Source organism: Dendrobates tinctorius, unplaced genomic scaffold (genome assembly GCF_039654945.1).
Source record: "Dendrobates tinctorius isolate UK_male_01 unplaced genomic scaffold, ASM3965494v1 ptg000158l, whole genome shotgun sequence".
In the NCBI taxonomy this organism is placed as follows: Eukaryota; Metazoa; Chordata; class Amphibia; order Anura; family Dendrobatidae; genus Dendrobates; species Dendrobates tinctorius.
Window position 1 is genome coordinate 25308456 of NW_027361825.1, and position 72089 is coordinate 25380544.

General features: G+C 45.1%; 1 long non-coding RNA gene across 1 annotated transcript; it reads right to left on the reverse strand.

The window, feature by feature from the left end:
* Positions 1–2017: 2017 nt before the first annotated feature.
* On the reverse strand, positions 2018–44311 carry LOC141051694 (uncharacterized). The gene is made up of 3 exons (XR_012220678.1): positions 44089–44311; positions 31830–31907; positions 2018–2091 (listed from the first exon to the last, which is right to left on the reverse strand). It is a non-coding gene; the product is annotated as an uncharacterized lncRNA (long non-coding RNA).
* Positions 44312–72089: the final 27778 nt, after the last annotated feature.

A 72089-nucleotide genomic window follows, 5' to 3' on the forward strand; every position in this document is an offset into this window, starting at 1 on the left:
CCCCTTGCACTGCACACAAACTGTTGTGTTGTACAGTCAAAATCGCTAGCAGCAGAAGCAGTTTTTTGTATCTTCTTCCCTGCCTAACGCTCTCCCTACAGAATCAGCAGCAGCAGCAACGTCTCCCTAATCTGAGATCAGCAGAAGTAAGATGGTGGTCGGCGTGCACGCCCTTTTATAGCCCCTGTGATGCCACACAAAGCCAGCCAATCACTTGCATGCCCTTCTCAAAGATGGTGGTGACCGCTGCCTATGTCATCGCGTTGCCCACAGTGTGCGTCCTCCATGATTGGCTGAAAAAGGGCGCTGAAGCATCATTTGAAACGCGACTTTGGTGCTATGGTCGCCGACCTCATGGCCGACCTCACGCTAAGGTTGGATTTCGTTTCATGAAACCCGACTTTAGCGAAAGTCGTCGATTTTTCAATTTGGCCGACCCGTTTCGCTCAACTCTAATTATGAGCTGATCGGTGCTCTTACTGCCTTCACCTCCTGTGACATTAATTGTGTTGGTGAGAGACGCAGCGCAGTCATTTGCCGGATCATCCTGGAGGTGAAGACCTGTAATATTATTGCAACGGCTCACAGAGGAATCATCTGCAGAAAAGTAAAGGGAAGAGAAAAAAAACCTGTAGAATGGCATATAGGTGTAAAAATGGCAAAATGAAAGATCGGCATACAGTATGTATGGTGTGGAGCTATACTCCTCAACAATTGTCAACAGAACTACTAGACCAGAAGATTGGCTAAATTTATTAAATGAGACGTAGTAGACACTTTCATCCTCATTTACTGTATTTGCATTTTTTTTCTATTTTTTTTTGTGTTTTTCACCTTTCTTTTTATTTGCAGCTTTTAATATGGGCCTTTTTTAATCACCTCCTGACATGTGCCGTACATATACTGCTCTGTGGGAACTGCGTTCCTGCAAAGAGAAGTATATGTACTATGACTCGATTGCATGGGCTCACGCTGAGCACCAACATGATCGGGTGCGGATGTTAGCTCTATGTGAGAACTGACACCTTACCGCAACGCCCATGATCAGTGCTATGTCACAATCCATTTTTGGATTCGTGGCAGCTCTGGTTTCACTATGAGTTAAATGAAGCTTGCTTCCTTTCAGGACCAGCGGGGTCTAATATCAGTTTCCCTCGCTGGCAATCAGTTGTATCTGGTGACCACTCCAACCATCCTTTAAATGGTCACCTGATGCGTCAGCTGACTGTCGGTGATAGAGCAATCTACAGTGACCAAGCCTGGAGTAAAGAGCTTGCTGGCTGCTGTGATTTATCAGCTGGTTTCGTGAGTTTGTGATCCTGGTGCCTTTATTTTGCTGTGCGGTGCTTTACATCAGAGGACGTTAAGCTGTGTTATTACCCCATCAGTCTCGTGTTTGTCACTGTCCCCTGTGTTGTACTATCTGCAGTGGAGAGGCTAGTGACGTGCCCCAGGGGCCGTGGGATACTTGGTACCGGGCTGGTCGTCTTAAAGAGATGTGTCACAGTGGCAGTGACCCGGTCCGTGGCCCCAGGCGGTCATGTAAAATGGGTGGAATTAGTTGAGAATAAAGTTTATATGTAGAAATTCGTGACGCCACCTGTGGTTTCTGAATAGAAGAACTTGGCACTCAAATTATAGTTTTTTCGTTTTATTTGCATCCAGATTATACATGTTAAACGTTTTCGATCCAATAATGGATCTTCATCAGAACTTTTCTAAAGGAACAAACAAATATACAAAAAATGGAAGTAAGTCCATAATAGTGAACACAATATCATAGAAAAAAATATCAAATCTTACAATGCATAAGAGAGACATATATTTCAAAGAAAAATATCTACTTCAAAGAAAAATAAACAAAGACAAGTGGAATGTAGCTTTTGTCGAATAATGTCTTGAGAATTTTTCCAAGTGCTCCGTGAGATCAGGTATATAGGTCAATATTAAGGAAATAAACGTCTTAAATTCTTATAAAATAATCACGAAAAGAGAAAACATGATATAAGGATATTGTGGACTTCCAGTGTATAGGTGCCAACCATAAAGTGAAGAGTGCTAATAACGCCTGGTGCGTGAATCTTATCTTTCCTATGAGAAAGCAGAGAAATAAATATAAATTGTAGGTCCCTTAACCCCTTTCTGCAATCCGACGTACTATCCCGTCCATGGGACCTGGGCCCCTATGCCCATGGACGGGATAGTACGTCTAGCGCGATCAGCGGCGCCCACGTGGTGAGCGCCGCTGATCGCGGCCGGGTGTCAGCTGATTATCACAGCTGACACCCGGCACAATGTGTCAGGGGCGGTCACGGACTGCCCCCGACACGTTAACCCCTTGCACACCGCAATCAAACTCCTTTCCTCCAGGCCCCCGAATCCAAGATGGCGACGGGGGGCCTTCGGGGGCCTGAGGAAGCTGGCTTCCTCAGTGCCTGCAAAGCGCAGGCATGAGGAAGCCTTCTGCAGTGCCTGTGTCAGATCGCTGATCTGTCACAGTGATCTGTGATGTGACAGATCAGCGATCTGTCACAGGACAGTGATGTCCCACCTGGGACTATTTAATAAAGTAAAAAAAAAAATAAAAAAAACTGTTAAAATAATTTAAAAAAAATCGCCAAATAAATTAGAAAAAAAAAATAAATATTCCCCCAATAAATCCATTTTTTGGAAATAATAAAAAAACAAAACAATAAAAGTACACATATTAGGTATCGCCGCGTCCGTAATGACCCGCCCTATAAAACTGTCCCATTAGTTAACCCCTTTAGCGAACCCCTTAAAAAATAAAAATAAAAAACGAAGCAAAAAATAATGATTTATTATCATACTGCCAAACAAAAAGTGTAATAACGCGCGATCAAAAAGACGCATATAAATATCCATGGTACCGCTGAAAACGTCATCTTGTCCCGCAAAAAACGAGCCACCAAACAGCATCATCAGCGAAAAAATAAAAAAGTTATAGCTCGCAGAATAAAGCGATGCAAAAACAATTATTTTTTATATAAAATAGTTTTCATTGCATAAAACCGACAAAAACATAAAAAAACGACCTAAATGAGGTATCGCTGTAACCGTACTGACCCGAAGAATAAAACCGCTTTATCAATTTTACCGCACGCGGAACGGTGTAAACGCACCCCCCCAAAAGAAATTCATGAAACGCTGGTTTTTGTTCATTCTGCGTCCCAAAAATAGGAATAAAAAGCGATCAAAAAATGTCACGTGCCCGAAAATGGTACCAATAAAAACGTCAACTCGTCCCGCAAAAATTAAGACCTCACATGACTCGGTGGGTCAAAATACGGAAAAATTATAGCTCTCAATATGTGGTGATGCAAAAACTATTTTTACAATAAAAAGCGTCTTTTAGCATGCGACAGCTGCCAAATATAAAAACCGCCATAAATAGTAAATCAAACCCCCCGATATCACCCCCTTAGTTAGGGAAAAATAATAAAATAAAAAAAAAAGTATTTATCTCCATTTTCCCATTAGGGTTAGGGTTAGGGCTAGGGTTAGGGCTAGGGTTAGGGTTAGGGCTAGGGTTAGGGCTAGGGTTAGGGCTAGGGTTAGGGTTAGGGCTAGGGTTAGGGCTCAGATTAGGATTAGGGGTGTGTTGGGGTTAGGGTTGGAGTTATAATTGGGGGGTTTCCACTGTTTGGGCACATCAGGGGCTCTCCAAATGCAACATGGCGTCTGATCTCAATTCCAGCCAATTCTGAGTTGAAAAAGTCAAATGGTGCTCCTTCCCTTCCAAGCTCTGCCATGCGCCCAAACAATGTTTTACCCCCACATGTAGGGAATCAGCCTACTCAGGACAAACTGCAAAACAATTTTTGGGGTCCAATTTCTTCTGTTACCCTTAGGAAAATAAAAAATTGGGGGCAAAAATATCATTTTTGTGGAAAAAAATGATTTTTTTATTTTCACGTCCGAGTGTTATAAACTTCTGTGAAGCACTTGGGGGTTCAAAGTGCTCACCACACATCTAGATAAGTTCCGTGGGGGGTCTAGTGTCCAAAATGGGGTCACTTGTGGGGAGTTTAAATAGTTTAGGTACATCAGGGGCTCTCCAAACGCACATGACATCTGCAGACCATTCCATCAAAGTCTGCATTCCAAAACATCACTGCTTCCCTTCCGAGCCCCGACATGTGTCCATACAGTAGTTTTCTCCCACATATGGGGTGTCAGCGTACTCAGGCCAAATTGGACAACAACTTTTGGGGGTCCAATTTCTCCTGTTACCCTTGGGAAAATGAAAAAATTGGGGACTAATTGATCATGTTTCTGGAAAAAATACGATTTTTTTATTTTCATGCCCTGGCATTATAAACTTCTGTGAAGCCCTTGGGGGTTCAAAGTGCTCACCTCACATCTAGATAAGTTCCTTAGTGGGTCTAGTTTTCAAAATGGGGTCATTTGTGGGGGGTTTCCACTGTTTAGGTACATTAGGGGCTCTCCAAAGGCAACATGACACCCGCAGACCATTCCATCAGTCTGCATTCCAAAACGTCACTACTTCCCTTCCGAGCCCCGAGGTGTGCCCATACAGTAGTCTTCTCCCACATATGGGGTATTAGCATACTCAGGACAAATTGGACAACAACTTTTGGGGTCCAATTTCTCCTGGTACCCTTGGGAAAATAAAAAAATGGTGACTAAAAGATCATGTTTGTGGAAAAAATACGAATTTTTTATTTTCACGCCCAGACGTTATAAACTTCTGTGAAGCACTGGGGGGTTCAAAGTGCTCACCACACATCTAGATAAGTTCCTTGGGGGGTCTAGTTTACAAAATGGTGTCATTTGTGGGGGGTTTCCACTGTTTAGGTACATTAGGGGCTCTCCAAAGGCAACATGACACCCGCAGACCATTCCATCAAAGTCTGCATTCCAAAACGTCACTACTTCCCTTCCGAGCCCCGACGTGTGCCCATACAGTAGTTTTCTCCCACATATGGGGTATCAGCATACTCAGGACAATTTGGACAACAACTTTTGGGGTCCAATTTCTCCTGGTACCCTTGGGAAAATAAAAAAATGGTGACTAAAAGATCATGTTTGTGGAAAAAATACGAATTTTTTATTTTCACGCCCGGGCGTTATAAACTTCTGTGAAGCACTGGGGGGTTCAAAGTGCTCACCACACATCTAGATAAGTTCCTTGGGGGGTCTAGTTTACAAAATGGTGTCATTTGTGGGGGGTTTCCACTGTTTAGGTACATTAGGGGCTCTCCAAAGGCAACGTGACACCCGCAGACCATTCCATCAAAGTCTGCATTCCAAAACGTCACTACTTCCCTTCCGAGCCCCGACGTGTGCCCATACAGTAATTTTCTCCCACATATGGGGTATCAGCATACTCAGGACAAATTGGACAACAACTTTTGGGGTCCAATTTCTCCTGGTACCCTTGGGAAAATAAAAAAAATGGTGACTAAAAGATCATGTTTGTGGAAAAAATACGAATTTTTTATTTTCACGCCGGGGCATTATAAACTTCTGTGAAGCACTGGGGGGGTCAAAGTGCTCACCACACATCTAGATAAGTTCCTTAGGGGGTCTAGTTTCCAAAATGGTGTCATTTGTGGGGGGTTTCCACTGTTTTGGTACATCAGGGGTTTTCCAAACGCGACATGGTGTCCGATCTCAATTCCAGCCAAAAACGTCAAATGGCGCTGCTTCCCTTCTGAGCTCTGCCATGCGCCCAAATAGTGATTTACCCCCACATGTGGGGTATCAGCGTACTCAGGACAAATTGCACAATAACTTTTAGGGTCCTGTTACCCTTGGAAAAATAAGAATTGAGGGTGAAAAGATCATTTTTGTGGAAAAAATATGATTTTTTAATTGTATGGCTTTATGTTATAAACTTCTGTGAAGCCCATGGGGGTTCAAAGTTCTCACCACACATCTATATAAGTTCCTTAGGGGGTCTAGTTTCCAAAATGGTGTCATTTGTGGGGGGTTTCCACTGTTTTGGTACATCAGGGGTTTTCCAAACGCGACATGGTGTCCGATCTCAATTCCAGCCAAAAACGTCAAATTGCGCTGCTTCCCTTCCGAGCTCTGCCATGCGCCCAAATAGTGGTTTACCCCCACATGTGGGGTATCAGCGTACTCAGGACAAATTGCACAATATCTTTTAGGGTTCTGTTACCCTTGGGAAAATAAAAATTGGGGTGAAAAGATCATTTTTGTGGAAAAAATATGATTTTTTAATTGTACCGCTGTACGTTATAAACTTCTGTAAAGCCCTTGTGGGTTCAAAGTTCTCACCACATATCTAGATAAGTTCCTTGGGGGGTCTAGTTTCCAAAATGGGGTCACTTGTAGGGGGTTTCCACTGTTTAGGTACATCAGGGACTCTCCAAACGTGACATGGCGTCCAATCTGAATTCCAGCCAATTTTGCATTGAAAAAGTCAAACGGCGCTCCTTCCATTCTGAGCTCTGCCATGCACCGAAACAGTGGTTCCCCCCCACATATCAGGTATCTGCGTACTCAGGACAAATTGCACAATAACTTTTGCAGTCCAATTTCTCCTGTTACCCTTGGTAAAATAAAAAAATTGAACCTGAAGTATTTTTTTAATGAAAAAAAGTTAGATGTTCATTTTTTTTTAAATATTCAAAAAAATTCCTGTGACGCACCTAAAGGGTTAATAAACTTCTTGAATGTGGTTTTGAGCACTTTAAGGGGTGCAGTTTTTAGAATGGTGTCACTTTTGGGTATTTTCTATCATATAGACCCCTCAAAGTGGCTTCAAATGTGATGTGGTCCTAAAAATAAAATGGTGGTGTAAAAATGAGAAATCGCTGGTCAACTTTTAACCCTTATAACTTCCTAACAAAAAAAAATTTTGGTTCCAAAATTGTGCTGATGTAAAGTAAACATGTGGGAAATGTTAGTTATCAAGTTTTTTGTGTGCCGTATCTCTGTGATTTAAGGGCATAAAAATTCAAAGTTGGAAAATTGCGAAATTTTCAAAATTTTCGCCAAATTTCCGTTTTTCTCACAAATAAACGCAAGTTATTTGAATGAAATTTTACCACTAACATGAAGTACAATATGTCACGAGAAAACAATGTCAGAATCACCGGGATCCATGGAAGCGTTCCAGAGTTATGACCTCATAAAGGTACAGTGGTCAGAATTGTAAAAATTGGCCCGGTCATGAACGTGCAAACCACCCTTGGGGGTGAAGGGGTTAAACCAATAACATATGCAGACAATATTGCCTTATGTACCCCGATAGTGGCATAAATGGGAGAGTGCTGGATCATACTCAAAGAAGATGATAGCCAATACCTGTATTTTGGTATGAGGAGTATTAAATGCGCTTGGTATAGCGACACAAATCGCCTATTATATGGCGCTGAAAATAAAGAAATGAACAGAATTTGTTCAGGTATTGTGGCAATATGAATGACTGAATGGTGTGAGAAAGCACCAGTATGTTACCTGCTCCCCTGGTCCAAATGTGTAGAGGTGTGACCGCTGGAATGGAGGACGCCAGGAAACCTGCGGTGTAACCGCTGAAATGGAGGACGCCAGACAGCACAGAAGCACATCCGGGTTTATATGACCCGGCGGGGAAACTCCCCTTGCTGCGTCATCAGTTCACAGGCAAAGTGGTCATAGCGGTCACGTGTTTACTCAGCAGGGAGAGACTGTCTCATGTTACTGAGTCTGCGCGCTGCTGCCATGGGGGTTATATGAATAAAGGAAGAGGCGCAGCTGCGCTGTTTACATTGGTATGGTCATGATGGGGCAAGAGATGTGATCAAAAACCACTATATGGTGGGGATGTATTTCCTACATGATGCGCATATGTTATAAAGAAATTATAACCAACCCTTTGTATGCCAATCTCTAAAAACGATTTGTATGATCCAAGTGTAAGCCACTTAGTAACAGTACAGGGTTGAGTAGAAAAATATAGGGAAAGGGTTCTAATAATAGAAATCCTTACTAATTTATATAATAAATCGTGGAACCTATATAAGGTACCAAAATAACTTATTGTATAGTATGTGGTGACTGAGAAGTTACTAAGTGGCTTACACTTGGGCTACGTGGGCTGGATACCCTACTTGTGCACCTACTATCATCATTTTGAGAGAGTGCCTTGTTGCTTTTACTATCTGTGGTTTCTGGTCAGAGTGACCAGTGCTGCAGTGTTGCTTCTCTGGGACAGATGGTATGATGCAGCAGAGTTGTAAAAGTTCTCTACAGGTAGAGCTGTAGTCCCTTGGCAGTTGAGATAGGTTTGTAGATACTGAGGTAGTGTGGAATGGAGGATGTAGCAGTACTGAGTTGAAGACGCAGAAAGAAGATAGATGACACAGTTGCATGTAGTTCCAAGGGCTTTACTTACAGTTCTGTCTGCAGTACAGGTGCCCGCTTCAGTGCTGCGTTCTCCAGGTGAGGGGTCCAGACAACTTCCAGGTAAGATGAAGTACACCCTTCCAGCACTGCCTGTCAGTATGTACCTTTCTTGGCCATCTCCACACAATATGCTGCTTTTAATCCTTCCCAGCACTTCACAGTTATCGTTCTAGGCCAGCAGCTGCAAATCCTGTCAGACAACACATACCCTTCCGTTTTTGTGATCCTATATAGCTGCCTTTCCAGTCGGACTAACTGTGGTAGGGGCGATGGTCCATAAAGTAACCAAAGCTATCGGCTTGCTAGTAGCACCCTGAGGTTCGCTAGCTAGGCTAGGGGCCGTGACCCTTTGCGACCAGTTTCTCCCTCCACCTGACCTGTAGTCAGCATGGAGAAGGGACCCACGGGGAGTATGCTCCAACCACGTCCAAGAAGAACCTTATTTCCTTTAGGGAGCTTTCCTATATGCCAATCCGTCCAGCAGCCTCTAATCTGTAGAGCTGCTGCAGACATGTCATCTAATCTTGCTTTCTATCCTTCCAGCTATGCTCCGCCCACCTCCCAGCACTCTTTGTGTTCCAAGCAGGGGCCATAAAGGGTGCTCTGCTACACTATTGGTGTGTGTGGGATGTGGAATGATGGTCGGGTGCCTCCACCTTACCTGGTTGTGGGATACCACACCTCTGGGTGAGGTGCACTACCTCTGTGGCGACTGGACCCTCGGCGCCACATTAGCGCACCTTGCCGGCAAGTGCACTAGCCAGGGAAGTGTGAGGTGACAGCGAGGGATGAGGTTCTTGACAGTGGTGGGGGAAGGACCCACTTAAGGCATTAGGGGAGTGCAGGGTCAGGCTCAGGTTTGAGCAGGAGGTGACCATTCCTCATTTCCCTATCGGTAGGGCCTTCCTCACCCCTTTACGATCCCGTTGTGTGTCATGCCATTCGCCAACCGACCCCCCTTTGGATCGCAATACGTATCATGACATTCTAGCACCGATCGCAAATGTTTAACCCCTCTGATGCCGTTGTCAACAGTGACAGCAACATCTAGGAGCATCGCACAGGGAGTGAGTTCCCTGTCTGCTCCCATCAGCACAAAGCAATGGTCTCCATGGTGACCCCGGCTGCAAGATGGCTGCAAAGGATCCTACAGGGAAGGTGGCATGTGAGCGCCTGCTAAGAGCAGGGCCTGAGACGTCTCCGTCCTTGCCTGTCAGACACTGTTCTGATGCCCTGCAGTGCAGAAGCATTGCAGAGTATCAGATCAGCAATCTATTGCTATACAGTGATGTCCCATCCTGAGACAATGTTAAATAGTAAAAAATAATGTTATTACAAATTGTAATATTTATTTAAGAATCCCCAGATAAAGACAAAAAAAGATAAAAAAAATATTATTCCAATAAATACATTTATTTATGTAAAAAAAGTACACATATTTAGTATTGTCTCATCCGGGAAGACCCGACCTATAAAACTGTCCCACTAGTTAAGCCCTTCAGTGAACACCGTAGAAAAAAAACGAGGCAAACAACTATGCTTTATGTGGCGCCCCTGAGGCTCAGTCGCCAGAGAGTTACTGCACCCTCTCCTAAGGTGTAGTGCCCCACCATCCAGGTAAGGTGGGAACTCCTTTCCACGCTCCAACACTCGCACCCCACACAACAGGGTAGTTCTGCACAACCACATTGCGGCTCAGTGCTTAGAGAGTAGAAGAGCACCTCTGGTGGTTCCCTGCTTGGAACACTGGATGTGTTGGGAGGTGGGTGGAGTTTAGACACATAAAAGAGTGGGAAAGTGTAGGATTACAGGTCAGTCTGACAGAAGGTCAGTCGGGAAGGAAGCCACTCAGGAGGAGTGGGGATCCCTGGAAGGAGAGATGGAGGAAGGAGTGCTGCAGCTACCTCAGTGATCTGAGCCAGCTGGCACGGGAAAGGAAAAGGAGAAAGACGTAGAACTGCAACCTAAGCTTCCATAAGAGAGAGAAGGACCAGTACGGAAAGAAGGAGTAAGGAGAACAGAGAGGACGTGGGTTGGAAGACGAACCCTGCCTATAGGTTCTCAGCGCAAGACCGGGGCCCGGTCCCCGAGGTTGTATGGACATTTATGGTTCTGCAGCAGACACCGGTGGAGTAGTTGGCTGTAAATGCACTACTCCCATCTAAGACTTGGGGCACAACAGCAACTGATTAGAGAGCCGGGGCTCAGGAGAAGGGAGTCCCCAAAGCAGGCTACAGCTGTCTGCCATACGAGTAAAGTTCTTGGGAACATCTGACAGGAGGAACTCCAGAGTACCACGGTACTGGAGATCTTCACACTTTAAGGCGCAATAGAGGAGTCGTTAAGGAAAGGTACATGTTGGAGGAGTGTTGGAGAGGAGCTTTCCATCTGGCCTGGAGGTTGACTGAGTCTCTGACCCGGAGGACACAGCTCGGAGGCAGGCACCCTTGTGTACCGCAGACTGTGAGTAAAGCCTTTGAACTGCAAACCTCGGTGTCCTCCATTCATTCTTGCGCCAACCCGCTCAGCACCGCTACATCTGGGTACCATCCTTTACACTGCCTGCGCCTTTCCACAACCATTACAACTACACTGCCCTGGGACTATAGCTTCACCTGTGGGGAGCTTTTACATCCTTGCTGCACCCTACCATCAGTCCCAGCAGATCTGCATGCAGCGTCGGCTTAACACCTCCATTGCCGAGCACCACAGGTGGCGTCACAAACTATTACATTACAAACTTCCACTGATTTTTTTGGGCGGTGACCCAGGGCCACGGACCGGGTCACCGCTGCTGTGACACATCCCCCTGACACCGGCCCGGTACCGAGTACCCCACAGCCCTGGGAGGGCGACCCAACTTGGCGTCACGAACAGGATGACAAGACCCGATGCCATCGGGTTCTGTGTGCCTAAGATTTGTTGGACTTTGAACTTTTGAAAATGTGCAGAAGACCTAGTTTAATAGACTGTGACATGAACATTAAAAATGGCCGCTGGCACGGAGAAGAAGGGCGTGAAGAGACAGGAGGTCCTAGGAAAAGACTGCGAAGAGTCTTGGGCCTCCCCTGCCTGAATTACTACGTGACAGCTACATGGCCCACCCCCCGAGGGGTTCGTATACTGGCTTGGCATGGAGGCGTTGGAAGAAGACGCTGCCCCCCGGAAGGAGGGGCAGAAGCAGCCAGTGGCGGGAAAGGGGCGAGGCAGGAAGAAGAACGCCAGAACGCCATTTTGGAGAGAGAGGGAAGGAGGCCTGTGGAGCGCGCGGAGGTTGAGATGGATCTCCTCAGCGCCATGGCTGAAGGCTCCGACCCCGTCTCTGAGATGAGCCGCCAGCAACTGGAGGATGACATCGCCCAGCTGACGTGCCGTCTGCGACTGCGGCAGGAGGCCTTATGGAGGCTGAGCAGGCCGCACGCCCCGGAGGGGCCTACATCACCGGCACTTCTGGACCTGGTACCTGCGACACCGGTACCAGCCACCGCTGCACCGGGCTGTCCTCAGGCAGCACAGTGTACACCTCCACACTGTCCATACAGCTGGTCGCGGCCTGCCCGGAGGAGTCACCGGAGACCCCGGGAGCCGAGGCCGCGCTCTCGCCTGGACCTGACGCGGCTGCGCAGGTCCCATCGGGGGCCCCTGCGGACCCAAAGCCATCATCCGTTCTACCACCGCCATCACCCGGACCCGCCATTCCGGTGGATATCCCTGCAGCGGCCCACCGTCTCAGGCCTGTACCGGAGCACCGCCAGGAGGTCCCAGGTATGACTGCAGCCCCTGGACCTGGGAAGGCCCTGGGGTGTATGCCCGTCGTAGCGGCAGGACAGGTCGTGCTGGACCTTGTCTGGGACCGGAATGCTAGTCCCAAGGGGGAGAAAGCTGAACCCCTAACGGTGGTGCCGCGGGCCCCAGTGGGTAAGGGCAGGTCCCGGGAGGAGGAAGAGAAGACTGAGGCCTGTTGTCGAGCTACCATCCGGCAAATGGCACCTGAGCACCGGGAGAGGGAGCAGCGCCGGCTAGCGGTATTAGGCCCAGATCTGGATGGGAAAGAGAAGGCCTGCGCAGGTCGCTATGGTCCCCGGGATTTGGCTGGATGGGGACATGTCCTCAATGTGAACCGGGAACGGGGGTTTGGATTCATTGCAGACCCCCAGAGGATGTCAGATTTGTTTTTCAGCCGGAGGGATGTAGAGTCTCACCTCCGGAAGGGACACCCAGCGCGAGACCTGCAGCCTGTCACGTCTCCGTCAGATTTGGGGCCTGCTGTTCCGGTCGCAGCCACTAGGAGGCACCGGGCCGCCACTTCGCCATCAGACTCGGGGACGGCTGTTCCTGCCTCGGCCACTGGGAGGCGCCGTGGTTCTATTACGTCGCCGTCAGACTCAGGGCCTCTGGTCCCAGCTTTAGCCACTAGGAGGCGCCGGTCTGTCACGTCACCGTTGGATTCGAGGCCTGCTGTTCCGGTCACGGCCACTAGGAGGCGCCAGACCGCCACTTCACTGTCAGACTCGGGGACGGCTGTTCCTGCCTTGGCCACTGGGAGGCGCCGTGGTCCGCCCGTGAGTTATGGTGGTGACAGAGAAGTGGCTCCTGCGTAGGCATCTGGTGGGCGCAGGCTCCGCCCCTCTGTCAGTCATCAGGGGGTTACTGCAACTCCATCTGGCCTGGTCCTGGGGGCGGCCCTAATGACATCACCAGTCCAGGAACCTGTGAGGGATGACCTGATCCCTCAAATACCTTGGGACTGGTCTTGCAAGCCGCTGGATATATTCTTGGTTCCCCTGTGTGTTACTTAGTGATTGATTTCTGTTTGACTCTGACCTCAGCCTTGATTTCTGACCCCTCTTTTGCCTGACGATTCTGTACTTCTGCTACTGTCCTGGTTTGTGACCTTGGCCTGGATATTCTGACTCTGCTACTTCCTAACGATTCTGTACCTCTGCCGCCCTCCTGGTTTTTGACTCTGACCTTGGCCTGAAATTGACTCTGCTATTGCCTGCCGTTTTTGTACTTCACTCTGATGACTGTCCTGCTCTGGCCGCTGCTCCTATTCAGACAGCGCCTCCTGGGCTCTGTTGTAAATCCAGATCCCTGTATAGGGGTAAAGGGTATCAGTGTTTCTCGGGGTGTTGCCTGGCTGCAGCCCAGAACTGCAGACGGACGTTACATTATATCCGGCCATAAAATTAACTGCTTCTTGTGTATATACCCAACATATACAAAAGCAGTCTCCCTGAACTTTTTTTTTTTCTTCTTCTGACTGAGCTGATTTTTAGCCTGAACACCTGTTGCAGTGCACAGCCTGGAAGATCTCTCTCATTTTCTTGGACAACTATGCGGCAGTCTGGAGTCTTCAGGGAGAGAGCTGCACGTCAGAGATCCATGCTCCTGGCACGTCGACCTCTGGGCAACTACTCTGGCTATGGTTGCCCAGGGGCTCAGGTATTGCCCGCAGATGCGGCTAAAGTTTTATTACCCATTTCAGTTTCATGTGGTCAGAAATCGCTGTGTTTAAACGCGTATGTGGATAGTGGCTCTGAAGGAAATTTATTGGATTCCTTGACCGCTAGGAATCTGGGTGTAACTCTACTAAAACTTAATGCCCCTATTAAAACCACGGCTATTAATGGCACGTCCATTATTCAGGAGGGGGTTAAGTTTGTTACTGCCAAGGTTGCTATGTCTGTGGGAGCCTTACACACTGAGCTGGTGTCATTTTTTGTGATGGACAATTTAACCTCTGCAGTTATTCTGGGTATGCCATGGCTACGCCAGCACAATCCTGTCATCGACTGGCACTTGGGTGACGTTGTACGCTGGAGCCCACAGTGTCAGAAAAATTGCATATCCTTGGCAGTAAACCAAGTTAAGGTTAAAACCCCCCACATACCGTTTGCTTTCAGAGATTTTGAAGATGTCTTTTCTATTGTAGAATCTGAAAAGCTACCCCCTCACAGAGAGTATGATTGCCCTATTGATCTGATTCCGGATGCCCGTCTCCCTAAGGGAAGAATATTTAATCTCTCTGGCCCAGAGCGTCAGGCCATGAATGACTATATTGCAGATAGCCTAAGAAAAGGGTTTATCAGACCGTCCATTTCTCCAGTTGGGGCCGGGTTCTTCTTTGTGGAGAAGAAAGATGGTGGTCTCAGACCCTGCATTGATTATCGGGAGTTGAATGCAATCACTATAAAAAACCAGTATCCGCTTACACTCATCCCTGATCTTTTTAATCATCTAACAGGAGCCCGTTGGTTTACTAAACTTGACCTCCGGGGGGCATATAATCTGGTCCGCATAAGAAAGGGAGATGAGTGGAAAACGGCCTTCAATACACCCCTTGGCCATTTTGAGTACCTGGTTATGCCGTTCGGACTCAGCAACGCACCTGCCGTATTTCAGCACTTTGTTAATGATATTTTTAGAGACATTTGTGGGGTGTATGTCGTGGTGTATTTAGATGACATTCTGATTTACTCTGCTGACCCTGTGACACACTCTCAACACATCTGTTCTGTGCTACAAAGACTACGTGAACACTCCTTGTTTGCTAAACTGGAGAAATGTGTCTTTTTTGCTGAGGAGGTACAGTTTTTAGGATACATGGTTTCAGGTAAAGGCTTCCGCATGGATCCTGCCAAGGTCCAGCCTATTAAGGCTTGGGTGCAACCAAAATCGCTGAAAGCGCTGCAGCGATTTTTGGGGTTCGCTAATTATTACTGCAAGTTTATTAGAGGTTTCTCAGAGATTGCCAAGCCACTCACGGATCTGACCCGGAAAGGGGCGGACGTGGCCAACTGGAATCCTGAGGCAATTCAGGCGTTTTCTACGTTAAAAGAGAGTTTTGTGGCCAACCCAGTTTTGGTTCAGCCGGATCTGGACCGTTCATTTATTGTGGAGGTGGATGCCTCTGAAGTCGGAGTGGGAGCAGTGCTATCACAAGGCACTACATCCCTCACTCAGCTTCGTCCATGTGCGTTTTTTTCCCCGCAAATTCTCTCCCACGGAGAAAAACTATGATATTGGGAATCGGGAACTATTGGCAATTAAATGGGCCTTTGAGGAATGGCGTCACTTCCTCGAGGGCGCCAAACACAAGATCACGGTAATTACCGATAATAAGAACCTGACATACCTAGAATCAGCAAAAAGGTTAAATCCTAGACAAGCAAGGTGGGCATTGTTTTTCTCTAGGTTTAATTTTATAATCACCTTCCGCCCTGGTACAAAAAATGTGAGGGCCGATGCCCTCTCTCGCAGTTCCTGCCCCTCACAAGCCGAGGACTGTGAACCAGTTCCGATATTGGCCACTGGGATCATTGTGTCCGCAGTGTCATTGGACCTTCTGGAGGAGATCCGTAAATCCCCAGAACAAGCCCCTGACACTACGCCACCCAACAAATTGTTCGTTCTGCCTGCATTTCGCCTACAAGTGCTTAGAGAATCACATGACTCTGTCTTGGCAGGCCATCCTGGTCTCAATAATACCACCAGATTGATAACTAGGAATTTTTGGTGGCCGACGGTGGTTAAGGACTGCAAAGAATATGTCTTAGCATGTGAGGTCTGTGCCCGCGCCAAGTCCTCCCATACTCGCCCTGCCGGCTGGCTCCAGTCCTTGCCCACCCCCGAGAGTCCATGGACCCACATCTCCATGGACTTCATTACGGACCTACCGTCCTCAGATGGAAAGACGTGTATCTGGGTGGTGGTGGACAGGTTCAGTAAACAATGTCATTTTGTCCCCCTGTCGGGGTTACCTAACTCGGAAACATTGAGTAAACTGTTTATTGTACATGTGGTACGTTTACACGGTACCCCGGTCAATATTGTGTCTGACAGGGGTACCCAATTCGTGTCAAAGTTCTGGAGGGCGTTCTGTAAACGCATTGGTATTGAGCTATCTTTTTCCTCGGCTTACCACCCTGAAACCAATGGGCAAACCGAACGTGTCAACCAGGCTCTGGAGCAATACCTTCGTTGCTACATCTCAGAACACCAGTCCGATTGGGCAGAACAACTGCCACTAGCCGAGTTTGCCCTAAACAATCAGTATCAGGACTCCATTAAGTCTACCCCCTTTTTCTGCAACCACGGGCTGCATCCGCGCTTTGGCTCATTCTCGGCCAGAATGTCGGAGCTTCCTGGGGTAGAGAAAAATATACATTGTTTAAAAACCATTTGGTCTGAGGTAAACTCGAACTTGAAAGGGGCCCGGGTTAGACAGACCTCGGCAGCGAACAAACGGCGATCCAAAGGACCGCACCTGGCAGTTGGAGACAAGGTTTGGCTCTCCACCAAAAACATCAAGCTTAAAGTACCGTCTGCCAAACTGGGTCCCAGATTTATTGGTCCATACGAGATTATAGAGGTGATTAACCCGGTGGCCTTCCTTTTAAAACTCCCTCAGTCTTTCAAATTACCCAATGTCTTCCACAAGTCTCTCCTCAAGTTGTATCGCTCCCCAATTCACACTGTCCCGTCCCCTCCTCCTCCCGTTTCGGTCGGAGGGTCCTTGGAGTATGAAGTCCAGGGTGTCCTTGACTCCCGCCTTGTAAGAGGGTCCGTACAGTATCTGGTACACTGGAGGGGCTACGGTCCGGAGGAGAGGTCCTGGGTCCCTGCGCGGGACATCCATGCAAAAGCACTAATTAGAAGGTTTCACCTCCTTCACCCTGACAAACCAGGTTTTGAGGGTCCGGAGGCCCCTCTTGGAAGGGGGGTACTGTCACGTCTCCGTCAGATTTGGGGCCTGCTGTTCCGGTCGCAGCCACTAGGAGGCACCGGGCCGCCACTTCGCCATCAGACTCGGGGACGGCTCTTCCTGCCTCGGCCACTGGGAGGCGCCGTGGTTCTATTACGTCGCCGTCAGACTCAGGGCCTCTGGTCCCAGCTTTAGCCACTAGGAGGCGCCGGTCTGTCACGTCACCGTTGGATTCGAGGCCTGCTGTTCCGGTCACGGCCACTAGGAGGCGCCAGACCGCCACTTCACTGTCAGACTCGGGGACGGCTGTTCCTGCCTTGGCCACTGGGAGGCGCCGTGGTCCGCCCGTGAGTTATGGTGGTGACAGAGAAGTGGCTCCTGCGTAGGCATCTGGTGGGCGCAGGCTCCGCCCCTCTGTCAGTCATCAGGGGGTTACTGCAACTCCATCTGGCCTGGTCCTGGGGGCGGCCCTAATGACATCACCAGTCCAGGAACCTGTGAGGGATGACCTGATCCCTCAAATACCTTGGGACTGGTCTTGCAAGCCGCCGGATATATTCTTGGTTCCCCTGTGTGTTACTTAGTGATTGATTTCTGTTTGACTCTGACCTCAGCCTGGATTTCTGACCCCTCTTTTGCCTGATGATTCTGTACTTCTGCTACTCTCCTGGTTTGTGACCTTGGCCTGGATATTCTGACTCTGCTACTTCCTAACCATTCTGTACCTCTGCCGCCCTCCTGGTTTTTGACTCTGACCTTGGCCTGAAATTGACTCTGCTATTGCCTGCCGTTTTTGTACTTCACTCTGATGACTGTCCTGCTCTGGCCGCTGCTCCTATTCAGACAGTACCTCCTGGGCTCTGTTGTAAATCCAGATCCCTGTATAGGGGTAAAGGGTATCAGTGTTTCTCGGGGTGTTGCCTGGCTGCAGCCCAGAACTGCAGACGGACGTTACATTATATCCGGCCATAAAATTAACTGCTTCTTGTGTATATACCCAACATATACAAAAGCAGTCTCCCTGAACTTTTTTTTTTTCTTCTTCTGACTGAGCTGATTTTTAGCCTGAACACCTGTTGCAGTGCACAGCCTGGAAGATCTCTCTCATTTTCTTGGACAACTATGCGGCAGTCTGGAGTCTTCAGGGAGAGAGCTGCACGTCAGAGATCCATGCTCCTGGCACGTCGACCTCTGGGCAACTACTCTGGCTATGGTTGCCCAGGGGCTCAGGTATTGCCCGCAGATGCGGCTAAAGTTTTATTACCCATTTCAGTTTCATGTGGTCAGAAATCGCTGTGTTTAAACGCGTATGTGGATAGTGGCTCTGAAGGAAATTTATTGGATTCCTTGACCGCTAGGAATCTGGGTGTAACTCTACTAAAACTTAATGCCCCTATTAAAACCACGGCTATTAATGGCACGTCCATTATTCAGGAGGGGGTTAAGTTTGTTACTGCCAAGGTTGCTATGTCTGTGGGAGCCTTACACACTACACTGGCTACCTATTCGCTACAGGGTCCAGTATAAACTCATCTCTCTCACCCATAAAGCTCTCCACTGTTCTGCACCGCCTTATATCTCCTCTCTCATCTCTGTCTATCGCCCTACACGTGCCCTCCGTTCTACAAATGACCTAAGACTAACATCCCCCGTAATCCGAACCTCGCACCTCCGTCTCCAAGACTTCTCTCGTGCTGCTCCAGCTCTCTGGAATGCACTTCCCCAGACGATCAGACTGATACCTAGCCCTGACCTATTCAAGCGCGCTTTGAAAACCCATCTCTTCAAAGAAGCCTATCACATCAACTACTCAGCAAGCTAACTTTGCCCTGTTCCCTCCTTCCAAATATTATTCTGAATCTGCACCCTACTATTCATCTGTCTCCACACCCTTCATGCACATAACTGCACTTGATACTTGTCTATTGCACTTAAACACACGGGCTGATGACCGGATCATGCAGCTTTATATGAAAATCCCTATTATAATTGCCAGACCTGAATTAACAAGCACTTCTCACCTACTGTGTCCCCCCATTTCCTTGTAGATTGTAAGCTTGCGAGCAGGGACCTCACTCCTAATGTCATTGTTTGAATTGTCTTAACTTGTATTGAATTTATTGTCTGTACATGTCCCCGCTTAATTGTAAAGTGCTGCGGAATATGTTGGCGCTATATAAATAAAAATTATTATTATTATTATTTACACACTGAGCTGGTGTCATTTTTTGTGATGGACAATTTAACCTCTGCAGTTATTCTGGGTATGCCATGGCTACGCCAGCACAATCCTGTCATCGACTGGCACTTGGGTGACGTTGTACGCTGGAGCCCACAGTGTCAGAAAAATTGCATATCCTTGGCAGTAAACCAAGTTAAGGTTAAAACCCCCCACATACCGTTTGCTTTCAGAGATTTTGAAGATGTCTTTTCTATTGTAGAATCTGAAAAGCTACCCCCTCACAGAGAGTATGATTGCCCTATTGATCTGATTCCGGATGCCCGTCTCCCTAAGGGAAGAATATTTAATCTCTCTGGCCCAGAGCGTCAGGCCATGAATGACTATATTGCAGATAGCCTAAGAAAAGGGTTTATCAGACCGTCCATTTCTCCAGTTGGGGCCGGGTTCTTCTTTGTGGAGAAGAAAGATGGTGGTCTCAGACCCTGCATTGATTATCGGGAGTTGAATGCAATCACTATAAAAAACCAGTATCCGCTTACACTCATCCCTGATCTTTTTAATCAGCTAACAGGAGCCCGTTGGTTTACTAAACTTGACCTCCGGGGGGCATATAATCTGGTCCGCATAAGAAAGGGAGATGAGTGGAAAACGGCCTTCAATACACCCCTTGGCCATTTTGAGTACCTGGTTATGCCGTTCGGACTCAGCAACGCACCTGCCGTATTTCAGCACTTTGTTAATGATATTTTTAGAGACATTTGTGGGGTGTATGTCGTGGTGTATTTAGATGACATTCTGATTTACTCTGCTGACCCTGTGACACACTCTCAACACATCTGTTCTGTGCTACAAAGACTACGTGAACACTCCTTGTTTGCTAAACTGGAGAAATGTGTCTTTTTTGCTGAGGAGGTACAGTTTTTAGGATACATGGTTTCAGGTAAAGGCTTCCGCATGGATCCTGCCAAGGTCCAGCCTATTAAGGCTTGGGTGCAACCAAAATCGCTGAAAGCGCTGCAGCGATTTTTGGGGTTCGCTAATTATTACTGCAAGTTTATTAGAGGTTTCTCAGAGATTGCCAAGCCACTCACGGATCTGACCCGGAAAGGGGCGGACGTGGCCAACTGGAATCCTGAGGCAATTCAGGCGTTTTCTACATTAAAAGAGAGTTTTGTGGCCAACCCAGTTTTGGTTCAGCCGGATCTGGACCGTTCATTTATTGTGGAGGTGGATGCCTCTGAAGTCGGAGTGGGAGCAGTGCTATCACAAGGCACTACATCCCTCACTCAGCTTCGTCCATGTGCGTTTTTTTCCCCGCAAATTCTCTCCCACGGAGAAAAACTATGATATTGGGAATCGGGAACTATTGGCAATTAAATGGGCCTTTGAGGAATGGCGTCACTTCCTCGAGGGCGCCAAACACAAGATCACGGTAATTACCGATAATAAGAACCTGACATACCTAGAATCAGCAAAAAGGTTAAATCCTAGACAAGCAAGGTGGGCATTGTTTTTCTCTAGGTTTAATTTTATAATCACCTTCCGCCCTGGTACAAAAAATGTGAGGGCCGATGCCCTCTCTCGCAGTTCCTGCCCCTCACAAGCCGAGGACTGTGAACCAGTTCCGATATTGGCCACTGGGATCATTGTGTCCGCAGTGTCATTGGACCTTCTGGAGGAGATCCGTAAATCCCCAGAACAAGCCCCTGACACTACGCCACCCAACAAATTGTTCGTTCTGCCTGCATTTCGCCTACAAGTGCTTAGAGAATCACATGACTCTGTCTTGGCAGGCCATCCTGGTCTCAATAATACCACCAGATTGATAACTAGGAATTTTTGGTGGCCGACGGTGGTTAAGGACTGCAAAGAATATGTCTTAGCATGTGAGGTCTGTGCCCGCGCCAAGTCCTCCCATACTCGCCCTGCCGGCTGGCTCCAGTCCTTGCCCACCCCCGAGAGTCCATGGACCCACATCTCCATGGACTTCATTACGGACCTACCGTCCTCAGATGGAAAGACGTGTATCTGGGTGGTGGTGGACAGGTTCAGTAAACAATGTCATTTTGTCCCCCTGTCGGGGTTACCTAACTCGGAAACATTGAGTAAACTGTTTATTGTACATGTGGTACGTTTACACGGTACCCCGGTCAATATTGTGTCTGACAGGGGTACCCAATTCGTGTCAAAGTTCTGGAGGGCGTTCTGTAAACGCATTGGTATTGAGCTATCTTTTTCCTCGGCTTACCACCCTGAAACCAATGGGCAAACCGAACGTGTCAACCAGGCTCTGGAGCAATACCTTCGTTGCTACATCTCAGAACACCAGTCCGATTGGGCAGAACAACTGCCACTAGCCGAGTTTGCCCTAAACAATCAGTATCAGGACTCCATTAAGTCTACCCCCTTTTTCTGCAACCACGGGCTGCATCCGCGCTTTGGCTCATTCTCGGCCAGAATGTCGGAGCTTCCTGGGGTAGAGAAAAATATACATTGTTTAAAAACCATTTGGTCTGAGGTAAACTCGAACTTGAAAGGGGCCCGGGTTAGACAGACCTCGGCAGCGAACAAACGGCGATCCAAAGGACCGCACCTGGCAGTTGGAGACAAGGTTTGGCTCTCCACCAAAAACATCAAGCTTAAAGTACCGTCTGCCAAACTGGGTCCCAGATTTATTGGTCCATACGAGATTATAGAGGTGATTAACCCGGTGGCCTTCCTTTTAAAACTCCCTCAGTCTTTCAAATTACCCAATGTCTTCCACAAGTCTCTCCTCAAGTTGTATCGCTCCCCAATTCACACTGTCCCGTCCCCTCCTCCTCCCGTTTCGGTCGGAGGGTCCTTGGAGTATGAAGTCCAGGGTGTCCTTGACTCCCGCCTTGTAAGAGGGTCCGTACAGTATCTGGTACACTGGAGGGGCTACGGTCCAGAGGAGAGGTCCTGGGTCCCTGCGCGGGACATCCATGCAAAAGCACTAATTAGAAGGTTTCACCTCCTTCACCCTGACAAACCAGGTTTTGAGGGTCCGGAGGCCCCTCTTGGAAGGGGGGTACTGTCACGTCTCCGTCAGATTTGGGGCCTGCTGTTCCGGTCGCAGCCACTAGGAGGCGCCGGGCCGCCACTTCGCCGTCAGACTCGGGGATGGCTGTTCCTGCCTCGGCCACTGGGAGGCGCCGTGGTTCTATTACGTCGCCGTCAGACTCAGGGCCTATGGTCCCAGCTTTAGCCACTAGGAGGCGCCGGTCTGTCACGTCACCGTTGGATTCGAGGCCTGCTGTTTCGGTCATGGCCACTAGGAGGCTCCAGACCGCCACTTCACTGTCAGACTCGGGGACGGCTGTTCCTGCCTCGGCCACTGGGAGGCGCCGTGGTCCGCCCGTGAGTTATGGTGGTGACAGAGAAGTGGCTCCTGCGCAGGCATCTGGTGGGCGCAGGCTCCACCCCTCAGTCAGTCATCAGGGGGTTACTGCAACTCCATCTGGCCTGGTCCTGGGGGCGGCCCTAATGACATCACCAGTCCAGGAACCTGTGAGGGATGACCTGATCCCTCAAATACCTTGGGACTGGTCTTGCAAGCCGCCGGATATATTCTTGGTTCCCCTGTGTGTTACTTAGTGATTGATTTCTGTTTGACTCTGACCTCAGCCTGGATTTCTGACCCCTCTTTTGCCTGATGATTCTGTACTTCTGCTACTCTCCTGGTTTGTGACCTTGGCCTGGATATTCTGACTCTGCTACTTCCTAACCATTCTGTACCTCTGCCGCCCTCCTGGTTTTTGACTCTGACCTTGGCCTGAAATTGACTCTGCTATTGCCTGCCGTTTTTGTACTTCACTCTGACGACCGTCCTGCTCTGGCCGCTGCTCCTATTCAGACAGTACCTCCTGGGCTCTGTTGTAAATCCAGATCCCTGTATAGGGGTAAAGGGTATCAGTGTTTCTCGGGGTGTTGCCTGGCTGCAGCCCAGAACTACAGACGGACGTTACACAGCCAGGGGAATATGTCACCTACACCCGGCATGAAGGACTCCGCGGCTGGTACGCATTAAACATCCGGCGTATACCAAAAGATTTACTATCTACTTACCTGAAGGAGAAAGCGCGTGTGCCTTCCCCGGTACCTGTTGCCGCCCCTGTTGCATCTCAGGCAGCAATGGATCGGAAAGCCATCAACCCACCAGGAGGTGGTATCCCAGAGCATCTCCCCTGGAAGCAGCCTAAACAAAAGGTACAGAAGGCCACAAGCTTCACTCTGCTGGATGAGGAATATTTGAGGACTGTAAATGCATTCTTCACATCTGGTAGCAGTTCTCAATCGGCTTCCAGAACCCTAGGAGGGGACCAGCACTAAAATTCTCGTGACCCAGGAGGGTTTGTTTAGCACCGTTGTGCCTTTTTGTTTTTCTACCATGGTTTTGTTTTTCCCAGAGTTGCCCTGTTCGATTGGCAGCATTTCTGCATTTGGAACTGAGGAGATCATGAACGCTGTATGATCCAAAACTTTTATTGTAAATAGTTGCACCTCTTTAGGTGCCCTCTCTTGGTTTTACATAAGGACACTTTGCGAAGATGATGTCTACCTCAAAGGGCACTGCAAGAGATCCCGGCTGGGAGAGGTGTCCAGCACTTACAAGAATAATTGTTGAAAGTTTTAATGTGAAGTATTTTTGATAATGATATATCTTATGAGAGTATTAGTAACTAGGAAATGGCTTTTATATAGAGTGAGTAATGTTTTGATATAAGAGATTTAAATAAAGAGTTGAAAATGTGAATGGTGAACCAGGTATCACAGGTGTCACTTGAAAGAGAATAGAGAATGTACACTAGAAAGAGAAAGGAAATGTGTACTAGAGAAGGAAAGCTGAATAAGACTGGAGTGATAGTGAGTCACAGATAACAGCACTTAGAATTAAGTACAGTAAGAAAAATTGCACTTTTTGTCTTGAAATGTAGATAGTTAGTTAAGAATTGTTTGTAATGTTCAAGAAACAATGCCTCCTATATTAGGAAGTTTAGTATAAGAAATGTTTATGCAGCATTATAAAATTTTGCATGTTCCTGTACTGTCAACTTTGTAGTCTTGCAGCCCGCGGACGTGCTGTGTTTAACGGGGGGGTATGTGGCGCCCCTGAGGCTCAGTTGCCACAGAGGTACTGCACCTTCTCCTAAGGTGTTGTGCCCCACCATCCAGGTAAGGTGGGAACTCCTTTCCACGCTCCAACACTCGCACACCCACACAACAGGGTAGTTCTGCACAACCACATTGCGGCTCAGTGCTTAGAGAGTAGCAGAGCACCTCTGGTGGTTCCCTGCTTGGAACACTGGATGTGTTGGGAGGTGGGTGGAGTTTAGACACACAACGAAGGAGTAAGGAGAACAGAGAGGACGTGGGTTGGAAGAGGAACCCTGCTTATAGGTTCTCAGCGCAAGGCCGGGGCCCAGTCCCCGAGGTTGTATGGACACTTATGGTTCTGCAGCAGACACCGGTGGAGTAGTTGGCTGTAAATGCACTACTCCCATCTAAGACTTGGGGCACAACAGCAACTGATTAGAGAGCCGGGCTCAGGAGAAGGGAGTCCCCAAAGCAGGCTACAGCTGTCTGCCGTACGAGTAGAGTTCTTGGGAACATCTGACAGGAGGAACTCCAGAGTACCACGGTACTGGAGATCTTCACACTTTAAGGCGCAATAGAGGAGTCGTTCAGGAAAGGTACATGTTGGCGGAGTGTTGGAGAGGAGCTTTCCATCTGGCCTGGAGGTTGACTGAGTCTCTGACCCGGAGGACATAGCTCGGAGGCAGGCACCCTTGTGTACCGCAGACTGTGAGTAAAGCCTTGGAACTGCAAACCTCGGTGTCCTCCATTCATCCTTGAGCCAACCCGCTCAGCACCTCTACATCTGGGTACCATCCTTTACACTGCCTGCGCCTTTCCACAACCATTACAACTACACTGCCCTGGGACTATAGCTTCACCTGTGGGGAGCTTTTACATCCTTGCTGCACCCTACCATCAGTCCCAGCGGATCTGCATGCAGCGTAGGCTTAACACCTCCCTTGCCGAGCACCACAGGTGGCGTCACGAACTATTACATTACAAACTTTCACTGATTTTTTGGGCGCCCAGGGCCACGGACCGGGTCACCGCTGCTGTGACACCTCCCCCTGACACCGGACCGGTACCGAGTACCCCACAACCCTGGGAGGGCAACCAACTTTATACCGCAGAAAGTGGAATAAAACAAGATAAAAAAGACAAATTAAATTAAATTAAAAAATTAATTAAAAAGGGAACCGCTGAAAATGTCATCTTACCCCACAAAAAAACAAGTTGCCATAAAACTACATCAGCGGAAAAATAAAAAAGATAAGGCTCTCACAATAAAGTAAATCAAAAATAATTACCTGTAGTTGCTTTTCTATAAAATTGTTTTTATTGTGTAAAAGTGTCAAAACATGAAAACAATATAAATGTGGCATCGCTGTAATTATACTGACCCAAAAAATAAAGCTGACTTAGCAAGTTTACCACACACGGAACAGCGTTAAAAAATTTAAAAAAAATCCTGAATTGCTGTTTTTTGTTTATTATACCTGCCAAAATTCAAAATAGAAAGTGATTAAAAAAAGTAATGTGCCCGAAAATGGCACCAATAAAAACGTCAATTCGTCCTGCAAAAAACAAACCCTCACATGACTCAGTCAGCCGAAATATGGCAAATAGATAGAAAGATAATAGACAGATAAAACAAATACTTCTATATAGATAGATAATATATACAGTAGATAGATAATACATGGATGATAGATAGATAATAAATAGATACATAATAGATAATATATAGATAGATGATAGATACAGTGGAGGAAATAAGTATTTGATTCCTTGCTGATTTTGTAAGTTTGCCCACTGACAAAGACTTGAACAGTCTATAATTTTAAGGGTAGGTTCAATTTAACATTGAGAGATAGAATATCAAAAATAAAAACCAGAAAATCACATTATATAAATTAATTTGCATTTTGCAGTGAGACATAAGTATTTGATCCCTCTGGCAAATAAAACTTAATACTTGGTGGCAAAACCCTTGTTGGCAAGCACAGCAGTCAGACTTTTTTTTGTACTTGATGATGAGGTTTGCGCACATGTCACGAGGAATTTTAGTCCACTCCTCTTTGCAGATCATCTCTAAATCATTAAGATTTTGAGACTGTCGCTTGGCCACTCGGAGCTTCAACTCCATCCATAAGTTTTCTATGGGATTAAAGTATGGAGATTGGCTAGGCCACTCCATGACCTTAATGTGCTTCTTTTTGAGCCACTCCTTTGTTGCCTTGTCTGCATGTTTTGGGTCATTGTCTTGCTGGAAGACACAGCCAAGACCCACTTTTAATGTCCTGGTGGAGGGAAGGAGGCTGTCACTCAGGATTTTACGGTACATGGCTCCATCCATTCTCTTATTGATGCAGTGCCTTAGTCCTGTGCCCTTAGCAGAGAAAGACCCCAAATCATAATGTTTCCTCCATGCTTGACAGTGGGGATGGTGTTTTTGGGATCATAGGCATCTTCCTCCAAACACGGCGAGTTGAGTTAATGCCAAAGAGCTCAATTTTTGCCTCATCTGACCACAGCATCTTCTCCCAATCACTCAAAGAATCATCCAGGTGTTCATTGGCAAACTTCAGACGGGCCTTCACATGTGCTTTCTTGAGCAGAAGGACCTTGTGGACACTGCAGGATTTTAAACCTTTAGAGCGTAATGTGTTACCAATGGTTTTCTTGGTGACCACGGTCCCAGCTGCCTTGAGATCATTAATACGTTTTCCCCGTGTAGTTTTAGGCTGATCTCTCACCTTCCCCATGATCAAGAATACCTCACGAGGTGAGATTTCGCATGGTGCCCCAGATCGATGTCGATTGACAGTCATTTTGTATTTCTTCCATTTTCTTACTATTGCACCAACAGTTATCTCCTTCTCACCCTGCATCTTACTTACGGTTTTGTAGTCCATTCCAGCTATGTGCAGGTCTATGATCTTGTCCCTGACATCCTTATAAAGCTCTTTGGTGTTGCCCATGTTGTAGAGGTTAGAGTCTGACTGATTAATTGAGTCTGAGGACAGGGGTCTTTTATAAATGTGACTATGTAAGACAGCTGTCTTTAATGCAGGTAACGTGTTGATTAGGAGAGCATCTAACTGGTCTTTAGGAGCCAGAACTCATAATGGTTGGTAGGGGATCAAATACTTATTTCTCACTGCAAAATGCAAATAAATTTATAAAATTTATACAATGTGATTTTCTGGATTTTATTTTTGATATTCTATCTCTCATTGTTAAAATTAACCTACCCTTAAAATTATAGACTGTTCATGTCTTTGTCAGTGGGAAAACTTACAAACTCAGAAAGGGATCAAATACATATTTCCTCCACTGTAGATGATAGATAGATCAGACTTAGGAGCTGTCGCTTCCATTCGTTTTTGGTTAATTAGGATTCTGGAGTATGAAGTCACACTGTGTGTCTAATCCAGGCTGCCCGGTAACAATGGGAACATAAAGCTCCTTCGCTAATGAGGCTGGACCCCCACTTCCCTGAAAATATACCATCATAAAAATGCCGCCCACGATCCGCAGAGACGCGTAACATTTCCACACAGCTAATTGCATAAGGCACAGCTGGGAACTCAGTCTGATTAATGAGACTCTATAACTACAGCAAAGAGAACCACCGCCAGCACTGGGGAGGACAAGGTACCAGAGTGCTAGAAACCTGCACAGGAGAGATAGGGTTAAAGGGGCTGGATGACGGGAATGTGAGAGAACAAGGGTTCTAGTAAAGGAACAGAGAAAAAATTATTGAGAAAAATGTTCTGGTGAAAAATATAGTATAACATTATTTTTTATAGGAGGGTTATCAGGTATAAATAGTGCCTTAAAGGGGTTTTCCCACAAACCAAAGTTCATTTTAATTACCGTATATACTTGTATATAAGCCGACCCCCCCAATTTTGCCACAAAAAACTGGGAAAACTTATTGACTCGAGTATAAGCTGAGGGTGGGAAATGCAGCAGCTACTGGTAAATTTCAAAAATAAAAATAGATACCAATAAAAGTAAAATTAATTGAGACATCAGTAGGTTGAATGTTTTTGAATATCTATATTGAATGAGGAGCCCCATATAATGCTCAATACAGTTCATGATGGCCCCATAAATGTTCCATACAAAATACACCCCATATAATGCTGAACAAAGGTTAATAATGACCCCATAAGATGCTCCATAGAATAATATGCCCTATATGCTGCTCCATAAAGCTTATGGCCCCATAAGATGTTCCATAGATTATGCCCCATATGCTGCCCCATAAGATGCTCCTTAGATTATGCCCCATATGCGGCTCATAGATTATGCCCCATAAGATGCTCCATAGATTATGCCCCATATGCTGCCCGATAAAATGCTCTATAGATTATGCCCCATATGCTGCTGCTGAGAATAAAAAAAATGACCTACTCACCTCTTGTCGCTGGGAGCCAGGTGCCGATGTCCTGAGCAGGCAGGGACACCGGCGTGCTATGGGGGACAGGTGCCGGTGTCAGGCCCCGGCACCTGAGATATTCACCTGTCCCCGTTACACCGCTGCGCGCTGCTCTGTTTTCCGGGTCCCTCTCTCAGTGACTGTTCAGGCAGAGGGTGCAGCACGCACTAATCACGTCATCGCGCCCTCTGACCTGAACGTCACAGACAGAGGACTCAGAGGATAGAGCGGCGCTGGAACGGGGACAGGTAAATATCGCATATACTTACCCCCTCCTGGCGCGGTCTCTGCAGCCCCGCTTCTCCCACGGTCTCCGGCGACTTCCTTCAGCGGTCACGTGGTACCACTCATTAAAGTAATGAATATGCGCATATTCATGACTTTAATGAGCGGTACCACGTGACCACTGAAGGAAGGCGCCGGAGACCATGGGAGAAGCAGGGGGGCTGCAGAGACGCTCCAAGGGGGGTACGTATGATCTGACACCCCCACTCCCCCTCCTCCGCTGACCCCCTGGTGTATATGACTCGAGTATAAGCCGAGAGGGGGACTATCAGCCCCAAAAAATGGGCTGAAAATCTCGGCTTATATGCGAGTATATACGGTAATAGATTTTTGAATAATAACAATTTCAAAAATTTGATGTGTTAAATAAAATGTTGAAAAGGCTGAGAATAATCTTATAAATGTGTATCTGCTGTGTAGTGTGTAATGGCTGTGTCTGACCATACAGGGACATGGTCTGATCATACCACAGCTCCTTGGCAGGGGAGGAAAAAGAGTATATACAGACACTACAGCACGGGATTGCAAAATTATTCTTTCTTTGAAGTAAAACATTGTTTAAAAACAGGCAGGGAAATGTTATGTTTTACCTCATAGTCATTTTTTTTTTTAGAAACTTTGGGGGGTTTTCACCACTTAAATAAAAAATAACCTTGACGTGTTTGGTATCTACAAACTCGTAACGACCTGGAAAATCATAATGGCAGGTCAGTTTTAGCATTTAGTTAACATGGCAAAAAAGAAGCGCAAAAAACGGAAACTCATAAAGGGAAGAACCCAAGGTGGTGAAGGGGTTAAGTGAAAAAATTCTGGACATCATTATCTTTATGAACAGTAACATGGCCATAATCATTTTTGTCCTGCTTAGAAGGGGTGACCATTTTGCAAAACTTATTTGTATTTACTCAATTGTTCAGCACCATGGAAGGCAACTAAAAGCATAGCGCACTCTCTGGAAGAGCCGTCAAGTCCGTCACTTCGTCTGGAGTACCCGTCCTTGTCTGTCTCTTATTTTGGAGGACCCGTCTTGTCCGTCTCTTGCTATGGAGGACCTGTCCTGTGTGTCTCTTGCTGTGGAGGACGCATCCTGTTCATCTCTCCCTCTGTAGGACCTGTCCTGTCCGTCTTTCTAGAGTATAGGTTCTGTCCGTCTCTTGCTATGAAGGAACCGTCTTGTCCATTTCTCGCACTGGAGGACCTGCCCTGTCCATCTCTCTTTCTTGAAGACTTGTCCTCTCTGGATCTCACTCTGGATTACCCATGCTGTCCATCTATTCGTCCGAAGGAACCGGCTTGTCTGTCTCTCACTCTGGAGGACCCGCCCTGTCCGTCTCTCTTTCAAGAGGACAAGTCCTGTCTGTCTTTCACTCTGGAGGAACCGTCTCGTCCTGCATTACATGGACAACACAACACGAATTTAATGAGCACTTTTTAATTCTCAGTTTCTCCTGTGGAGGCGCTGCAGGAAGACTGAACACCTACTCACAAGTTTCCTCAGAGATTGCAGCTGATTGTTGTGCTTTGATGATCTTTTTTAATATAAAATGTGCTAATTGTCCAAACTAAAGAACCCGTCTAGGGGCTCAGGCACATAGTAAATCCCTGTAGAGGGAGACTCAATGACTCAGTCTCTTTATATTCTGAATGATTAGTTTAGACATGGTAATCATCTCAACCCCCAATGATCAGGGCTGCAATTTTCCAACACATGAACATGAATCCGTGCAGCATCAAATTGCCCACTCAAAAACTTTTTTTGGAATACCCTTTAAAAATAACTAATGGGATCCTGACAGTAGATTCATGCTGCCTGAACTATGTCCAGCACGAATCGGAGTCCAGCAGAGTTATGGCAGCAGTGTATACGGTGTTTCAGAGAAAATATACTTTGAAAAGCCAGGTGGAGACTTTGTGTCTTGGATGACTATCCTAGACCGGTCCTTGACGCCTTCTTCCCGGCTAGCTTCCCTAGTCTAACAGGTCTCTCCCTATGTGTATAAGGCGAGATCTGCCAGTCTAGATGAGCGGTGCGGAGAGATGTCATTAGGGACCTGCCTCTAGGACATGTCATTATGGATCTGCCTCTAGAACACATCATTAGGGAACTTGCTCTATAACACGTTATTAAGGACCTACCTCTAACATACATTATTAGGGACCTGCCTCTTGGACACGTCATTAGGGACCTGCCTCTAGGACATGTCATTAGGGACCTACCTTTAGGACTAGTCATCTGAGACGGTTTTTCAAAGCATCTTTCCTCTGAAACGTCTGCCATAACTCTGCCAGACTCTGATTCCTACTGATGGTTCGGACAATATGATTTCACTGTCAACTTTCTTTTCAAGTTTGAGACTTGCACAGATGTTTCTTTGAATAGGTATATAAAAAATGTGAACAGTAATGTAAAAAAACAGAAAAAAAACCCAAAATATCAGACACTGAATATAAACAGTTCTTCCTAATTCTCTCTTTTCATTTGAGGCTTGAGCCACAATCCATCGTCACGTTTGCTCTGCACGCACGAGAAATGTGGTGTAAGATCTGTAGCCTTTTCCAGAAGAAAATGGAAATGAGCGTTTTTCTGATGGCAGGATCATGATCTGCCAGAAACAGGATGGATATTGTCCAAGTCACCGTGCTCTGCAGAAATGATGAATTATATTTGTATAAATTATATATACCGTTCGGAAATGAATGTGCTGACTCACCGATAAGACGCTGCTGGGTCCTCCTGCGGCACTGCTATTCTTTCATTTCTGGATCTATCCCTCTATGTATCGATTGTACTGAAAACAAACAAAAATATCAATACATGATGTTCATCAAGAAAACAGAAGCAGAACGTTTCCTCCAACAAGTCTCTGAGTCCTCAACCAGCAGAAGAACCAAGGGTTTAAAGTTCAGGAGAATTAATCCAGGTGACCTCTGGTTCCCGTATTTAGGATGATCTTGTAAGAGCTTTGCCTCTTGATACTTGGCTTGGATACAAGGAGCTCCAGAACTGGTGGGACCTTCTTAGGATTAAAAGAAATTCTGAGAAAGAATTCCCAACTTCTTTTAGGTGAAGAAGGAACATGGTAAAGAATATCAGAGGTAGAAAATGCATCTTCAGATGCTTCACTTGAGACCCCTTCTTTTAGGGGCTTCATGGTCCCTCTTCTTCAGGAAAGTTAGCTGGCTTTCTAGCGACACCTATTGCAGGTCACCAATCACCCTTAAAGGGGTTTTCTACTTTTAGAAAAGTGGCTCCCAAGTCATCAGTTTTTAGAAAAAAAACAAATACAGATAGTACTCGCCCTCCTTGGGGCCAGCGCCAGCTCCGCTTTGCCGTTCCAGTCTGTGCTTTGACTGCAGCAGTTACATGACATTAACAGTCCACTCACTGCTGCCAGCAATCATTGAGCATGGCAACTTGCCGTCTACATCGGCAGAGCCGCTGAGCTCAGTGATTGATCGCAGTGGTGAATTGCGCTGTTGGATTCATGTCATCACTGCTGCCAAAAACCACTGAGACAGGAGCAACGGTGGGGAGCTGTTCGGGGACCAAGGTAGGGCGAGCACTGTGTTTTTTTTTTTTTTTTTTTTACTAGTATCTGATCTTTCAGGGGCCACTTTCCTAAAAGTGGAAAACCCCTTTACGTCAATGTCCAACTCTTTCATGAACCTTCTCGCATGATTTAGTATTCTTAGCCAAACAAGAGTCTACTCTAAAGAAAAATACCAACACCCACCAAAGGTGAAATATCTCAAGGGTGCAAGGATGATGTAAGAGTCAAGCTCAGTGTAGGAAAATTGAAAATCCTATAAAAAAAGAGCACTAAAAGAACCAACGAGCTAAAAGTAAAAAACTTTATTCAAATATCAATAAAATTACATGATGTAAGGACTGACAACCAGCATCAAGAAAAATACAGAGCCAAGACCAAAAAGATAACATGTGAAATCAGATTACCTGAGGGACCGTGGCACCACCCACCCCAATGCGCGTTTCGGCGTAGTACCGTCTTCTGGGGGGGCATGGCATCATGGGATAGAGTAAGCTATTTAGAAAGGGGGCAAGACAATCTTGGCTCTGTATTTTTCTTGATGCTGGTTGTCAATAATTGTGAAAACTTCTGTTGAATCCAGTGTATCTTTACTCCTTGACCTACCTTGCACTCTTAAGACACATATTGATACAATGTGTTGCACAGTGCAGGTGCACTTTCTGAGCTGACCATTAGATCAATATTATTTCACCTTGTATCTGATTTCTGATTACCTGGCTGTTACAGTGGTGCTACCTTTTCATGACTGACCCTTGGCATTTCTTTGTGATCCCTGTAATGTCTTTACATCATGTAATTTTATTGATATTTGAATAAAGTTTTTTACTTTTAGCTTGTTGGTTCTTTTAGTGCTCTTTTTTAATAGGATTTTCTAAAGAAAAAGACCCATATGCCACGGTTTCAGGCTTTTTGCCTCCAATCAGTGCAAAGAGGGAGTATTGGTAAACTGGGTGCAAAGTCTTTGATGGAGAGGCCTAGTAAGCACGAGAGGGATGCCGGGCACAGAAATGATGGGCAGATGGCAGGGAGGACTAGATTGGACTGAGCACCGGGCCAGGGCAGTGTGATTCGAAATTTGCAAAGGATTCCTAGAAATTGGAAAAAAAAAGACTTGTGAAAGAGGACAGCCCCTTTAAGTATTGAAATGTCCCATTTGAAGCTCCATGAATTAATCAATAAAGAGAGAGGCTACAAAGATGCCTCGCTTGTTTTGAAGGACACAATATGTCTATCTGTTACTGAGAAAATCTACTGATTAGATAAGCATCTGTGTCATGCTTTATTTCCCCCTGGGGGCCCAGCGAAAGCTTTACTTCTGGTTGCCAGCTAATGGGTGGAAAATCCCTTTAAAAGGGCAATCACAAGTTATCTCCCATCTCCAGCACCCCCATTGCAATGAATGGACCGGTAGATCGTATAATTGACCTCCGCTCCATGAGCCAGGACTCTTTGGAGCCCTAGTTCTAGGGATCATTTTGGGCCCTGGTGGTTGGACCACCAACAATCCTAAAATTATCCACTATCCCATGGATAGGGAATAACTTCAAACTTGAGAATACCCCTTTAAATTTAAATCCCCTTTAGGCTGTGTGCCCACGTAGCGTTTTTTAAGCGTTTTTGCCGTGATTTTCGGCGCGAAAACGCTGCGAAAACGTTTAAAAATCGTGTACAGAACGCCCCCCCCATGCATTCCTATGGCATTCCGCACATACTGTGCTAATGCTGCGCTTTTTTCCGCGGCGGAATCGCATCGCGGAAAAAATCGCAGCATGCTCATTCTTTTGTGCGGAATCGCAAAGAATTGCTGCGATTCCGCACCCATAGGAATGCATGAGAATCGCTTACTTCCCGCATGTGGCTATGCCCACCATGCGGGAAGTTAAGCGTCTCATGTGCGGTTGGTACCCACGGTGTGGAGGAGAGGAGACTGTCCTCCAGGCCCTGGGTACCATACCCCTGTAAAAAAAAGAATAAATAAATAATCGGGGTATATTTACCTTCCGGCGTCACGCGCTGCATTCCCGGCCTAAGCGTTCCCAGTAATGCCTTGCGGCAAGGTCCTGTGATGACGTGGTCTCGCGAGATCGCTATAGCAACGCGAGACCAACGTCATCACAGGTCTCGCAAGGCATTACTGGGAACGCTGAGGCCGGGATGGCAGCGCGGGACGTCGGAAGGTAAATATACCCCAATTTTTTATTTTTTTTTAGCATTTTAACATTCTATCTTTTACTCTTGATGCCGCATAGGCGGCCTCAATAGTAAAAACCTGGTCACACTTGTCACACACTATGTTTGATGAGTGTGACCAACCTGTCAATCACTTTCCAAGCGATGCTTCAAATCGCTTGGAAAGTGCTTGAATATCGCACGCGAAAATCGCGGTAAAATCGCGTGGAAAAAACCGCGCGATTTCTGGGAAGGAGTCCGGTTTTTAGTGTCCGGAATAAAACGCTACGTGGGCACATAGCCTTAATTTGAAATTAAACACTTGCTGCTGGATTGTACTCTGCTCTGTGCCTGGCGCGCTCTGCCTGCACAGCTTCCGGTCCACCGCCCCTTCCTTTCCCTCACTGCCCCTTGCAGTCACATGGTCCAGTCGGTCCAGGGCAGAAAGTCTTCCTCCCGGCATCCCTACTGTCTGGCTAGGCGGTTCCGGATATGGAGCCGGGAAGGCAACCTCTTTTGGGCTCTTCTTCCTCTCCACCCCCTTACATTTACAGACTTTGTATCCCTGCACAGTGAACTTTGATGTGGTCTTTGGTCATAAATCAGCTGAGATGAGCGCAGAAAAAGACAAATAAAAGAGTTCCAAACCCTGCAGACAGAATGAGCTCACTGACAGATTTCAACTCATTCTGCTGAAAGCAACAGAGGCTATAAAAGGCAAACAGTGCAACAAGAATATAAGTAAAGAATAAAATTGTCTCCCATTGTGGACAACCGTTTGAGTATTGGGGTACACTTAGGCTAGCTTCAGACTAGCGCTTTGGCCCGCATCTAAGCCCCGCCCCTGCCACGCCCCCTCCGGTAATCTCGCCTAGTATCGCACATCGCTGCATGCGATCTGCACGCCCTATCTTTAGCATAGGGTGCGCAGACCGTGCGCTGGCCGTGCGCTAGTAGGATTTTGAGTGCGCTGCGCGCCAAAACGCTAGTCTGAAGCTAGCCATAGTCCTCCCTTTCCAGATGCTGTCCTATATTAGCTACAGCACAGGGGTAAATCAGCTTTGGGTCTTCGGTTTTGTGAAATCACAGATATTCATAGATTTTTGGGCCTTTTTTTGCCCTGTGACCCCTTAGAAACGAGTTTTCGCTGCAAAATGATGCATTTAATTAGGATCAATTGTGGAGAATTTTGCTCCGGTCGGTTGTGTCTTGCTGGAGTCATTATCCAGACGCCATTATGTAAGTGGATGTCTCTGGGTGACAGGTAGCCTTTACACCGCATAGTTCTACGCGACCGGTAATTTAGATGTATTCAAGGCGGCACAATATTCACATCACATCGTTCTTCAAACGCTCGTCTTAAAGAAATTTAGCCATCAATTCCCAGGAAACCGAAGCGTCTGCGTATCTGCTATTAATGAAGACATTTACAGAGTCTGACGAAGGAAAGAATGAACAAGGGGAATTCAGCCCAAATATAATTCAGGAGGTCACGCGCCTGTACATGTCTAAGCGCCATTTCATACACTTGTCATTTTGCCACATTCTTAATTAGGATTAAAGGGGTATTCCCATCTCCAAGATCCTATCCCAATATGTAGTAGATGTAGTAATAATAATATTAGCAAATATCTCCAATTAGAAATGTAGTACAGTTCTTCTGATAAGCTATGTTGCTTACCCTATGTGCAGGGCATTGCAGTAGCATAGTTACGACCACTAAGAGTTGTCACTGTATGAACGGTCATAACCATTGATACCTAAGTTACTGCAATGCCCTGCACATGGGGAAAGCGACATAGCTTATCAGAAGAACTATACTATATTTTTAATTGGCTGTATGTAATAATATTATTATACCTACTACATACTGAGATAGGATCTTGGAGATCGGTAAATGGGAATACCCCTTTAATGTGTAATCTCTGACAGAAGGGCCACCGGTCGATCTCTTCAATATTTGGATGACTTTTACCTAATGGGTTTAGGGGGGGACTTTGAAACATAGTCACAAGCAGGAAAAATATGATCCAGCTCCAGAAAGAATTGCTTCCTGGAGCACAGAGATGTAAGAAATAAGAATAGGCGATCAATGTAAACTCTCACTATGTTAGTATATTGATTCTATTAGTTTTCAAGATCTCTGCTTGCTGTCACACACTGTAAATAACATTAGATAGAATTATATATTCTAAATATAAAAAAATAATGCCTCTTGAAAGGGAATCTGTCAGCAGGTTTTTACTATGTAATCTGAGAACTGCATGATGTATCACTTACTGGGCTGCTTGGTATAGTTATGATTGATAAAATCCCTGTTTTCTCTGTTGTAGATTTAACGGTGCTCAAATGCTGAGCTGTATATAACCCCGCCCACACCACTGATTGGCTACTTCCCATATACAATGTATAGTGGCAGAAAGCTGCCAATCAGTGGTGAAGGCGGAGTTACGCAGATTAGCTGAACTGCCTGGCAGGAGACACTTAAGGGCCTGTCACACTAAGCGATATCGCTATAATGTCACTGGTTTTTGTGACGTTATAGCGATATTGCTAGCGATATCGCTGTGTCTGATACTTACCTCCGACCGGCTCCCCCGCTGGTTACCGTTGATCGCGAGAACGTCCTGAACCGTTTCTCGTCGTCAGCTTCCTGCTGGGCTTCCTGTGGCGCCGACGAGTGACGCGTGGACGCGGGTGGGAGGACGTCAGGATCGCCTCGTCTGACAGGTAAGTAGCGACCCCCGACCCCTGCGATGTCGCTGGTGAGATCTGCCTGTGTGGCAGCTCACTAGCGACCACTTAGCGATGCACCAGCTTCCATTCAGGGCTGACACAGTCCACCTAGGGACACACCCCCTTTTGCAAGGATGATTGGCAATGGCAGGTTCTCTTTAAAGGGGTTGTTCACCTTTGTAGCCATTTTTTCTCCAAAATGCATGCATTTGGGGCTAAAAATCATTTTTGCAATTGGGTTTCATTACAAAATTTGCATTGCTTGCCTTTTAGGGACTCTGTTTTGCACTGTTTATTGCAGGCTTCAGAATGAGTCAACTTAGAAAGTGTCAGTGAGCTCATTCTGATGGTCTAATGGGAGTTTGTAATTCTTTTATCTGTCTTTTTCTGAGCTCCTCTCAGCTGATTTGTGACCACATCAAAGTTGAATGACTTTGGAAACTAGGAGCCTGAAAAAGCCAAATGGTGCAAAATTTTTAAGCAGGCCCAATTGCAAAAATTATTTTCAGTGCTAAATACATGCATTTAAATAAGTAAAAGATAAGAAAATTGTCTCCAGAGGTGGATATTGCATCTAAGGATGCCTACATAACCCATGATGAAGGCTGGATTGGTGATCATGCCTTTCCTCTACTTTATCATCAGTAACTAGTGGTACAACCTCAATAATTACATAAGGCAATCAGAGGACCTTGCTTTCTGGCTCCTACAGACGAGGTTGTCCGAGGAGTGTCACATTGCCGTGCTCTGCAGTCCCAAAATCCTATTTAAATGTTAATAGTAGAGATGTATTCCGTGGATGCATATAGCGGGATGTTTGGAAGTAAAGGTAATGCAAAAATAGGATATTGGGATAAGTCCAAGTACAGAGGGAAGAAAATTATACTGAGGTCTGCCCTAAGGCCATGAAAAATGGTTCCTGGACTAAAAAAAGTAGCCCCCCACCGCGCGCACGCACGCACACACACACAATTTTAGAGTGTCTTACCGCCATATAGTGCTGAGATAATACTGCCATAATTAGATGTTAATACATAATATCAACCATACAGTTCCTAAAACAATAAGTAGTAACTAAGATTAATAATTACACTGCATCATAGAGCCCTCATAATGCTACAATACACATAATACTACAATATACACATACAGTGGGTTCATAAAGGATTCAGACCACTTTAAATTTTTCACTCTTTGTTTCATTGCAGCCATTTGGTAAATTCATTTTTTTCTCATTTCTCTCTCTGCACCCCATCTTGACTGACAAAAACGGAAATGTTGAAATTTTTGAAAATTTATTAAAAAAGAAAACCTGAAATATCACATGGTCATAAGTATTCAGACCCTTTGCTCAAACACTCATATTTACGTCACATGCTGTCCCTTTCCTTGTGATCCTCCTTGAGATGGTTCTACTCCTTCATTAGAGACCAGCTGTGTTTAATTAAACTGACAGGACTTGATTTGTAAAGGCACACACCTGTCTATATAAGACCTCACAGCTCACAGTGCATGTCAGACAAAATGAGAATCATGAGGTCAAAGGAACTGGCCAAGGAGCTCAGAGACAGAATTGTGGCAAGGCACACACCTGAATCTCCTGCATAGCAACAGATTTTAACTGATTGTGCGCCGGTATTCAACATGAGTACTACATAAGGCAGCATTCAGGAACAGTTTTATAGAAATTGTTGACCTCGGCTACAAGCAAATTATTGCCATTGTCTAGCCACAAAGGGCTTTACCACCACTTTTTTTAGGCAATATTTAGGCAATCTCAGCCCACATAATGGTAATATTCCACCATATAGTATAACTCAAAACGCGTAATACATGGGAATAACTGCAGGACTGTTTTATAGAAAATGGGGAGCTAGGCTAAAAAGCAAGTCAACCCCACCACACATTTAACATTTTCTGGTCATTTCAGCCCACATAAGAACAGTATATCGCCATATAATGCTATAGTGCTCAATAAGCGTATCACATTCTGGATCATAGATTTATAGAAAATAGGGACCTTTTTTGGAATAAAGTCAACCCTTTCCTGCACTTTCCATTTTTAGCTCATAAAACAATAGTATACCGCCATATAGCGCTAAAAGTAATGCTAACAGCCTTTAATACATAATATCGCATCACTGTTCTTAAAAAATACAAAAAAAATAATTATACTGTAACATAGAACCGCCCATAATGTTGTGTTATAAACCTAATACTACAATTCCTAAATAAAACCACCATATACTGCTAAATAATAATGGGAATATTGTCTAGTCTGTACACTAGAATCCCCTGTAATGGGGATATTGTCTAGCTCGGCATACTGCATTCTGGATTAGTTTTTAGAGAAAATAGCAGTATGTTTTGGAAGCAAGTAAACCCTTTACTGCACTTTCCATTTTTAGACAATTTTAGCTCATATAACAATGGTATATCGCCCTATAGTGCTAAAAAAATGATGCCAGTAATATCACCGTACTGCTCTGAAAAAAAAATTAATAATTAAACGGTAAAATAGATACCCTATAAAGTTGTCTTATGCACATAACGCTATAATTCTTAAATAATACCGCCATACACTGCTAAATAATAATGGTGATATTGCCACAATGATGGGAATTGTCTAACCACAAAGGGCTTTGCCAGCGCTCAATTATGACCCAGGCATATGGCTATGACCTGGTGTCCAGACTGCGCTGACAAGACTAGATTATCTTTTTGGCTCATGTGTGCTTGACGGTTCCTCCAGAGGGGGATTTCGGACCCGTAGAACCTCTGATGTCATTATACAAAAGCAATATTTAATGGGATTTTCTTGCAGAGCTGGATAATTGCCTTTCACAGCAGACAATAGCAATCTAGCAGCCGCTTCACTGTGAACGACTGAAACATCCGTTTTGCGGCTCCCCCTCCCTGTGAGTCCTTGCTGGCTATAAATATAGCGCGCGTTGTGGGAGACTGCAGCCCATGAATCCGCTGGCACGTGTGAGAGGTGACCTTAATGTAATGAACTGACATGGGACTAAGGGATTTATGTGTCACCTTACAAATATTCTATGTCACGTCGGCTCTATGATATATTAATCATATTGCAGCGAATCGCGCTGTGCCCTGCTTATTTCTACTCAGCACACTTTTTATTTCTCCTCTCCCCCCTCAGACCTTGGAATTGGGATATTATTGGCAAATTATTATGTTTTTTATTTCCTCCTCGGATTGTTGTGGGATAGAAAGCTGTAATACTTGTGTGTATACAGTATTTTCAAAGAAAGTTTCTCCGGATGCATTAGTGCCCACAGCGTTGCACCCCTTACCCCTGTTACTTTTGGACCTGATGGGTGATTATTAACCTTTGTTGTTCTGCTTATGAGTGCCAATCCCGTTTCCCCTCATAAAATAATAATAATAACATTTTAACTATCTAAAGGTGCCTCAAGGGGGAACTCAGTATTTCTAGAATTATGCCATTTCCAGTGCGCTCCCCCTAGTGGTAGCAGAAGTAATTTGGAATGATTTTTAGGATTGGACTATTGTTGTTCTGTCATTCTGGTAGACCATTCGGTTGAGGTCCTCTTTGATCCAATGGGATAATTAATTTTCTGATAGTGACGGCCTATCTAATCCCCCACTCCCTCCCCCTCACAAAAAAATCCTTTAACTTTGCTTCTATTAAATGGCTCAAAAAAAGAGTTTCCAGAATAAAAAATATTAAAGAGCACAGCACTGATCCACACCGGAACCTCTCGGCAACAAGCTGCATGCTTTGAAACCACCAGAAGGACCTTTTCCCTTACACTGATCTCCATTGTGAAACCCCATTACGATGCTTGATAAAGACCCAGGATTGGGTCGAAACGTTACGGCATATCTCTTTTTGTACCATCATTTAATACAATTCAACAGTGTGGAAAATATAAGAAATCAAATTAATGTATAACTAGTTGCAATCACCTGAGAGCGTGGCTGTTTTCGTTCTATTTTTATTTTACATGGGACACTGTTTCATTTAATAAGGGGTATTTATAGGCAAAGTACCAGAAATTTAAAATAGACATGTCACGTGCCATAAATATGTAGTTGCCTTCACCCGGTAAATGCCGCTGTTCTCCTGAATCCAGCAATGTTTTTCTTTTGTTCCTGCTCCTCTCCATTCCGGAGATATGGTCCCCTCTCCCCTGTATTTAAATCTAGTCTTTTTAGCCAAGTGGGCGTGTTCCTCAACTCTCCCCCACCCAGTTGGTTAAAAAAGACCAGATTTGTATACATGGAAAAAGTGAGGGGGGGGGGGGGGGCATATCTCATAAACGGAGAGGCGCACGAGCAAAAGACAAACATTGCCGGATTCAAGAGAACAGCGGCATTTACACCGGGTAAGAAATGTTTAGCAAGTGACAGATCCTCCTGAAGCAGTAAGGGCCTGGAGTGGCTGCTCTCTCTACACACCCAAATAGTGGTGGCCACTTTTCTAAACTCATGAAATCGGACACAAATGGGTCAACTCAATTACTTAGGTTTCTATTCTTTTAGGGTGAAATGTTGTTTAGGTTTGTAGGTTACCTACTGACCAAGTATATGAAAAGACGATAGGTCATATAGACATCATGGAGAAGTCCCACCAGCCATTGGTATGAGCGCCATGTAATATTACATCGCTATAGAGAAAATGTGTAGCCACATGATTCTTCCTGGAAGAGACCTGCTGATCACCAGGAAGCCAAATAACTTCAAAACTGTTACTCTTCAGATTTCTTCTTTCAAATGGATTAGATGGAGATTACTTTTCTCCACATGGCTGGTCTTTTAAAAATACGCCAACAGCAGCTGAGAATCCATTACATGATTGTTTAAGGCGACAGCGTGACGCTCACTGGGACAATCACACAGTAGGCGAGCGGTTAATACTTCTTTACGAGTTTATCAACACTTAATCACATGCAATTCATTATTTTTATATTTCTAGGGACGCATCAGGAAGGTTGGAGTTATTTAGCCCGTATGTCAGATTCATTCATCTATAACCTTTTTATGGTGGTACTTTTGCCTTGTCAGTTATTTAGCAATAATATTCATTGGCAGGTAATATTATAATTAATAATATTAATATTACGTGGCACAGTAACTTTCTGAGCCACTTTCTTAGGCACCGGAAACTGGGAGCAATGCTAAGAATAACTTGGGGCACTGTGGATGCCACTATGATTTTCTGTGGGTGTGGTGGTGTTTCTGGGTCGAGCAAGGAAGTAAAAAAACATATTTTGCTATTGGCAGACAACTTTACTTATCAACCTGAAATGACGGATACAAAGTACCCAAACACACCACTAGAAGAACAATATAGATAAATAAAATATAAATTTATTATTAATATTAAAAATACATCAAATATCAAATACATAAATCAAAACATGAAAAAATATAAAGATATGAAGCATCCATGAAGACATAATCAAAGGGAGGATAGTACTCAAGTACACTGAATGGTAAAGTGGAGTGGTAACAGGCTATATGGTAGGTGAATAATAAGACCAAAGTGGGAAATCCTAAGTTGTCAGGCTGATAGTAAAGTGCATATACTGCAGACCATAGTGGTCACAAAATACCAGCCATGAAAACAGACATAGGGAAATAAAATTTATAGCTTACCCATAATATTGTGCCAAATGCCCATCCACGATATCACGAATACCCCGCCACGCGCTTCGCGGATGTGCTTGAGTACTATCCTCCCTTTGATTATATCCTCATAGATGCTTCATATGTTTATATTTTGTCATGTTTTGATTTATATATTTGATATTTGATGTATTGTGTTTTTAATATTAATAATAAAAATTATATTTTCTTTATCTATATACTTCTTGTGGTGTGTTTGGGTACTTTTTATCCATCTTTTCAGGTGCATACTTATAACACACCCTTTTTTATGAATATGAAGGGAATAGTGCTTTTCCTTATTTAAGGTCTCCTATTGGCTATTGATATGTTTATGGATATTGTGTTTAGTATAACTTTACTTATCAAACAGCTTCTAAACCAAAAAATATTTTAACCCAGAGACTCAGCAGTTTGATAACAGACCTGGGGATAAGTTCACTGATGTTTGTCAGGCGCGGACTACACTTTTTAGCACAGGGCATATCACCATGCCCATGTGGCTTGACCTGATCCCTCTCACTCACCTTTTCCACCATGATGTTAGTGGACAAATTCTCCCTAGCTCCATGACAGAAGAGACATCACAATTTCGTAATGTAGTGGATCACATCAACATCATGGCTTAATACACATGAAACATTGGCGTCAACTGCCCTTTTCCCCTCCACAGCTACAGCCATCCTCATCAAGAACAATGCTACTCGAATTCAGTTTTCGATGGTCCCCTTCCGACCTTAAAAATATAGGCTGCATTGCTTCTGAACCAAGGTTAGCATGTGACTCTGATTTATCAGCACTTTCAAAGGCAGATCAGTCACTTTGTAGTAACATGATTATTGGCGCACTTATCTCTTACCCCCATATCGCGGCGAATGTCTACGGCTCAATCCTTTCTCCTTGGATATAAATATAGCTCTTGAAATCGCTCAGTGGTTTCAATCAAAAAAGAGGAATTGATTGATCTAAAATAGCCGCCTTTGAAGATCATATTCTAGGAGCTATTTCATCTTCCAGAAGAGCATTATAGGAGAAGCGTATCTCATGTCCAACACCTCTCGATGAGTCAAAGTCTGGAAGAATTCCATACTCTCCCACTGAAGTAGATTCAGCGTTTTATGTCTGGAGCTTCAATCATCTTTTCATCATCGATAGGCTGAAACTAGCAAATATGTTACACACACCCATAAAGCTCGCCTAAAACCATCGTACTTAGCTGCCGAATAAATGGTGGCAATCATATTTTTGGGCGGAAGATCAATCAACACAATAAATCATACTTGCCAACTTATCGACTGGAAATGAGAAACGTTACAGTAAGAATTCTGTGGTGCCTGGAAGATTTGCCTACTCTTCCGGGAATCTGGGAGGTCTCATTTTATTTCTAACAGCCTCCCAGACATCTCGATAGAGTTGGCAAGAATGCAAATGGAATGTAAAATTGGCCAAGATCTGATTATTGATTTTAATGATCATCGATAGCAGATCCTTTTTAGAGATCAAAAAAGTTGACCTCTCTTATATAGCTCTGCTGAAACAGTGATGTTCCTCCTACAGGTCATTAATACCCAATAATATGTTCACTTTTGTTATCACCTACCAGGACTACAATGTATGTCCTACGAGGAATGGTTAACCCCTTAACGACAGAGCCACTTTGCAGCTTAATGACCAGGCCAATTTTTACAATTCTGACCACTGTCCCTTTATGAGGTTATAACTCTGGAACGCTTTAATGGATCCCGCTGATTCTGAGTTTGTTTTTTTGTGACATATTGTACTTCATGTTATTGGTAAAATTTCTTCGATAAGTCTTGTGTTTATTTATGAAAAAAATGGAAATATGGCGAAAATTTAGAAAATTTTGCAATTTTAAAACTTTAAATTTTTATGCCCTTAAATCAGAGAGATGTGTCACACAAATTTCTTAATAAATAACATTTCCCACATGTCTACTTTACATCAGCACAATTTTGGAAGCAAAATTTTTTTTGTTAGGAAGTTATAAGAGTTAAAAATTGACCAGCGATTTCTCATTTTTACAACAAAATTTACAAAACCATTTTTTTTAGAGACCACATCATATTTAAAGTCATTTTGAGGGGTGTACATGACAGAAAATACCCAAAAGTGGCACTATTCTAAAAACTAGACCCCTCAAGGTGCTCAAAACCACATTCAAGAAGTTTATTAACCCTTTAAGTGCTTCACAGGAACTAAAGCAATGTGGAAGGAAAAAATTAACATTTAACTTTTTTTATCAAAAAATTTACTTCAGAACCAATTTATTTTCACAAGTGTTAAAAGAGAAAATCAACCACAAAATTTGTTGTACAATTTCTCCTGAATACCCCATATGTGGGGGTAAACTACTTTTTCAGCATACGGCAGAGCTCGCAAGGGATGGAGCGCCATTTGACTTTTTCAGCGCAGAATTGGCTGGAATTGAGATCGGATGCCATGTTGCATTCGGAGAGCCCTTAACGTGCCTAAACAGTGGAAAACTCCAACAAGTGACCCCATTTTGGAAACTAAACCCATTAAGGAACTTATCTAGATGTGTGGTGAGCACTTTGAACCTTCATGTGCTTCACAGAAGTTTATAACGTAGAGCCATGAAAATAAGAAATCCATTTTTTTTCCACAAAAATGGTCTTTTCGCCCCCAAATTTTTATTTTTACAAGGGTAACAGGAGAAATCATACCCCCACAGTTGTTGTGCGATTTGTCCTGAGTACGCCGATACCCCATATGTGGGGGGAACCACTGTTTAGGCGCATGGGAGAGCTTGGAAGGGAAGGAGTGCCATTTTGGAATGCAGACTTTGATGGAATGGTCTGCGGGCATCATGTTGCATTTGCAGAGCCCCTGATGGGCCTAAACAGTGGAAACCCCAACAAGTGACCCCATTTTGGAAACTAGACCCATTAAAGAACTTATCTAGATGTGTGGTGAGCACTTTGAACCTTCAAGTACTTCACAGAAGTTTATAACGTAGAGCCGTGAAAATAAAAAGTCTTTATGTCCACAAGTGATTTTTTTAGACCACAATTTTTAGACCCCCAAAGTTGGTAAATAGTGGAAACCCCTAAATTCTTGCCCCCAACCCTAATCCCTAATCCTAATTCTAACCCTAATCCTAGTTCGCCCTAGCCCTAACCTGAGCCCTAACCCTAGCCCAACCCTAACCCTAGCCCAACCCTAACCCTAGCCCTAACCCTAATGGAAAACTGAAAAAAAAAATATTTTCTTTATTTCATTATGTTTGCCTATATAAGGGGGTGATAAACGGGGGGGTTATGTACTATTTTTTTTATTTTGATCACTATGATCGTTTATCATAGTGATCAAAATAATGAATGGAATCTGCCAGCCGGAGCCGGCAGATTCCCGGCAGGCACACTACGCATGCGCCCGCCATTTTCAAGATGGCGGCACCCATCGGAGGACGCTGACGGGACGCGGGACCACCGGGAGGGGACGGAGGACCATGGAGAGGTACCGGGGGGAAATAAGGGGGATCGGGGACCCTATTTCTCTCTCCTCTGATGTGCGATCACATCAGAGGAAAGAGAAATTTAATGCATAATCACGGCTTCTTTTTTTTTGCGGTTGCCGTTATAGGGTTAATAACGGCGATCGCAAAAGCGGGGTCGGTAAAAACCGACCGATTCATGTTCTCTGGGGTCTCAGCTACCCCTGGCAGCCGAGACCCCAGAGAAAATCCGACACTAGGGGGCGCTATGTACTTTCTCCACAGCGCCGTGGTTTTAGTACACTCAATTACCGCCGTTAAAAGGCGTATCGGCGGTCGTTAAGGGGTTAAAGGATCTGGGAATGTTTTGCTTGCAAACAAGAAGGATAAGAGGAGACTTAATAGCTGCCTACAAATACAGTGGGGAAAAAAGGATTTAGTCATCCTCCACCAATTGTGCAAGTTCTCCCACTTAAAAAGATGAGAGAGGCCTGTAATTGACATCATAGGTAGACCACAACTATCAGAGTCAAAATGAGAAAACAAATCCAGAAAATCACCTTGCCTGATTTGGCAACATTTATTTGGCAAATTATGGTGGAAAATAAGTATTTGGTCACCTAAAAACATGCAAGATTTCTGGCTCTCAAGACCAAAGAGCTGTCGAAGGACATCAAAAACAAAATTGTAGCCTTGCACCTGGCTGGGAAGACTGAATCTGCAATAGGCAAGCAGCTTGGTGTGATGAAATCAACTGTGGGAGAAATAATAAGAAAATGGAAGACATACAGGACCACTTGTAATCTCCCTCGATCTGGGGCTCCACGCACGATCTCACCTCATGGGGTCAAAATGATCACAAGAACGGTGAGCAAATATCCCAGAACCACAGGGGGGACCTAATGAATGACCTGCATAGAGCTGGGACCACCGTAACAAAGGCTACCATCTGGGACTCAGATCCTGCAGTGCCAGACGGGTCCCCCTGCTTAAGCCAGTACATGTCCACGCCCGTCTGAAGTTTGCTAGAGAGCATTTGGGTTATCCAGAAGAGTATTGGGAGAATGTCATATGGTCTGATGAAACTAAAGTAGAACTATTTGGTAGTAACAAAACTCATCATGTTTGGAGAAGACAGAATGCTGAGTTGCATCCAAATAACACCATAACTACTGTGAAACATGGAGGTGGCAACATCATGCTTTGGGACTGTTTCTCTGCAAAAGGACCAGGATGACCAAATTGCACCCCAGAGTACTGAAGGAGATAGCAGAAGACATTTTTGAACCACTCTCCATAATCTTTGAAAAATCTTGGAGAACAAGAGAAGTCCCAGAAGACTGGAGAAGAGCAAATGTTGTTCCTATCTTCAAAAAGGGGAAGAAGATGGACCCAGGGAACTATAGGCCGGTGAATCTGACTTCTATACCAGGAAAGATCTTTGAACAAATTATTAAACAACATGTATGTAAGTACCTGGATAAGAATGAAGTGATTAGCCAGAGTCAGCGTGGCTTTGTAACTAATAAGTCATGTCAGACTAACTTAATTTCCTTCTATAACAAAATCACTGACTAGGTGGATCAGGGAAATGCTGTAGATATAGTATATATTGACTTCAGCAAAGCATTTCACAAAGTATCTCACACATCCTTATTGAAAAAATGACTGAGATTGGAAAGGACAAGGCAACTGTTAGGTGGATTCATAACTGGCTTAGTAATCAGACCCAAAGTGTTCTCGTAAATGGCTGCACATCCAGTTGGAGAATGTCTCAAGTGAGGTACCACAGGGTTCTGTCCTGGGCCCTGTATTGTTCAACATCTTTATCAATGATTTAGATGAAGGAATTGAGGGTGCACTGATTAAATTTGCTGATGACACAAAGCTAGGAGGGATAGCTAATACTAGAGAAGAGAGAGAGGATTTAAACAGATATAAATAAACTGGAGCAGTGGGCAGCAACTAACAGAATGGTTTTTAACAGGGAAAAATGCAAAGTACTACATCTGGGCAATAAAAATGAGAAAAAAGGATATACAGAATGGGAGGAAGAGGGCTAAGCAACAGCTCGTGTGAAAAAGACTTGGGTATACTAATAGATCATAAACTGAACATGAGTCAACAGTGTGATGCAGCAGCAAAAAAGGCAAATGCAATTCTGGGATGTATTAACAGAAGCATACAGTCTAGATCACGTGAAGTCATTATGACCCTCTACTCCTCTTTGGTAAGACCTCATCTGGAACACTGTGTCCAGTTTTGGGCACCACATTTTAAAAAAGTCATCAACAAACTGGAGCATGTTCAGAGAAGAGCGACCAGAATGGTGACCGGTCTGCAGACCAGGTCCTATGAGGAACGGTTACAGGATTTGGGAATGTTTAGCTTGCAAAAAAGAAGACTGAGCGGAGACTTAATAGCTGTCTACAAAGGGCTGTCAAGGGGTGTCACATTGTAGAAGGATCATCTTTAGGTCGGGGTCACACATGCAAGAAACTCGCACGAGTCTCGCATCTCAATACCCGGCACTACCGCCAGCATTCAGGACCGGAGTGTGCGGCTGCATGCTGAGTGCTCCGGTCCCGAGTGCCGGCGGCAGTGCCGGGTATTGAGGTGTGAGACTCGTGTGAGTTTCTCGCAAGTGTGACCCCGGCCTTATTCTCATTTGCACAAGGAAAGACTAGAAGCAATGGGATGAAACTGAATGGGAGGAGATACAGATTAGATACTAGAAAAAACTTTTTGACGGTGAGGGTGATCAATGAGTGGAACAGGCTGCCACGAAAGGTGGTGAGTTCTCCTTCCATGGGAGTCTTCAAACAGAGACTGGACAGACATCTGTCTGGGATGATTTAGTGAATCCTGCTTTGAGCAGGATGACCCAGGAGGTCCCTTCCAACTCTACCATTTTATGATTCTATGACTGACCCATGTACATGAAAGAATGAATGGGGCCATGTATTGTGAAAATTTGCGTGCAAACCTTCCATCAGCAAGGACATTGAAGATGAAACGTGGAAGGGTCTTTCAGCATGATAATGAGCCCAGGCACACCGCCAGGGCAACAAAGGAGTGGCTTCGTAAGAAGCATTTGAAGGTACTGCAGTGGCCTAGCCAGTCTCCAGATCTCAACCACATAGAAAACCTTTGGAGGGATTTGAAAGTCCCAGTGACAGGCCCAAAACATCACTGCTCTCGAGGAGATCTGCATGGAGGAATGGGTCAACATACCACCAACAGTGTGTGCCAACCTTGTGAAGACTTACAGAAAACGTCTGACCTCTGTCATTGCCAACAAAGGATATATAACAAAATATTGAGATGAACTTTTGTTAATGACCAAATACTTATTTTCCACAATAATTTGCAAAATAAATCTTGCCAAATCAGAAAAGGTGATTATCTGGATTTGTTTTCTTATTTAGACTCTCATAGTTGTGGTCTACCTATGATGTCAATTACAGGCATCTCTCATCTTTTTAAGTGGGAGAACTTGCACAATTGGTGGCTGACTGTAAATACTTTTTTCCCCCACTGTATCTGAAGGGATTCCGTATATACTCGAATATAAGCCGAGATTTTCAGCCCATTTTGTTGGGCTGAAAGTCCCCCTCTCGGCTTATATTCGAGTCATATACACCAGGGGGTCGGAGAGGGAGGGGGTGTCAGGTCATACTTACCCATCCTGGCGCTGTCCCTGCAGCCCCCAGCTTCTCCGCGATCTCCCTTCCTTCAGCGGTCACATGGTACCGCTCATTAAACTCATGAATATGTGCATACTCATGAGTTCTAATGAACGGTACCACATGACCGCTGAAGGCAGGAAGGGAGATCGCGGAGAAACTGGGGGCTGAAGAGAAAGTGCCAGGACGGGTAAGTATAGCGATACTCACCTGTCCTGCGTCCATGGCTGCTTGCTGCTGTCTGGCACATCAGTGACTTTCAGACAGCAGAGGGCACGGTGACGATGTTTGTGCGCGCTGTGCCCCCTGCAGTCTGAACGTCACTGACAGATGACGTGCCAGACAGCAGCATGCAGCCATGGACACAGGACAGGTGAATATCTCAGGTGCAAGCAGTGACACCGGCACCTGGCCCCCCAGCGACAGAGAGGTGAGTATGTCATTTTTTTTTATTTTTAAGTGCAGCAGCGGCAGCATATGGGGCCATAATCTGTGGAGCATCTTATGGGGGCAGCATATGGGGCCATAATCTATGGAGCATTTTATGGGTGCAGCATATTGGGGCATAATCTATGGAGCACCTTATGGGGGCAGCATATGGGGGAATAATCTATGGAGCATCTTATGGGGGCAGCATATGGGGGAATAATCTATGGAGCATCTTATGGGGGTAGCATATGGGGGCATAATCTATGGAGCATCTTATGGGGCAGAATATAGGGGCATAATCAATGGAGCATCTTATGGGGGCATAATCTATGGAGCATCTTATTGGGGCATAATCTATGGAACATCTTATGGGGCCATAACCTTTATGGAGCATTATATGGGGCATATTATTCTATGGAGCATCTTATGGGGCTTATGGGGCATTTTTTACCTTTGTGCAGCATTATATGGGGTGTATTTTGTATGGAGCATCTTATGGGGTCCATCATGAACTGTATGGAACATTCTGTGGGGCTCCTGATTCAATATGGATATTCAAAAACATTTAATCTACTGATGTCTCAATTAATGTTACTTTCATTGGTATCTTTTTTTAATTTTTAAATTCACCAGTAGCTGCTGCATTTTCCACCCTAGGCTTATACTTGAGTCAATAAGTTTTCCCAGTTTTTTGTGGCAAATTTAGGGGGGTCGGCTTATACTCGAGTATATACAGTATATTAAAGAAATAAATTTTATTTCTATAGCGCCAACATATTCCGCTGCACTTTACATTATAGAGGGGACTTCTACAGACAATAGACATTACAGCATAGAAATTAACACATAGATCAAAACAGATACCAAGAGGAATGAGGGCCCTGCTCGCAAGCTTCCAATCTATGAGGAAAAAGGGGAGACATGAAAGGTAAATGGTAACAATTGCTTTTGTCACAGTGTAGAGAGATCATCATTATTCTCATTTGCACATGGAAACACGAGAAGCAATGGAATGAAACTGAAAGGGAGAAGATACAGATTAGATATTAGAAAAAACAGTGATGGTGATAAATGAGTGGAACAGACTGCCATGAGGGGTGGTGAGTTTTCCTTCAATGGAAGTCTTCAAACAGAGGCTGGACAGACATCTGTCTGAGATGGTTTAGGGGCACGATGACCCTGAAGGTCCCTTCCAAATCGAACTTTCTATGATTTTGTCACAATCTCCACTCTGTTCCTGTCTGATTTGTTACCTTGTGTAGGGGTTGTGTTGGGTTTGTGCTGCATCATCTGTGTTCACTTTCCTTCATTAGTCTTCTACTTAAGCATGCTAGCTCCTTCACTCTGTGTCAATCGTACACTTGCTGTTGCCTCTGTAAGTCTGATTACTCTGTGCTCTGCACCTGACCCAGCCTGATTTATTTCCCTTCCTGGACTTAGAGTATTTGCTTGTGACCTGACTTGTCTTTTGCCTGCTCCCTGTAAACTACATTGCCTTACTGGTTTTCCTGACCCCGGCTTGTGAATTGGATTTCGTCTCTGACTACCCCTTGTTGTACTGCGCCATTTCCTGGACCTGACCTTGGACCATTTGACCTCCCTTTACTTATCCAGTAAGTAGTATTACATTACTATCTGTTATAGTAGTCTTTCTCTGCATTTTTGGGACTTATTATTATTAGAGTGACTCGCATCTCAGATTCTAGGACAATATTGACCAGTGACATTTACAATGGAGTCAGACCACCTTGTTGGCCACAAAGATGGGCAACATTTCAGCTTCCAGTAGATTCTCTACAGGATATGAAAATGACTAAATTTGGCCACACGCACCAGATAATTGTTGGCGGATTTTTTACATCTAATGTCTGTGGGCAGAGGTAGATCCATTATCTTGTTTATGGCTGGGAATAATTGTTAGCTGAATGGTCATGACGGCACTAACAATTTTAGTTATTAAAAGGGTAGGTCATTTTCTACTCTAATTTCCACAAGAGGAAGATAGAACCAGGGAAACAGACATGTGAATAAAGCACGTGCCAAAAGTACCTTTCTGGAAATTTGGCCAGTGTACAGCGACTATTACTCTATAGAAATATTCTCTTAAGACAGGATAAACCTAGACCAGGTAGGAAAAAAGTACCCCAAAGTTATCATAATCAGGATCTTGGCGTATTTTGCTGCACAAGATACATGCTTTTCTCTTCCTTACGCCATCTCTTGATTGGCTAACTTTACACTCATATTTTCCACCATGATAAACCTGTGGGGGGTTTTCTTCTCTTAAAGTTAATGTGTCCTCAGAATATGATCTGTTTAAATCAGTTACGTACTATTTTTTTTATTTTGATCACTATGATCGTTTATCATAGTGATCAAAATAATGAATGGAATCTGCCAGCCGGAGCCGGCAGATTCCCGGCAGGCACACTACGCATGCGCCCGCCATTTTCAAGATGGCGGCACCCATCGGAGGACGCCGACAGGACGCTGGACCACCGGGAGGGGACGGAGGACCACGGAGAGGTACCGGGGGGGAATAAGGGGGATCTGGGACCCTATTTCTCTCTCCTCTGATGTGCGATCACATCAGAGGAAAGAGAAATTTAATGCATAATCACGGCTTCTTTTTTTTTTGCGGTCGCCGTTATAGGGTTAATAACGGCGATCGCAAAAGCGGGGTCGGTAAAAACCGACCGATTCATGTTCTCTGGGGTCTCAGCTACCCCTGGCAGCCGAGACCCCGGAGAAAATCCGACACTAGGGGGCGCTATGTACTTTCTCCACAGCGCCGTGGTTTTAGTACACTCAATTACCGCCGTTAAAAGGCGTATCGGCGGTCGTTAAGGGGTTAAAGGATCTGGGAATGTTTTGCTTGCAAACAAGAAGGATAGGAGGAGACTTAATAGCTGCCTACAAATACAGTGGGGAAAAAAGGATTTAGTCATCCTCCACCAATTGTGCAAGTTCTCCCACTTAAAAAGATGAGAGAGGCCTGTAATTGACATCATAGGTAGACCACAACTATGAGAGTCAAAATGAGAAAACAAATCCAGAAAATCACCTTGCCTGATTGGGCAACATTTATTTGGCAAATTATGGTGGAAAATAAGTATTTGGTCACCTAAAAACATGCAAGATTTCTGGCTCTCAAGACCAAAGAGCTGTCGAAGGACATCAAAAACAAAATTGTAGCCTTGCACCTGGCTGGGAAGACTGAATCTGCAATAGGCAAGCAGCTTGGTGTGATGAAACCAACTGTGGGAGAAATAATAAGAAAATGGAAGACATACAGGACCACTTGTAATCTCCCTCGATCTGGGGCTCCACGCACGATCTCACCTCATGGGGTCAAAATGATCACAAGAACGGTGAGCAAAAATCCCAGAACCACATGGGGGGACTTAATGAATGACCTGTATAGAGCTGGGACCACCGTAACAAAGGCTACCATCTGGGACTCAGATCCTGCAGTACCAGACGGGTCCCCCTGCTTAAGCCAGTACATGTCCGCGCCCGTCTGAAGTTTGCTAGAGAGCATTTGGGTTATCCAGAAGAGTATTGGGAGAATGTCATATGGTCTGATGAAACTAAAGTAGAATTATTTGGTAGTAACAAAGACAGAATGCTGAGTTGCATCCAAATAACACCATAACTACTGTGGAACTTGGAGGTGGCAACATCATGCTTTGGGACTGTTTCTCTGCAAAAGGACCAGGATGACCAAATTGTACCCCAGAGTACTGAAGGAGATAGCAGAAGACATTTTTGAACCACTCTCCATAATCTTTGAAAAATCTTGGAGAACAAGAGAAGTCCCAGAAGACTGGAGAAGTCAAATGTTGTTCCTATCTTCAAAAAGGGGAAGAAGGTGGACCCAGGGAACTATAGGCCGGTGAATCTGACTTCTATGCCAGAAAAGATCTTTGAACAAATTATTAAACAACATGTATGTAAGTACCTGGATAAGAATGAAGTGATTAGCCAGAGTCAGCGCAGCTTTGTAACTAATAAGTCATGTCAGACTAACTTAATTTCCTTCTATAACAAAATCACTGACTGGGTGGATCAGGGAAATGCTGTAGATATAGTATATATTGACTTCAGCAAAGCATTTCACAAAGTATCTCACACATCCTTATTGAAAAAATGACTGAGAATGGAAAGGACAAGGCAACTGTTAGGTGGATTCATAACTGGCTTAGTAATCAGACCCAAAGTGTTCTCGTAAATGGCTGCACATCCAGTTGGAGAATGTCTCAAGTGAGGTACCACAGGGTTCTGTCCTGGGCCCTGTATTGTTCAACATCTTTATCAATGATTTAGATGAAGGAATTGAGGGTGCACTGATTAAATTTGCTGATGACACAAAGCTAGGAGGGATAGCTTATACTAGAGAAGAGAGAGAGGATTTAAACAGATATAAATAAACTGGAGCAGTGGGCAGCAACTAACAGAATGGTTTTTAACAGGGAAAAATGCAAAGTACTACATCTGGGCAATAAAAATGAGAAAAAAGCATATACAGAATGGGAGGAAGAGGGCTAAGCAACAGCTCATGTGAAAAAGACTTGGGTATACTAATAGATCATATACTGAATATGAGTCAACAGTGTGATGCAGCAGCAAAAAAGGCAAATGCAATTCTGGGATGCATTAACAGAAGCATACAGTCTAGATCACGTGAAGTCATTATGACCCTCTACTCCTCTTTGGTAAGACCTCATCTGGAACACTGTGTCCAGTTTTGGGCACCACATTTTAAAAAAGTCATCAACAAACTGGAGCATGTTCAGAGAAGAGCGACCAGAATGGTGACCGGTCTGCAGACCAGGTCCTATGAGGAACGGTTACAGGATTTGAGAATGTTTAGCTTGCAAAAAAGAAGACTGAGAGGAGACTTAATAGCTGTCTACAAAGGGCTGTCAAGGGGTGTCACATTGTAGAAGGATCATCTTTAGGTCGGGGTCACACATGCAAGAAACTCGCACGAGTCTCGCATCTCAATACCCGGCACTACCGCCAACATTCAGGACCGGAGTGTGCGGCTGCATGCTGAGTGCTGCGGTCCCGAGTGGCGGCGGCAGTGCCGGGTATTGAGGTGCGAGACTCGTGTGAGTTTCTCGCAAGTGTGACCCCGGCCTTATTCTCATTTGCACAAGGAAAGACTAGAAGAAATGGGATGAACCTGAATGGGAGGAGATACAGATTAGATACAAAAAAAAACTTTTTGACGGTGAGGGTGATCAATGAGTGGAACAGGCTGCCACGAAAGGTGGTGAGTTCTCCTTTCATGGAAATCTTCAAACAGAGACTGGACAGACATCTGTCTGGGATGATTTAGTGAATCCTGCTTTGAGCAGGATGACCCAGGAGGTCCCTTCCAACTCTACCATTTTATGATTCTATGACTGACCCATGTACATGAAAGAATGAATGGGGCCATGTATTGTGAAAATTTGCGTGCAAACCTTCCATCAGCAAGGGCATTGAAGATGAAACGTGGAAGGGTCTTTCAGCATGATAATGAGCCCAGGCACACCGCCAGGGCAACAAAGGAGTGGCTTCGTAAGAAGCATTTGAAGGTGCTGCAGTGGCCTAGCCAGTCTCCAGATCTCAACCACATAGAAAACCTTTGGAGGGATTTGAAAGTCCCAGTGACAGGCCCAAAACATCACTGCTCTCGAGGAGATCTGCATGGAGGAATGGGTCAACATACCACCAACAGTGTGTGCCAACCTTGTGAAGACTTACAGAAAACGTTTGACCTCTGTCATTGCCAACAAAGGATATATAACAAAATATTGAGATGAACTTTTGTTAATGACCAAATACTTATTTTCCACAATAATTTGCAAAATAAATCTTGCCAAATCAGACAAGGTGATTATCTGGATTTGTTTTCTTATTTAGACTCTCATAGTTGTGGTCTACCTATGATGTCAATTACAGGCCTCTCTCATCTTTTTAAGTGGGAGAACTTGCACAATTGGTGGCTGACTGTAAATACTTTTTTCCCCCACTGTATCTGAAGGGATTCCGTATATACTCGAATATAAGCCGAGATTTTCAGCCCATTTTTTTGGGCTGAAAGTCCGCCTCTCGGCTTATATTCGAGTCATATACACCAGGGGGTCGGAGAGGGAGGGGGGGGTGTCAGGTCATACTTACCCATCCTGGCGCTGTCTCTGCAGCCCCCAGCTTCTCCGCGATCTCCCTTCCTTCAGCGGTCACATGGTACCGCTCATTAAACTCATGAATATGTGCATACTCATGAGTTCTAATGAGCGGTACCACATGACCACTGAAGGCAGGAAGGGAGATCGCGGAGAAACTGGGGGCTGAAGAGAAAGCGCCAGGACGGGTAAGTATAGCGATCACCTGTCCTGCTTCCATGGCTGCTTACTGCTGCCTGGCACATCAGTGACTTTCAGACAGCAGAGGGCATGGTGACGATGTTAGTGCGCGCTGTGCCCCCTGCAGTCTGAACGTCACTGACAGATGACGTGCCAGACAGCAGCATGCAGCCATGGACGCAGGACAGGTGAATATCTCAGGTGCAAGCAGTGACACTGGCACCTGGCCCCCAGTGACAGAGAGGTGAGTATGTCATTTTTTTATTTTTAAATGCAGCAGTGGCAGCATATGGGGCCATAATCTGTGGAGCATCTTATGGGGGCACCATATGGGGCCATAATCTATGGAGCATCTTATGGGGGCAGCATATGGGGGAATAATCTATGGAGCATCTTATGGGGGCAGCATATGGGGGAATAATCTATGGAGCATCTTATGGGGGCAGCATATGGGGGAATAATCTATGGAGTATCTTATGGGGGTAGCATATGGGGGCATAATCTATGGAGCATCTTATGGGGCAGCATATGGGGGCATAATCAATGGAGCATCTTATGGGGGCAGTATATGGGGGCATAATCTATGGAGCATCTTATTGGGGCATAATCTATGGAACATCTTATGGGGCCATAACCTTTATGGAGCATTATATGGGGCATATTATTCTATGGAGCATCTTATGGGGCTTATGGGGCATTTTTTTTACCTTTGTGCAGCATTATATGGGGTGTATTTTGTATGGAGCATCTTATGGGGTCCATCATGAACTGTATGGAACATTATGTGGGGCTCCTGATTCAATATGGATATTCAAAAACATTTAATCTACTGATGTCTCAATTAATGTTACTTTCATTGGTATCTTTTTTTTATTTTTTAAATTCACCAGTAGCTGCTGCATTTTCCACCCTAGGCTTATACTTGAGTCAATAAGTTTTCCCAGTTTTTTGTGGCAAATTTAGGGGGGTTGGCTTATACTCGAGTATATACAGTATATTAAAGAAATAAATTTTATTTCTATATCGCCAACATATACCGCAGCACTTTACATTATAGAGGGGACTTCTACAGACAATAGACATTACAGCATAGAAATTAACACATAGATCAAAACAGATACCAAGAGGAATGAGGGCCCTGCTCGCAAGCTTCCAATCTATGAGGAAAACGGGGAGACACGAAAGGTAAATGGTAACAATTGCTTTTGTCACAGTGTAGAGAGATCATCATTATTCTCATTTGCACATGGAAACACGAGAAGCAATGGAATGAAACTGAAAGGGAGAAGATACAGATTAGATATTAGAAAAAACAGTGAGGGTGATAAATGAGTGGAACAGACTGCCATGAGGGGTGGTGAGTTTTCCTTCAATGGAAGTCTTCAAACAGAGGCTGGACAGACATCTGTCTGAGATGGTTTAGGGGCACGATGACCCTGAAGGTCCCTTCCAAATCGAACTTTCTATGATTTTGTCACAATCTCCACTCTGTTCCTGTCTGATTTGTTACCTTGTGTAGGGGTTGTGTTGGGTTTGTGCTGCATCATGTGTGTTCACTTTCCTTCATTAGTCTTCTACTTAAGCATGCTAGCTCCTTCACTCTGTGTCAATCGTACACTTGCTGTTGCCTCTGTAAGTCTGATCACTCTGTGCTCTGCACCTGACCCAGCCTGATTTATTTCCCTTCCTGGACTTAGAGTATTTGCTTGTGACCTGACTTGTCTTTTGCCTGCTCCCTGTAAACTACATTGCCTTACTGGTTTTCCTGACCCCGGCTTGTGAATTGGATTTCGTCTCTGACTACCCCTTGTTGTACTGCGCCATTTCCTGGACCTGACCTTGGACCATTTGACCTCCCTTTACTTATCCAGTAAGTAGTATTACATTACTATCTGTTATAGTAGTCTTTCTCTGCATTTTTGGGACTTATTATTATTAGAATGACTCGCATCTCAGATTCTAGGACAATATTGACCAGTGACATTTACAATGGAGTCAGACCACCTTGTTGGCCACAAAGATGGGCAACGTTTCAGCTTCCAGTAGATTCTCTACAGGATATGAAAATGACTAAATTTGGCCACACGCACCAGATAATTGTTGGCGGATTTTTTACATCTAATGTCTGTGGGGAGAGGTAGATCCATTATCTTGTTTATGGCTGGGAATAATTGTTAGCTGAATGGTCATGACGGCACTAACAATTTTAGTTATTAAAAGGGTAGGTCATTTTCTACTCTAATTTCCACAAGAGGAAGATAGAACCAGGGAAACAGACATGTGAATAAAGCACGTGCCAAAAGTACCTTTCTGGAAATTTGGCCAGTGTACAGCGACTATTACTCTATAGAAATATTCTCTTAAGACAGGATAAACCTAGACCAGGTAGGAAAAAAGTACCCCAAAGTTATCATAATCAGGATCTTGGCGTATTTTGCTGCACAAGATACATGCTTTTCTCTTCCTTACGCCATCTCTTGATTGGCTAACTTTACACTCGTATTTTCCACCATGATAAACCTGTGGGGGGTTTTCTTCTCTTAAAGTTAATGTGTCCTCAGAATATGATCTGTTGTTTAAATCAGTATTTAAATGTGTTTAAAAAATGTTTGGCAATGTCTTTTTTTCATATCTAGATCTGTATTAAAAACTTATATTACTAAATTTGCAATTTTCACACTGGCCACTGGGGCTATTTTAGACTTCCTATCCTTTCAGGAAGAGTTTGCGGCAGGCTCCTTATCAGCAGAGGCAGGATTATAATGGCAGGTAACATTTCTATATACAGCTGATTATACAGGATCCACCAATCACAATATGCGATGTCATAGCTGATCTCCTTCCCCTCCATTCAAAATGACCTTTGCACACACTCACTGAATGCTTCTATACAAAGCATAAGGTCTGAGTCTGGAGAATAAAAACATTGGTAAAAAGGAAATCTTTTCAAAACAAAAACCTGATTTAAACAATAGGTCATTTTCTGCTGATTTCATTTTAACCCCCTACCAACACATGACGTACTGCTGGCTCTATGGCCATCTTTTCAGGCAGATGATGACGGTTATATTCAGCCATCATCTGCCTCTCAAATCAGCCATTATCTGCCTCTGTTAACCAGTTAAATGCTTCTGTCAATCCGTGACAGCAGTATTCACAGTGTGCTGGCAGGAGGGAATGTCTTTCTATTCACCCATAGCTGCTCCTCTGACATGAACGTGGGGCGCAGATGGGTTGCCATGCTGACAAGGGGTCTCCTGAAGACCTAGCATTATTCCATCATTTACTGATATGGGAATATCCCTTTGGAAATATGCAAAAGTTTCCATTCAGATATGGAGGCTGACTCAGTCCAGTCTTTGTGTTTGGGTAGTATATGAGGGTATTACTTTTTTCAAACATGTGTTTGTGTATACAGGAGCATATACTCGTACCTCCAGCAGAAGTCTAGAATGCTAATGTGTATGAAGGTAGTCCTAACTATACTTGAAGGCAGCTGTTGGGGTGAAGTATCGAGCTATTGTATTTCTTTCATAATGAAGGTGACAATCGGCTCCTTAGGCAGTCAGTCAGTTAGGCACTGTCCCCATTAAAATCACTCAGCCAGCCACCCATCTGTATTGGAGGAGAAGGGATAGTTATATAGTCATTTGCCTGACATCCAGCTATGGGTCAAAACTATGAAGGGGTCGCAGTACTGAAGCCATTAGAGGTTTCCCTTTCTAACCTGATGTCCACTGCCTGTTGTCAAGTGCAATCCACTTTTAGCAGCAGAGATGCTGAGACAGAAGTAGCGGTGGGTCTTTGTTTTTGCAGATAGTTGTGATAGGGTTTTTTCTCTCTAAGGAAGTAAGGACAAGGTTTTGTCTCTCTACATGAAGTGTACAGTCATGGCCAAAAGTTTAGAGAATGACACAAATATTATATTTTCACATGATCTGCTGCCCTCTGGTTTTTATGTGTGTTTGTCAGATGTTTTTATCACATACAGAAATATAATTGCAATCATATTATGAGTGACAAAAGGTTATATTGACAGTTAGAATGAGTTAATGCAGCAAGTCAATATTTGCAGTGTTGACCCTTCTTCTTCAGGACCTCAGCAATTCTCCCTGGCATGCTCTCAATCAACTTCTGGATCAAATCCTGACTGATAGCAGTCCATTCTTGCAAAATCAATGCTTTTATTTTGTCTGAATTTGAATGTTTTTGTTTGTCCACCCGTCTCTTGATGATTGACCACAAGTTCTCAATGGGATTAAGATCTGGGGAGTTTCCAGGCCATGGTCCCAAAATCTCTATGCTTTGTTCCCTGAGCCATTTAGTTATCACCTTTGCTTTATGGCAAGGTGCTCCATCATGTTGAAAAAGGCATTGTTGATCTCCAAACTGCTCTTGGACGGTTGGGAGAAGTTGCTCTTGGAGGACATTCTGGTACCATTCTTTATTAATGGCTGTGTTTTTAGGCAAGACTGAGAGAGAGCCCATTCCCTTGGCTGAGAAGCAACCCCACACATGAATGGTTTCAGGATGCTTGACAGTTGGCATGAGACAAGACTGGTGGTAGCGCTCACCTGGTCTTCTCCGAATAAGCCGTTTTCCACATGTCCCAAACAATCGAAAAGGGGATTCATCAGAGAAAATGACTTTACCCCAGTCCTCAGCAGTCCACTCCCTGTACCTCTTGCAGAATATCAGTCTGTCCATGATGTTTTTTCTGGAGAGAAGTGGCTTCTTTGCTGCTCTCCTTGAGACCCGGCCTTGCTCCAAGAGTCTCCGCCTCACAGTGCGTGCAGATGCACTCACACCTGCCTGCTGCCATTCCTGAGCAAGCTCTGCACTGCTGGTAGCTCGATCCCGCAGCTGAAACACTTTTAAGAGACGGTCCTGGCGCTTGCTGGTCTTTCTTGGGCGCCCTGGAGCTTTTTTGGCAACAAGGGAACCTCTCTCTTTGAAGTTCTTGATGATGCGATAGATTGTTGACTGAGGTGCAATCTTTCTAGCTGCGATACTCTTCCCTGTTAGGCCATTTTTGTGCAGTGCAATGATGACTGCACGTGTTTCTTTAGAGATAACCATGGTTAACAGAAGAGAAACAATGATGCCAAGCACCAGCCTCCTTTTAAAGTGTCCAGTGGTGTCATTCTTACTTAATCATGTCAGATTGATCTCCAGCCCTGTCCTCATCAACACCCACACCTGTGTTAATGGAGCAATCACTGAAACGATGTTAGCTGGTCCTTTTAAGGCAGGGCTGCAATGATGTTGCAATGTGTTTTGGGGGATAAAGTTAATTTTCTAGGCAAATATTGACTTTGCAAGTAATTGCTGTTAAGCTGATCACTCTTTCTTTATAACATTCTGGAGTATATGCAAATTGCCATTAGAAAAAATGAAGCAGTAGACTTTGTAAAAATTAATATTTGTGTCATTCTCAAAACTTTTGGCCATGACTGTAGGTGGGATCTCTGTGTAGTAAGTGGGGGTAGGTCTTTGTTTCTCTGTAGGAAGGTGGGACAGGGATATGTCTCTCTACAGGAAGTGGGCTGAGTCTTTGTCTCTGCACAGGACATGGGCTGGGTCTTTGCCTCTTTACAGGAAGTCCAGGTGGAATCTCTCTACAGAAAGTGGAGGCAGGTATTTGTCTCTCTGCAGGAAGTGGAGGTGGGTCTTTATCTCTCTGCAGGAAATGGAGGCTGGTCTTTATCTCTCTACAGAAGGAAGCAAGCCTTTGTCTCTCTACAGGAAGTGCAGGCGGGAACTCTCTTTAGGTAATGAGTGCTGGTCTTTGTCTCTGCAGGAAGTGGAGGTGGGTCTTTATCTCTCTACAGGAAATGGAGGCTGGTCTTTATCTCTCTACAGGAGATGGAAGCAAGCCTTTGTCTCTACAGGAAATGCAGGTGGGAACTCTCTTTAGGTAATGGGTGCTGATCTTTTTCTCTCTATAGGAAGTGTAGGCAGGTCTTTGTCTCTCTATAGGAAGTGGAGGCAGGTCTTTGCCTCTCTATAGGAAGTGGAGGTGGGTCTTTATCTCTCTACATGAAATTAAGGCTAGTCTTTATCTCTCTACAGGAGATGGGAGCAAGCCTTTGTCTCTCTACAGGAAGTGTAGGCGGGAACTCTCTTTAGGTAATGGATGCGGGTCTTTGTCTCTACAGAAAATGGAGGCAGGTCTTTGTCTCTATAGGAGGTGGGAGCGGGTCTTAGTCTCTCTACAGGAAGTGCAGGAGGGATCTCTATAGGTAATGGGTGAGGGTCTTTCTCTACAGGAAGTGAAGGTTGGTCTTTATCTCTCTACAGGAAGTGGAGTTGGGTCTTTGTCTCTCTACAGAAAGTGGAGACAGGTCTTTGTCTCTCTACAGGAAGTGGAAGTGGGTCTTTGTCTCTCTACAGGAAGTGGAGGCAGGTCTTTGTCTCTCTACAGGAAGTGCAGGAGTGATCTCTCTATAGGTAATGGGTGTGGGTGTTTCGCTACAGGAAGTGAATGCTGGTCCTTGTCTCTCTATCAAGTGGAGGCGGGTGTTTGTCTCTACAAGAAGTGAATGCGGGTCTTCGTCTCTCTACAGGAAGTGGAGGCGGGTCTTTGTCTCTCTACAAGAAATGAATGCGGGTCTTCGTCTCGCTACAGGAAGTGGCAGCGGGTCTTTGTCTCTCTACATCAAGTGGAGGCGGGTCTTTGTCTCTACAAGAAGTGAATGCGGGTCTTCGTCTCTCTACAGGAAGTGGAGGTGGGTCTTTGTCTCTCTTCAGGAAGTGGAGGCGGGTCTTTGTCTCTCTACAAGAAGTGAATGCGGGTCTTCGTCTCTCTACAGGAAGTGGTGGTGGGTCTTTGCCTTTCTACAGGAAGTGGAGGTGGGTATTTGTCTTTCTACAGGAAGTGGAGGTGGATCTTCGTCTCTCTACAGGAAGTGGTCTTTGTCTCTCTATTGTTGCTCTGCTGGCAGAACGCAAATCAAAGGGAGCCTCCCACTGAAAAAAAAAAATGGATGGAAAGTTATAGAGCTTGCGAATCAGGAAAGTTCCTGGTTATATTAGACTAGTTATTGGCATCAAAAGCAGTTTAACTCTTTGTGGGGATGAAAGTAGGAAGACCAGGTATTTTTACAGCATTTGTGTGAAAGGATGAGTATGCTTTAGCCTTTTTACCTGTTTTTGTTGGCAGGTTGTCTCCAAGAGCTGTTCTGGAAATTTATATTCCTAGTTGCGCTGTTGTACCTTGCTTCGGCTTTATATATTCATTTTTATCATGCACTGGAGAGCAATTAGCGCTTCTCATATTGGAAAGCATCATCTACTGTAATGAGTGGTTGGCAGAGAGGATTGCTTTCAAAATAGCTGACAATAATATGACAGATGCCTGCTGGTCTGATGCCGGAGATATACTGACTGCTATAGAGGACGGATTCCTTACGTGTCTATGTTTACATGTGCCGAGTACCGGCTAATAATGTGCTATTATGTCTAGCTGCTGCAGATTTAGAGCCAGCGTATCGCTTGGAACTCGCTATCTTAGTTAATGTCTGATTCACAGCCCTGAAATGTCTGTAAGGTAACCTATCAATTAGTACATTTATATGGGAATTATGCTCCCGGAAGCATCAGCACTCAGCACATACCAATTACCTAGTCTGGATTTACATTTAAACTACGTTTTTATTTCTCCTTATCAGCGTTAGGCACATTTGGTGAGAAACTATTTTGAGATTTAAAGGAGAGGAGGAAAATAACAGGGAGAGTCGGGCAGCACGGTGCCAAGGTGGAGACGAGCAGGCAGGCACTGGCAGATATATACTAAAGGGACAACGGACTGCATGACCCCTTTTGTCACAGTGGAGGCTATAGTAAGATGAGGAGTCAAGTGGCTATGGAGAGTACATTGAAAAATAGGAGTCAGGTGGCAGTACAGAGCAGATATTGATAAATACTCTCAGTCTGGTGGCAGAAGACAGGAGAAATATAGATGGGACAAGATTGCAGTAGAAATAAAAATATCAGATGGAAGTAAACGATAGCTGTGGGGAGAAGCGCTCAGCTAGGAGAAGTCAAGATGGTAGGCTAGAAATGGAGATAGGAGCAGTAGAATAAAAATATAATTTTATTATTTTCTTCCAAAATGAATAGTAAAATACCAATAATGAATCGATCAAATATTATAATATATAAGGGAGTCAGCGACACTTAGTATCCACATATAGGTAAGAGAGGGTATCTAGTTGGCAAATATATAAACAATTGCACAAGAATTGGCTTCATATAGCATGTGCATATATAAAACAGATCTGCCGTATAGACATCTGAAAACAGAGGAATTAATCATATGCCAATAATATAATATAGGTCCCCCGAGGAAGCTAAATAGCGAAACATGCGTCGGGGTCCCTTTCTCCACTAATTAGCAAGTCTGGGTCTTGGCTTATCTTTTCTGGACATATTTATTTTTGCAATTGTTTGATTCTGGCTCTATTACAACTAGTAGCCCTATATTATATTATTGGCATATGATTAAGTCCTCTGTTTTCAGATGTCTATACGGCAGATCTGTTTTATATGTGCACATACTATATGAAGCCAATTCTTGTGCAATTGTTTATATATTTGCCAACTAGATACCCTCTCATACCTATATGTGGATACTAAGTGTCGCTGACTCCCTTATATATTGTAATATTTGATCGATTCATTATTGGTATTTTACTATTCATTTTGGAAGAAAATAATAAAATTATATTTTTATTCTATTGCTCCTTATTCCATTTTTTCTTTTTTGGGTGTCATTTCTCGTTGTGATGGATGAGCTATGATATATTAGCCTTTTTTGGTTTGCTAGAAATGGAGATAGGCAGTCAGGTGTTTCGTCTCATCTGGTGAGGTGGATCTTCTAAGCCCTTGGTCTGAATGAGCAGGTTTTACGCAGCACAGAAAGATGACGTTGGTGCAGCACGTAGGTCCAGATGAAAAAACAGAGGCTCTGGTGGCAGAACTGCAACAGGCAAAGTTAATGGAAATCACAGGATGCACAGAGATGAGGCACTGGTGTAGCAGAGCTGAGCAACTCAAAAGGTTTTAAGGCATGAATGGAGTCGTGTGGCAGAGCTGAGAATGCAGAAGTATCATGTAAACCTGGCATCTGAACAGCAGAGCTGACACAACGAAATATAGCAGAATTAAGTTTATCATGAAGGCCAATGCAAAGCTGGCAGCAGTTAGGTAGAGCTGACTCACTGATGTAGCAAAGCTGAGTTTGTCACAGAGTCCCATGAAGAAGCTGGCAGCAGTATAGCAAAGATGTCTCTATAAAGCAGAGCTGAATTTGTCACAGATAGCAATCTAAAGTTGATCAGTTGTAAAGAAGAAGACCCAGCGCCAGCATACTAATCTTAGTGAATGTTGTCAGAGGTGAGTCCTAAGGAACAGACTGAAAAAGTGTCAGAAAAAGTATAACATGCTTGGTGCAGGATCCAGGAGAGGTGAATAACATCAGGAGGCTGTAGATATACGGAGATGAGTCATAAGTAGTGTTGAGCGATACCCTCCGATATCATGAAATATCGGATTGGATCGGACCGATACCCAAAAAGTATCGGATATCGCTGATTCCGATACCGGAAACCAATGCAAGTCAATGAGACAGAAATATCGGAATTAAAATAAACCCTTTCTTTCCTTGTAGGTTAATTCTACATGAAGAAAAACAACTAAGAATAATGTAGAATGTATTGGGGGAGGTGGAGGAGACATTAAAGGCATAGAGGATTAGCCCAATCAAATGGAATAGCAGGAATAAATTTTTTTTCTTAAAGACGTTCGGAGTTACAAAAATATTGATTATGTTAACCTTTTTTATATTTTGTCAGATATGTATGTTTCACTATTTCCATGCTCTTCACCTTCTTTTTTACTTCTCCCACACTTTCTCCTTCATGATCCTCAGCAGCAGCATCTTTTTCAGCAACTTCTTCACCTTATTCATCTTCTTCTTCACCTTCTTCCTATTATTCTTTTTTTTTACATTCTTCATATTCTTCTTATTCAACTATTCTTCTTCTTCATATTCTACTTCTTCATCTTCTTCCTATTCTTCTTCGTCATCATATTCGTATTTGTGACAGGCATTCCTGTAGTTGTTATCTATAAAAGTTTGAATATTACACCTTCCTTTCTGCCTGTCACAAAAGAATTACAACACGATTTGTCCGCGTTCAGTTTGGCATGCAGCAGCAGCCATTTTCCAGGGGCACCACCAGGAGGAACGGACTCACCCCCATACACTGCTTATTCTTCTTCTGCTTATAATTTAGATAATATCTTTTGCTCTGATTTTTAGTCTTATGCTTAATGTTCTTCTGCTTTTTGTTCTTCTACTTTTTGTTCTTCTGCTTCTTGGTCTTCTGTCTCTTGTTGTTCTGTATCTTGGTGGTTGTCTTCATGTTCTTTGTCCTCTTGGTCATCTTCTTCAGGGTCATCTTTTTGGTCTTCTTTGGGGTGGTCTTCCGGGTCGTCGTCTTCAGGGTCATTGTTTTCCTGGTCGTCGTCTTCTTCGGGGTGGTCTTCAGGGTCGTCGTCAGGAAGATCCAGAGTGATAACCAAAAACCATTTCCAAAAGCTTGAACTTGGAAATGTAGCAGATGGTACAAGAAGGCTGAGGAACTGCCGAGAACCAGCTGACGGTACTGGAACCCGGATGGGTAGCAGAAGGAACAAGAGCCAATGGCACTACCGAGGACCAGCTGACGGTGCTGGAACCCGGTTACTAAGCAGGAGGTACCTGTGCTAGAAAGCACTACCAAGGACCAGCAGACGTTGCTGGAACTCGGATACCGAGAAGGAGGCACCTCAGCCAAAGGCACTGCCGAGAACCAGCTGACGGTGCTGATACCCGGATGGGTAGCAGAAGCTGCAAGAGCTAATGGAACTAGCGAGGACCAGCTGACGGTGCTGGAACCCGGAGGGGTAGCATAAGATACCAATGAAAAACAAAGTTGCAAGGCCGCGAGTCGGCCGCAGTTACCGAAACCCACAGTCCTACAGGGGGTGCTTGTCCTATTGGCACTACGGAACCAGCCTTTGTTGCCAGATCCTGCAGCCCACATAGGAAGCCCAAAAACTGCAGGCACCATAGACTCGGTTAACCCGACTGCAACACGACAGGACAAAGTATTGGTGGCAAAGTGACGTTGACACTACCCAGAAACAGCAGGCGTGCTGGAACCAGCCTGGGCAGGAGGGAGTACCCATGCCAAAGACACTGCCGAGAACCAGCTGACGGTGCTGGAACCCGGAGGGGCAGCAGAAGGAACAAGAGCCAATGGCACTACCGAGGACCAGCTGACGGTGCTGGAACATGGTTACTAAGCAGGAGGTACCTGTGCTAGAAAGCACTACCAAGGACCAGCAGACGTTGCTGGAACTCGGATACCGAGAAGGAGGCACCTCAGCCAAAGGCACTGCCGAGAACCAGCTGACGGTGCTGGAACCCGGATGGGTAGCAGAAGCTGCGAGAGCTAATGGAACTAGCGAGGACCAGCTGACGGTACTGGAACCCGGAGGGGCAGCAGAAGGAACAAGAGCCAATGGCACTACCTAGGACCAGCAGACGTTGCTGGAACTCGGATACCGAGAAGGAGGCACCTCAGCCAAAGGCACTGCCAAGAACCAGCTGACGGTGCTGGAACCCGGATGGGTAGAAGAAGGTACCCATGAAAAACAAAGTTGCAAGGCCGCAAGCCGGCCGCAGTTACCGAAACCCACAGTCCTACAGGGGGTGCTTGTCCTATTGGCACTACGGAACCAGCCTTTGTTGCCAGATCCCGCAGCCCACATAGGAAGCCCATAAACTGCAGGCACCATAGACTCGGCTAACCCGACCGCAACACGACAGGACAACGCATTGGTGGCAAAGTGACGTTGACACTACCCGGAAACAGCAGGCGTGCTGGAACCAGGCTGGGCAGGAGGGAGACCCGTGCCAAAGACACTGCCGAGAACCAGCTGACGGTGCTGGAACCCGGAGGGGCAGCAGAAGGAACAAGAGCCAATGGCACTACGGAGGACCAGCTGACGGTGCTGGAACCCGGTTACTAAGCAGGAGGTACCTGTGCTAGAAAGCACTACCAAGAACTAGCAGACGTTGCTGGAACTCGGATACCAAGAAAGAGGCACCTCAGCCAAAGGCACTGCCGAGAACCAGCTGATGGTGCTGGAACCCGGATGGGTAGCAGAAGGTACTCATGAAAAACAAAGTTGCAAGGCCGCGAGCTGGCCGCAGTTACCGAAACCCACAGTCCTACAGGGGGTGCTTGTCCTATTGGCACTATGGAACCAGCCTTTGTGCCAGATCCCGCAGCCCACATAGGAAGCCCATAAACTGCAGGCACCATAGACTCGGCTAACCCGACCGTAACACAACAGGACAACATATTTGTGGCAAAGTGACATTGACACTACCCGGAAACAGCAGGCGTGCTGGAACCAGGCTGGGCAGGAGGGAGTACCTGTGCCAAAGACAATGCCGGGAAACAGCTGGCGGTGCTGGAACCCAGGGAAAATACTACAAACAGAGTGGAGACAGAGGCCTAATTGGAGCAAGTTTAAAATCTGTAGTTGTGTGAGTATGGACAGAGCAGGAGAAATTGCCGGACACACAGCTGGGGATCAGATGACATTTCTGAAACCCAATAACACTGGAGCATATGTTGCAACTGGCGATGTTGGAGCCCAGGGTCAATCAGGGTGTAGGCTGAGGCCTAATTTCATCAAGTTTAATATCTGTTGTAGACTACTACTGATTTTAAACGTGCTCCAATTAGGCCTCTGGCTCCTCTCTGTCTCTAGTATTTACCCTGGCCTCCAACACCGCCAGTTGCTGCTCAGAAGTGCCGTCTGCACAATCAACACTTGGTCCTGTGTTACTGGGGTTCAGTAATGTCAGCTGATCCCCTGATGTGTGTCCGGCAATGTCTCCTGCTCTGTCCACATTCCCACTACTAGTGGAGACATTGCCGGACACACATCAGGGGATCAGCTGACGTTACTGAACGTGGAGCCAGAGGCCTAATTGGAGCAAATTTGAAGTCAGTAGTAGTGTGAATGTGGAGGCAGCAGTAGACATTGCCGGACATACAGCAGGGGAGCAGCTGGCGTTACTGAACCCCACTAACACTGGAGCATGTGTTTTTCTCTGTGCAGACGGCAATTCTGAGCAACAATTGGCGGTGTTGGAGCCCAGGTTTAATCAGGGTTGAAGGCTGAGGCCTAATTGGAGCAAGTTTTATATCTGATGTAGTTTGAATGTGGAGGCAGCAGGAGACTTTGCCGGACATACAGCAGGGGAGCAGCTGGCGTTACTGAACCCCACTAACACAGGAGCATGTGTTTTTCTCTGTGCAGACGGCACTTCTGAGCAACAATTGGCGGTGTTGGAGCCCAGGTTCAATCAGGGTTTAGGCTGAGGCCTAATTGGAGCAAGTTTTATATCTGATGTAGTTTGAATGTGGAGGCAGCAGGAGACATTGCCAGACACACAGCAGGGGAGCAGCTGGCGTTACTGAACCCCACTAACACAGGAGCTAGTGTTTTTCTCTGTGCAGACGGCACTTCTGAGCAACAACTGGCGGTGTTGGAGCCCAGGTTCAATCAGGGTTTAGGCTGAGGCCTAATTGGAGCAAGTTTTATATCTGATGTAGTTTGAATGTGGAGGCAGCAGGACACTTTGCCGGACACACAGCAGGGGAGCAGCTAGCGTTACTGAACCCCACTAACACAGGAGCTAGTGTTTTTCTCTGTGCAGACAGCACTTCTGAGCAACAACTGGCAGTGTTGGAGCCCAGGGTCATTCATGGAGTAGGCTAAGGCCGAATTGGAGCAAGTTTAATATCTGATGTTGGGATGAATGTGGAGGCAGCAGGAGACTTTGCCAGACACACAGCAGGGGAGCAGCTGGCATTACTGAACCCCACTAACACAGGATCTAGTGTTTTTCTCTGTGCAGAGGGCACTTCTGAGCAACAACTGGCGGTGTTGGAGCCCAGTTTCAATCAGGGTTTAGGCTGAGGCCTAATTGGAGCAAGTTTTATATCTGACGTAGTTTGAATGTGGAGGCAGCAGGAGACTTTGCCGGACACACCGCAGGGGAGCAACTGGCGTTACTGAACCCCACTAACACAGGAGCTAGTGTTTTTCTCTGTGCAGACGGCACTTCTGAGCAACAACTGGCGGTGTTGGAGCCCAGGTTCAATCAGGGTTTAGGCTGAGGCCTAATTGGAGCAAGTTTTATATCTGATGTAGTTTGAATGTGGAGGCAGCAGGAGACTTTGCCGGACACACAGCAGGGGAGCAGCTGGCATTACTGAACCCCACAAACACAGGATCTAGTGTTTTTCTCTGTGCAGACATCACTTCTGAGCATCAACTGGCGGTGTTGGAGCCCAGGGTCATTCATGGAGTAGGCTAAGGCTGAATTGGAGCAAGTTTAATATCTGATGTTGGGATGAATGTGGAGGGAGCAGGAGACATTGCCGGACACACAGCAGGGGAGCAGCTGGCGTTACTGAACCCCACTAACACAGGAGCTAGTGTTTTTCTCTGTGCAGACGGCACTTCTGACCAACAACAGGAGGTGTTGGAGCCCAGGTTCAATCAGGGTTTAGGCTGAGGCCTAATTGAAGCAAGTTTTATATCTGATGTAGTTTGAATGTGGAGGCAGCAGGAGACTTTGCCGGACACACAGCACGAGAGCAGCTGGCGTTACTGAACCCCACTAACACAGGAGCTAGTGTTTTTCTCTGTGCAGACGGCACTTCTGAGCAACAACTGGTGGTGTTGGAGCCCAGGTTCAATCAGGGTTTAGGCTGAGGCCTAATTGAAGCAAGTTTTATATCTGATGTAGTTTGAATGTGGAGGCAGCAGGAGACTTTGC